Below are 72,089 nucleotides of genomic sequence, written 5' to 3'. Positions count from 1 at the left end.
TTTATCAGCCACCCTCAATCCCATCTGTTAGGTCCACCACTGGCCAAATATTACTTGGGTGAGGACACTAGCAATAGAGGTGCTGGTGCACTATGTTTATGCTTACTGGACACTTTATTAAAGAAAAAAAAGTCTACCTTATTGATCCGCCTTGCTGGTGTTTATAGAGACTGTAGCCCTTCTGCTGACTTGTCTCATCATCATCTTGTCCCTCTTCTCAATGTTTTTGGGTGGCAGGCTGCTCTTAGCCTCATTCATCTGTACCATTGCCACACACACTGCCACAACATTGTTGCTACTGTGCTGAGAATGTGGTGGTCATATGGTGGTCCCTTTTCATTGATGAATGGGGTAGAAGGAGGCTGGGTCAGATCTAAAGGTAACACTTCATTTTATGGAACACACATTGGTGGCTTATTAAGGTCTTATTATTTGCTCAATAAAGCCTGAATTAGGCACTTCTGAACAGTTTATTCACCATGTATTAATCTTTATTCATTATGGCCTGTGTTAGATGATTAGTGCTGCCTTATTAGTCATTATAACTCACAATGAGCACTTTCTTCATACCTTGTTATGCTGAATTACTGAGCATGAATTATCACCTATATTATCATCTTATTAGTGTACAATTGGCAGAATGTGATTTTTACAGATCTGGATAACATCAATGCACCATTGGAGTTTATTGCTTCTTTAGAGCTAATAAGAGTTTAATAAGTCACTAATGCTTCAGGATTTGTTCCATATTCTAAAGTGGAGTTATGGTCAGCACTAATTAAAGGCTAAAAGTGCTAAATAGAGTTTCAATAAGCCAATTTGTGTTCCATATTCTAAAGTGGAGTTATGGTCAGCACTAATTAAAGGCTAAAAGTGCTAAATATAGTTTCAATAAGTCAATGTGTGTTCCATATTTTAAAGTGGAGTTATGGTCAGCACTAATTAAAGGCTAAAGGTGCTAAATAGAGTTTCAATAAGTCAATGTGTGTTCAATATTCTAAAGTGGAGTTATGGTCAGCACTAATTAAAGGCTAAAAGTGCTAAATAGAGTTTCAATAAGCCAATTTGTGTTCCATATTTTAAAGTGGAGTTATGGTCAGCACTAATTAAAGGCTAAAAGTGCTAAATAGAGTTTCAATAAGTCAATGTGTGTTCCATATTTTAAAGTGGAGTTATGGTCAGCACTAATTAAAGGCTAAAAGTGCTAAATAGAGTTTCAATAAGCCAATTTGTGTTCCATATTCTAAAGTGGAGTTATGGTCAGCACTAATTAAAGGCTAAAAGTGATAAATAGAGTTTCAATAAGTCAATGTGTGTTCCATATTTTAAAGTGGAGTTATGGTCAGCACTAATTAAAGGCTAAAAGTGCTAAATAGAGTTTCAATAAGCCAATTTGTGTTCCATATTCTAAAGTGGAGTTATGGTCAGCACTAATTAAAGGCTAAAAACTGACAATGTTTGAATCTGAGACTATTAAAGCTAGAACAATTCTTACTGGTCATACCGGCTATATTTATAAATGAGCAATGATGAAATTAACTCAATTTGCTGCATTTTCAATTAACTACATTTTCAAAACAGGCTCAGTAACAGGCAAATTGGCATCACCAAAAAAAAGAAGTTCTGCCGGAGTTATTCACAGTGTGAACAGTGCAGCCTCTTTAGCTGGATATATACAGCTGATTTCCAGTCCCAGTCGCAGTAGCAGTCCCTTTGCCTTCATGTCTTCTGTTTTATTCTTTGTTTCTTCTGTGATGTTGGCTGCACATTTTTTGCAAATGCAGCCAAGGTCTCCTTCGTTGAGGTAGATGCAAGACTTTCATAGGCGTTGGGATCAACAATTCCAAATTCTGCGATTGCTGCAGTGAAAGCAATTGTTCCACGGTCAACATTATGGAGGCTGAAAGCTTCGGTCATAGTGCACACCTTGCTAAAAGTCTTCAGCACCTTGCGCTATCATTTGATGATGTCCTCAGGTCCTTGGGCTGGAAAAAACACAGTTTTTCTTAAATTCCATCGCCCTAGTTTACTTTTACTGTGTCTGACAAGCTTTCAAGCCAATTGTGAGAAGCATGCCACTGTGATGCCGGCAGCAGACTTTTCAGGTTATGCATTGTCAAGTGTAAAGATATGTAAGATTTTTGTTGTTGAAACTGATAGAAATGCCATTGTGGGCAGTCGTGGGCTGGAGGTTAGGGAACTGGCCCTGTGACCGGAAGGTTGCTGATTCAAAACCCACTGCCGACAGTCCATGATTGAGGTGTGCTTGAGCAAGAAACCTAACCCCCAATTGCTCCCCGGGCGCCGTGCATAGGGCTGCCCACTGCTCCGGGTTAGTGTGCTCACTGCCCCCTAGTGTCTGTGTATGTGGTGTTTCACTTCACGGGTGGGTTAAATGCGGAGGTGGAATTTCCCCGTTTGTGGTGTTGGGTCTGTCACGCAGCCTCCGGAATCCCTTGTGGAAATTGACTCGATCTCCTAGAATTCTCTGGGAGATCACGTGACATCACAGGTAACACAACGCCCCTATCAGCACTAAATGCCACTCTGGAATATTGATGAGCATCACCTGGGTGATGCACGTGGGATGGTATATAGCCCGGGCTATAGCTTAGAGACGTTGTGAAGTATGGATTCACCTTGCGTTGATTTACTGAGCAGATTTTCTGTAGTCATATCTTCCGTGTATGACCTGTTGCTATTCACTTTCTGTTTATGCTCCTTCTGCCCCACTCTTTGGATGTGTTTACTGCTTTCTCTGATTTTTGGATTTGAACTCGGCCTGATTTTGTGACCACGACTTGGAACTCTGTGTATATCAGTAAGAGCCCTTTCGCTTACAATCCTCTGCAAGCATCTGTCTGTGCTGGAATCCTTACAGGGTCAAGTTTTTAGAGTTTTTTGGACCTCTTTATGCATTAGCATCACACTTATGGTCTTAAATAATCTCAAAATCAATGCTAAACTGATGAAGATATGATGACGGCAGTATATAATTCACTCACATCCTCAGAATAAAGTTGGTGTTGCTCACCAAGTTTTCTTTGAATACTCTGTCAACCTGCCCGCAATCCACATGTTCACTTAAATCACAAATAGTTTTATTACATGTGTCTACAACCTAAGAATAGCTCAGCCAGTTTGCACTGTAGGCCCTGTATTTACTGAATATTAATTTGTAATAAACCTTGGATTTTAAGGGATTAATGGAGCCTTCAGAGCCATGTTGTACAGTAGCCTAATTGACCTTGTGGGTTTTATGTATGTCCTGTGTGCATTGATTAACTTACTGCTTTTGCATAGTTCAGGAAATTTGGTGCATTAAAACATAATGTAATTGATTTATGTGGTCATATGTGCATATGTAGTATTTAACAATGGACCTGAACGTGCAAATCAAGATCTGTTTTATAATTTAGAGCACATGAAAAGATGATAAAGTCAAAACAGCATCATAAATAAGTTTATTACAGTTACCAAAGGTCTGCAGAGAGAGAATGATGTTTCAGCTTGTGTTTCACCTGTGTAGACATCTAAGATACATACTGCATTCTTATTTCAAATAGACTGATTCCGAGTTCATTTGGCAGCTGACTGAGACCTCCTGAGAGGTCTTAATTAGTTTGAGTTTGATTAGCAGTGTTCTCAGCAAACTACAATAACAGAGCAGTCACTCCGTGGTCTGTTAAACCAAACCTGCCAAGTGTAAGCATTTCAATTTCTGCAGTTTTCAATGAGGCAAAGATGCATCATTTTTAAAATAATGTGTATGTTAATGTCGACAAAGGTATAATTATGTACTACACAGGCTGACACGGCTCAGATAAATAAAGGTTTTGCTCAGCAAAATGAGAACACTTGCTGTGCCTGCATAGCTAACCAAAGCAATACAGCTCAGGACAGACTATTTAAACTCACCTCTAGCCTGAGCGGGTTTTGCAACTTTGATGTCCATGTGCTTCTTCTTCTTTTTGCTGATCAGATTCCGAGGAGATAAGGAATCAGCTTTGGTGTCCTCACTCATAACTTCAGGAAGCATGCCTGTGTACAAACACACCACATTTTATGATTAATTTCAATTTTTGTGGCCATATTGTCAAACTTAACATCTAGACCTGTCACAATCCTGACATTATAACTGATAACAAATTGCAATTGCATATGGATATGGTGGTTGGTTAGTGTAGAGGTTAACACCTCTGCTTATTTCGTAATACTGATTGTTCTGTAAAGCTGATTTGTGACAACACCTGTTGTAAAAAGCGCTATATAAATAAATTTTGCTTGCTTGCTTGCTTGCTTTCTATGCTGTAGACTGGGGTTAAATCCCCCACCAGGGCAAGCACCATACACTATACCAATAAGAGTCCTTGGGCAAGAATCCTAACACCACCTTGGCCTCCCTGTGTAAAATGATCAAATTGTAAGTCGCTCTGGATAAGAGCGTCAGCCAAATGACATGGATAATTGTGAATTACAAATTAATTGTCATTTTCACATTTTTTATGCAATTAAGTTGTACTAGGTGGCTTTCAGGTGCTCACAGACACAAGCGAAGCTCAAATGATCAACATTACTCATTGCTATTGCTAAAGCAGTGGTTCCCAATGCCGGTCCTGATGACCCTATGCTCTGCATTGTTTTCTCTACTCTACACACCTGACCCAGAAACATGTGGTAAGCTTGATAAGACAGAGCACAAAATTGTCTATAGTGTTGCATCACCAAAATTAGGAAAGGGAACTCCTGCTCTAAAGGTGCTATTAATAACCATCAAATAAACAAATATTACTCACTGCTTTCATTTGCATGCATTTGTATAAAACCAACTGGAGAGAATGCACCTAATTCATGTTCTATTTATTATCATGTAAGTATATGATTCTGACCACTAATAACTGTGGACAATAACGGTGGCCTGCTGAAATAAGTTTGTTACATAATAACGTTAGAATCACAATCAGGCAATTATAAGCGTGACAGGTATACTAGTATTTTTTGTAGATTTACATTCTTTCTCAAACCAAGGTTCCACTGTTGGTTGCTGCTACCAGAATATACAGTGAGTTTATTAGAATTAATAATAATAGTATTATTACACTCACAAAAATGGTGCTTCGACAACGTGCATGAATCAAAGGTGTCAAGTGGTTACGCAGGAATAAAATGTGTTTTATTCACAAGAAGTGCTGACACATCCCTGACTGACACATTTAAGTCCTATAAATTCAAAGCACAGCATAGATACACTAGTCCTACTAGCCTTTAGGTGTACATCATAGACTAGGGATACCTAAAAGGGTCAAGAAATATTGGGTAAGTAAGATTGGGTTTGAATTTGCTTTTTTCCTTAAAGAATTCTAGATCATTATCCAAAAAAAAAAAAAAAAAATCAATTGCTTAGAGAAATGCTTAAATGGAATTTTGATGCAAATAATAGTTATTAATAACATATTATTGAAATGCATTGATAAATGTTTCGCTTATCAAAGGTGTAATAACATTTTTTAAAAATCCATTTTCTTTGGTACTGGCTGCCATTAAAATACCTTGGCTGAAAGATCTGTTTTTATTGAATTTAAGGTTATTAGGCTTGGTATTTTTTAGATATAGGTAAAATTAGGTAAGTTTACAACAAAATTCTGTTTTAAGTGAAATTACTGGGCTTAGCCTAGTTGCAGTTGAACAAGTCGAGTGGAGCAAACACACTAATGAAGGTAGCTAATGATTCCCTGGTCCCTGAGAAAGTTTCCCTCATCCTCCAAATCCTTGAGTTTTTGTTCTTGTCATCGTAGCTTCTCTTCAAGAAACTCACACTTAGACTTGGAAGATGGACCTGCATTAAAACACAAACATCAAATAAATACATGAATAAATAAATAAATAAATAAATAAATAAATAAATAAATAAAAGGAATAAATCAATGTTTAAAAACGGACATTTATAGCACTTCAAATGGACAGAAGTAAATGTTCAGGCTGTGTTATTTATCAGAGGACAGTGATATAAAATGAAATGTTTATTTTCTGGAAATGAACCATTATAGACTGTTATGCTAGTTGACTACAGAGCATTAACTCCCTACTTAAGTCTGATGCGACACTTCTTTCTGCTTGTTCCAGTGGAGCTGCCCTTGTCCTTTACTTGGTCTAGTACTGTAATGACAGGAAAATATTAATATCATGTTCCACTTTTTAAAATTATTCTTATGGTGCTCCTTTTCACCAGGGACATTAAATTTACTCACTCAGTTTCAAGAGCTTTGATTCGTTGGTTGGCCCACTTTTTGGCCTGTGGGTGACAATAACAACAGTAATGTAACTTAGGAAGTAAAACTAGTCTTAGGTTTTATATTCAAATTTTATTTTTATATTATCAAATGATTACAAGTTAGATTCGTTATTGGCATTATATTGGACTCGGGGTCAAGTTAGCTGGCTAGCTAGGCAACATGCTAACGTTGGCTGATTTAGCTGAATACCATTAACCATTAAACAATCGCTCGCAATGCTCAGTGTTAAAAGGTATTTATATGTGGAATATATTTCATTCTTTGTTAGCTTCAAATATCAAACATAACAAAAAATTTGAACAATTCAGTTTATAGCACTCACCATCTCAACCCACTGGCTTCCTCTCCGCACACCCTCTGCTGCTTGAAGTGCCCATAGACTGACCATAGATATTTCTCTGGTTCTGACCAGCGTTCTCTTATTATTATTATTATTATTATTATTATTATTATTATTATTATTCTCATCATCATCATCAAAAAGTGAAAACAAAAAGAAAAAGTTTGAATACTTCTAAGGGGCAGACATGCGCATTACAGACGGGAGTAGGTGAATATGATTGGTTTGGCAGGCTTTACCAATGTAAAGTGGGAAATCCTTGGTGGTATCTTCTTTGCTCAGATGGCATGAGGACTTTCTCTAGCCATGGTATCACATTTTGATTATTGGCGAAGAGTATGTTCTATACCACATGGTCAAAACAAACAATTTTTTTTGTTGAAAAAAAATTTTGGTGAAAGAAATACACGAAATGTCCCTTCTGCCGTCGTGACATGGCGCTGCCGAGAGCAAGAACCAGACTGGTAAGTAAGAGGCTGAATTTGGCTCTGTAACGTTACTCAACAGCTTCTTTGCTTGATTTTCCGTTCCACCTTAAATGGTGCTGGAGTTAGATTCTGGCGCCCGCACCATTTAAGGTGGAATGGAAACTTTGAATAAACAGATGGGCAGATTAGTATTTTAGCTGAGTAGATGTGTCTGGACAGATAGTACAGCTGTATTCGCGTACAGATTATGCCTCCCCACACGGATTCACCTAATTAACGCTACTTTAACGCCAACGATTCAGTAAACTTTATTTATTCTGTGGTTCAAGTAATGCTCACATAGTAGCTACTCAGGGCGGCTGTCACAGTAGCCTCAAATCTGAACGTCGCATATGACTGATTAACCTGTACCGTAGTGAGAAATGGGAGATGTGGCCTCTGCACTTTCATTTTTAGGGTGTGTCGTGACAAGTGCCACAACAAACACACAATCTGGAGGTCTCATGTTAAGCTCCACACTTGGGTCCACTACATTTACAGGTAAGCACATTTATGAGCAAAAATGATATGGGAAATAACATCAGTGGTTTTAGCAGGCCATACGAAATCCAAGTAAGGCGTGGTTAGGGCTGTGATTAGGCTGTGATTTGCATACTCCAAAGGCTCATCGATTCCCTTGTGATAAATAAAACGGAGCATCACTCAAGATGTTAGACACATGTCCTGAAAGGCAAATGGTATGGGGAGATTGGTGTGAGCATATTAAAAAGGGTAATGATAAATGAGTAATGAGAGCAGGTTTTAAGGTTTGGATATTATTGCTATGTAATTTGGTTTAAAGGGTGAAAATCTTGCGTTTTTCTTGTGCTATAATTTTTTTTCTCTATGGTCGCAGGTCATCTTTACATGACCCGTTTCAAACCTCTCAGTATCCTGTACAATTAAATAGGCTGTGTTTGTTGTCGTTGTTTTTGTTTCTTTAAAACTGATGTATGCAAATGATTTCTTTTCTGATTGGCTGTCTGTATTATGGCTCAATCAAAAAGTTGTTTGGACTGAAACATGCCTTAAAATTTGGTTGTGAATGGGTTTCCTTCACTTATAAGATTATTAAAGAGCCATGACTCTAATATTACTACATGCAAGCAAAGCTAATGTACATTGATTTCATACCACTAAGCTGCACAAAAGCATAGGGAGTAGTTCTCTGCGTAAAACCTCTGCGTAGAATATTTTGAAAGCTGGAATTCTTTTCCCAAAATACATCGTATTCCATCAAAACTACAAAGCTGAAATCAGCTTCTTATTTTCCAGCTTCTTGTTTGAATTGTCTCATTTCACCTTAAGTGATGGAGCAGTTATTATAATGCCTCAGGCACCAGAATACAACTGCTGCAGTATTTAAAGTGAAATGGGAAAGTTCAATGACTTAATCAGAAAACGTTACCAGCCTTAAAATAATATTTGGGATTTTTAACGAATGATTAGGATGTTAATCACATTATCAGGGGGTGAGTAGTAACATTACTACATTACTCCATGGTACTGATATGAGAATTCTTCTTAGGACTGCTGTGGTCGCATCTCTTTGTGACTTACCAGCTGTCTTCAAGGATGACCAGACAAGTACTAAAAGAGCTGGAAAGCACCTTCAATCAAGTCATGTTGCCTGAGTGCAGGTCAGCTTGTAGGGCTAAGTTACCACTCAGAAAGTGTGCTGGTTTGCATGTTGCCACTTTATTGATGTTGATTCTGTGCACAGAAATGTTCGTTTACATGTAGCAATAGTCAGTTTTTGGCTCTTTAACAACCTCAGCATTCAGAGGATCCAGTGATATTCAAGAGAAGAATGTTGATAAGACAAAAATTATGAGCTTTGCAACATTTCTCATTACCACATAATGCAACAGGGGCAATTTTGAAAAACAAAAACACCACACATATTTCCTATATGGACATTTCTGTAACACTTTCTATGAATGTCATGTTTGTAAGCATCTATGAACACATTCATAAGATGTTATAATGCATTCATAAGGCATCATAAACATGGTTATAAATATTTATAAAAATGCATTACACATTATAGCCATGCTTATTATGCATTATGAACTGTTGAGATAGTGCATTATGAGTTCTGTTCAAAAGAAATTATAAGAGCCCTTAATTTAATAATTTTCTGCTCTAAGTAAAGTGAAGTGTACTGGACTAAAGCCTCCTCCAGTGTTAAGACTGAGGCTTCAAGTTGAAGTATTTACTGAAGGATTTACTGAAACACTAAAACACAGTAAAGCTCATTACAGGCTTCAGATGTCAGAGTTTAAACTAGAGCTGCCATCAGTGTTTCACCCAATGTGGGAAAGTCAATGTACATCACTGTTAATGTGCACCACCGTTAGCCTGGCACTGACTTAACACTGCATATCCAATAGAACGCCAGCAGAAATTAGTAGTAGTGCTGGGTTACAGAGTGAAGGTTTCTAGCGCTTGGTGTTAGAACCAGTGAAGAAACAAATTACAATGACAGCACTATTATCTCTCTAGGCCTTCACCTCACTCACTGTGTCAGAGTGGGTTCAGGTGAGGGGCCACTGGCTTCTTGGTTTGCTGTGATGTAATGTAGTGTTGAAAGTGAGGCGCTGGTTTAGAAAAGCACTTTGTAGCAATGATTCTAGGCTAGACGGCCAGTTTAGAGCATCTGGATATTCAGGACTGAAGCCCTGAAGATGCAGCTCTAACAGCACCAGTAGTGGGAAAAAAATCCTGGAAATCTCAGGGTGTAAATAAACTTTGTATTTGTCTTTACTTCACACTCTCCAAACTGGGACTCACTTATTTGGCACAGACAGTATAACATGTTAATAACACTACTTATAAAGCATTATGTTGACAATTATAACATCCAATAAACATTATAAATGTAATTCAGTGTAATTAATATTTTATAAATATTTATAACAATGTTTATAATGTCTTCTGAATGCATTTTAACATGTTATAAATGTGTTTATAGATGCTTACATACATGACATTCATGGAAAAGGTACCATCATTTCTTGAAGACCCAGCGTTCTATAAAAGGGTAGAAGAGCATTGCACCTACAGAATGACAACATGACTTCAGTGGTCTGTTGCACCTGATTTACTGGTTTGAGGCCTGTTTTGTGTTGATTTACTTCTACCTTTTAAACCACACCTAAACACGCTTTAATGTCTTAAAAGGCGTGTTGATAAAAGACTCCATTTAACGGCAGCAGACACAGCAACGCTAAAAGACTGACTTCCATCAGAATAATATTGTTTAAACACCTGGGACCAGATGTAAGTATCAGGCACATATAGAGCGCAGGAGGGACTTGAGCCGCAGGTTGTACAAGTGCTGTTCTGGTTGAGGAATATAATAGCTGTCCTTTAAGGATCATTTCATAATGCATTTCAAAGCACAGCAGCGAACTTTCCGCTGAGTGTGAAAGCGCCTTTATAGTCACAGCAGCAAATACAGTATGCGTAATGTTAAAGGATGAGGAGAGGCAGGTAAACGGTCATCTAGAAAAGAATGATGGCCATTTTTCATAAATGAAACTACATAAATATTATAAGCGGAAAGAAAAGAATTAAAAACCGATCAGGCGTAACATCCTGACCACCTCATTGTTTCTACACTCATTGTCCATCTTATCAGCTCCACTTACTGTATAGCTGCAGTTTGTAGTTCTACAGTTACAGACTGTAGTCCATCTGTTTCTCTGATACTCTGTTACCCTGTTCTTCAGTGGTCAGGACCCCCATGGACCCTCACAGAGCAGGTACTGTTTGGGTCGTGGATCATTCTCAGCACTGCAGTAACACTCACATGACGGTGGTGTATTAGTGTGTGTTGCGCTGGTCTGAGTGGATCAGACACACCAGTGCTGCTGGAGTTTTTAAACACTATGTCCACTCACTGTCCACTCTATTAGACACTTCTAGTCTAGGTCAGTCCACCTTGTAGATGTAAAGTCAGAGACGACAGCTCATCTGCTGCAGCACAGTTTGTGTTGGTCATCCTCTAGTGCTTCATCAGTGGTCACAGGACGCTGCCCACAGGACGCTGTTGGCTGGATATTTTTGGTTGGTGGACTGTTCTCAGTCCAGCAGCGACACTGAGGTGTTTAAAAACTCCAGCAGCACTGCTGTGCCTGATCCACTCACACTATTGCTGAGAATGATCCACCACCCAAATATTCCCTGCTCTGTGAGGGTCCATGGGGGTCCTGACCACTGAAGAACAGGGTAACAGAGTATCAGAGAAACAGATGGACTACAGTCTGTAACTGTAGAACTACAGAGTGCAGCTATACAGTAAGTGGAGCTGATCAAATGGACAATGAGTGTAGAAACAAGGAGGTGGTCAGAATGTTACGCCTGATTGGTGTACATCTAGAGCTCAGCGTAAAGCAAACAAATCAACACATAACACAAGTACATGGCACGAGTGAAAGCGGATAAAAACAAAAATTACATTAAAAATTGAGGAGGAGGGGTTCTTTGTGAGCCACACTGTCTCCATGACGATGGGTGCATCAGTGTGTCACACATCCAGGCATGGAACCCCCCAAAATACCTCCTGCTAGGCTCCCTGCTGGTCATCTTACTAACGCCCCATCAGCTCGGCAGGACAGGAGCTGCAGCTCACACCCACTTAACACACACACACACACCTCTGGATCTGTCGGTGCCTCCACACACACAGCGCACAACACTACACACAGCAGGGGAATAAAGAAACGCTGCTGTGGCCTTTTGCCTTCTGCCATATTATTTATTTCATTCTATGACAATCAAGTAATAACGTCATGATTTAGATAGATGGGTGTACTTTACACGTCAGACATCATTTTGCCATCTGCAACACACCCAGATATGGCATATTTTGGTATTTGCAAAAAAAGAAATGCAGCTTCCAAAACTGATTTTGTCCTGTTGGCCTTTTATGAGAAGATTATTTAAATTAGCTTATTTCTTCATTTCGTATTGTTTGAAAGTGAGGCTAAGCTGTAAATACACTACGGCTCCACTAATGAAAGATCAAGAAGGTTTTACCAAGGGTGCCCGGGGTAAAGTGTTCATGCAGTGCAGGTTGCAGGGTATGTGTGCCCATCCTATTGAAGAAACATAATGTATAGTTTAGCGGTTCTGATCAGTTTTGCTTGGGAAATGACATTTTATAGCTTAGTAGATTCTTGCCAGTGTGTTAACTGAACCCTCAGAAGTAATATGCTACATTATTTGGGTTATACGAATAATCAGGCCATAGTGCATTTTGCACAGGCTATTAGAATCGCAGGAATCATGGAATTTGACCAGGAACACCCAAACCTTTGCACTTTACATTGTGTCCCTAATAACTGTGTAGATACATGTGAACAACAAGTGCAACAACAATGTGACTCCCAATGATCCGTCACTCTTACAGATTCATTACAGAAGTCCAGCATGTAATGACACAAGTGTATCTTAGTAGTCACCATCATGTAATTACACAGGGGTAATAACACAAATGTAATTACACAAGTGTATCTTAGTAGTCACCATCATGTAATTACACAGGGGTAATAACACAAATGTAATTACACAAGTGTATCTTAGTAGTCACTGCCATGTAATTACACAGAGGTAATAACACAAATGTAATTACACAAGTGTATCTTAGTAGTCACCATCATGTAATTACACAGGGGTAATAACACAAATGTAATTACACAAGTGTATTTTAGTAGTCGCCATCATGTAATTATACAAGAGTAATAACACAAATGTAATTACACAAGTGTATTTTAGTAGTCACTGCCATGTAATTACACAGAGGTAATAACAAAAATGTAATTACACAAGTGTATCTTAGTAGTCACTGCCATGTAATTACACAGAGGTAATAACACAAATGTAATTACACAAGTGTATCTTAGTAGTCACTGCCATGTAATTACATAGAGGTAATAACACAAATGTAATTACACAAGTGTATCTTACTAGTCGCCGTCATGTAATTACACAAGAGTAATAAAACAAATGTAATTACACAAGTGTATTTTAGTAGTCATCATCATGTAATTACACAGAGGTAATAACACAAATGTAATTACACAAGTGTATCTTAGTAGTCGCCATCATGTAATTACACAAGAGTAATAACACAATTGCACAGTACCTATATAACAACTACACAGGGACTGTCCACTTATTTTAATGTGTGACTACACTGCAGGACAGGTCATGTGTAGTTGTTATAAACTTATAGTGTAATAACATCATGGTATAAATCAAAGTGATGTCATTAGGTCACCTTGTTACAACAGTTATTCCGCAGTAATCATGCAAAACATAAATGCAATATTATGTAAAACAGTTTTCATTTTACTGCTGGAAAAGACTTGATATATAATGTATCAAAAGGCAAAATTAATGTTGATATACATGTATAAATGTAGTTCTGTAATCCATCTATAACACAGTAGTTACATTGTTGTCAAATATGTTATTCATGTAAAAAAATATATACATTTATTAGATTCATCAAATATAAAGTGGGACCAAATTACTTTTGGCTGCTTATTAACATTGTCAGCAATTTAACACAGTGATATTTAGATGAAAACGTCTGTCGTACAAGATGTCTCGACTTTGAAACTTTTAATTACGGAGCATGTTTTTAGGAGAGTCCATTGATTTTGGTCATATACAGAAAGATTTACACTATTAGAAATGAAAGTTCTGTACTGGGACATTTTTCGTTCATCAAGGTACGAGCAATACAAATGTTCCCTCAAAGGCACGATGGTGGTTTGAAAGTCTGATTGTGAACCTTAAACAAGTTCTCCCAATTTAAAAAGGACATATTTGTACCTTTTCACAACCGAATATGTTAAAACAGATCAATAAAATAAAACGCCTGAAAATGAGATGGGGTGTGTCAAATCAAATCACATCACATTTACACAAGTGGAAAATGAGTGAAAATCTTAGGTGCGTAGCCCCCTTATAGAATTTTCTTCTTTATATATATATATGTATATATATATATATATATATATATATATGTATGTGTGTGTGTGTGTGTGTGTGTGTGTGTATGTGTGTGTTTTTTTTGCTACAAACAATTATCACAATGTAGATACTTAACATAATATCAAGCTCATTGGTTGTTCTGGCAAAATACTTACCACTTATTTTTTATATTTTCAGTGCAAGTCAATATACAACGTTTCACTTTTCAGATATATGGAACACATCCATTATGTACAAATGGTTGAAAGAGGCTTTCAAGAAGATCCTGAGACCATCTAAAAGTGAAGCAGCCACTGTACCTCAAACTGAGAAAACCGAAAAAAAAAAAAGCAAATAAAACTAAAATAAATAAAATATAGCAGTGTTTAGTGCTGGTCTTCACATGCACGAGAACTCAAAATATAACTAAATCAAATTGAATGGCCCATTTGTACGAAACTCCATTTGTAACTTTAGGCTCTTCAGTGTGTTATCTAGCACTCGGTACACTGTTAGAAATAAAGGTACACTGGAGCTACATGTTTCATTCTTCAAGGCCCTGATAGGTACAGCAGTGGTTTTAACGTCCAGCTGTGAACCTTAAATAGGTTTTTCTGAGACAAAAGATAAGTACTTGTACCTTTTTAGAACCTATGTTTTAAAACAGAGCAGTAAAATTAAAAGCCTGGAGACGAGACGGGGTGTGTGGAGTCAGTAAAGCTTTGAAAATATCATTTCAATACATTATAAGGAGCAGTCGTGGGCTGGAGGTTAGGGAACTGGCCCTGTGACCGGAAGGTTGCCGGTTCGATCCCGAGTGCTGACAGTCCATGACTGAGGTGTCCTTGAGCAAGACACCTAACCCCCAGTTGCTCCCTGGGTGCCGTGGATAGGGCTGCCCACCGCTCCGGGCAAGTGTGCTCACTGCCCCCTAGTGTGTGTGTGTGTGGACCCAGGGCTTGTGTAAATGCTAGAAGTCTATTGATTTTCACTATATTGCATGTCAACTCTTTACCTTCCGTTCTTTTCAGGACACTTGTTTTCATTTTATCCAAAGAAATCTGCAGGGATATTTTTCCAAAGTTAAGTCTGAGAAGTTGGTTGCATCTTCAGCTTTTTATAACCCAAGTACTCCCAAAAACATTCAATGATGTTTGTGTCTCAAATCTCAGATGGCCAGTGACAGCTACACATCCTTTCAGACCCATGGTGCTGAGTCATCTTCTCACAGTGGAAGGATGGACAGAAACACATGTGGATGTTTTCAGATCTGAAGCAGCTTGATCTTCTCTCTCTCTCGCAGAGGAAAGCTTTAAGTGCTCTTTATCTAGTGGGGACAGGTTTGGTGGTTGTTGTCAGTCTCATTTTCTCCGTATCTCTCCGTATTTTTTTGACTCCAGTTTGCAGCTCAGCTTCACTTTTCTTTCCCTTTTCTCAATGACCATTAAAGCCGATAATTACCTCACACCTTCAGCACATTCAGTGGCCATCTGTTACACCTGCGCTGTGTTAAAGAGCTTCTTACCTACTGGCTCTATAGCAGTTCTCCTTACTGCAGAGACGGTACTGATCTCTGCTGTCTGAACTGTGCTGAACCTCAACACTCTCCTCTCCGATTAATACACACTGTGTAACATCATAGCTACTTCTGTAATGACACTTTTCACTGTGCACCTTACTTTACACTACAATATTGATGCAAATCAAAGTTAGTCATGTCTATAATATGTGCTGTTATGCTGCCTCACACCACTCAGTGCCTGCTGTTCTGTAAATACAGGGAATCTGACTCATATGCCATGTAAATATGTGAATACATATACTTGTATACTTTATTTTATTTCTCTTGTACTTTAACTTGGGTCTAGATTTATTTCTATTTTTTATTTTCCTGCATAGTTTATGTAAGTTCATGTGTAATTGTATGTCTTGCTGAACACTGCAATTTCCCTCCAGGATCAATAAAGTTCTTTCTTTCTTTCTTTTTTTACTTTCTATCTATCTATCTATCTATCTATCTATCTATCTATCTATCTATCTATCTATCTAAATAAATAAATAAATAAATAAATAAACAAATTAAGAGTGGTCACTGACTTTTTACAGTTAAAAAAATAAATGAATTAATTAATAATAATAATAATAAGCCAAAACATGTACATTCACTGCTATTTGTGGGTATTGTTTTGTCATTAATGGTAATAAACCAGCCTCACAATAAGGCACAACATCATTAAATTCATCTAGACGTAATAATAAATGTGTACATTATCAATTCTGTCTTTTCAAAAGGTTTGATTATAATGAAACGTGTCTAATGTAGTAAATATGACTGTCCATTAGAGAAGATAAATAACAGTTTAGATTCGCAAACGCCACAGAAATCAACAGCAGAGAATGTCAGTGTGTCACTCAGTGGGGAGCTGAGATAAACATATTGCTGCACTTTACGAAAATGATAAATGACAAGCTGGAATAATATGGCGAATGGCAAACGTTGAAAATGATGTCTGCTTTATTCAAACCAGAATATTAGAGATATAGCCTCTGCAGCAGTTATTAAACAGTTAATTGGTTTTTGTTTGTCACTTTACAGCTGCATCCATCAAATCAGCATCACAGTTTGAAACATTATCTTGCCCCAAATGTTTCACTCGACCTACTTCCATGTTTTTTCTACTGTAATAAGTCAGGGTAACGTGCTATATTACACTGGTTAGATTATGAAGCAGGCTGTATTAGATGTTGCACCGGCTATATTAGAACCACAGTAATCTTATAGGCGAGCCCATTAGCTTAAAAGCAGTGGAAATTTGCTGTTTAAATTTAGAAAAAGTGACCTGATGTACAGATTTTTGCTATCCAAGACACATCACCATATGTTTTTATTATTATTTTCACTTAAATGAAAACGTTAGGTGCTGTTTATCTGATGGGGACAGCTGTGGTCATTGTTAGGAGTCTCATTTTCTCTGTATCTTCTAATCATTTTTAACTCCCATTTGCAGTTTCACTTATTTTCCTTTAGGCTGTCCCTTTCCTTAATGACTGTTTTGACTAAACATAAAAGACATGAAAAAAAAAAGATATATAGTAATAATACATCGCCCTTTAATAAACTCTATATTGTCTTTCCTCAGAGTGAGATTTCTGTTTTAAAACAGAAAACTCAAAACATTGACCCCACCTCGACAGTTAACCCCAAGTTTCATAACACACTTCTATGACTTACCCTTCTATTGTACAATGTTGCCTCAGGGCAACAAACTCATTTTCCTCACTTTAGGATAACATTATACATATTTAACGATGACAACAGAGTAAACAATACAGGCAAGAGTTTGACTAAGTCCATAAAACCCATGTACTTGGTCTTGATCTCTTAGTGAGCACATTTAGGGCGTAGTCATGGGCTGGAGGTTAGGGAACCAGCACATGACTGAGGTGTCCTTGAGCAAGACACCTAACCCCCAACTGCTCCCCGGGCGCTGCAGATTGGGCTGCCCACCGCTCCGGGCAAGTGTGCTCACTGCCCCCTAGTGTGTGCGTGCTCATTAGTGTGTATGTGGTGTTTCACTTCACGGATGGGTTAAATGCAGAGGTGAAATTTCCCCGTTTGTGGGACTAATAAGGGTGTCTTAATCTTAAACCTCTTTTATGACAATCAGTAGCTTTTTTGCTTTTGCTATACAAATTTGCAGAAATATGTTTGTTGCCTAGAAGCAACATTGTGTGACACAGGAATTTAATTTGTCCAGTCATAACAGCCAAGTCACACCACTGCAGGAATCACAGCTCTTTATCAGTTATTCTCATTGTCGCACAATGTTGCCTCAAAGCAACAAACACCAAAAGGACTCCTGCATGCATCACTATTCATTAAAATACTTTTAAACTTACTAATTGGGTCTAAAAACAAACAAACCAAGGATTATTTTGTGCAAGGTAAGTGTGGATGTTTTTGCTTATAATGTTTGCAGTACAGGATTAAGAAAAGCTGCATTAGTTTGCATTGAAGTCCCTGTGTCTAATGAATAAAAAGCCTTAGTATGTAATAAGCTTGGAGTGTTAAGGGGGTTTAATGTTCAGAGCTCTGGGTGATTTGGATAAATGTTGGTCAAGAGAGAGAGATGTCCGCCTATTGACCTAGAAACATGGTGCCAAATAACCTCAATCTCTTCATACTAAAATATGCTAATTTGAGGATTCCACTATGGTACCCAGAAACTGTTCCACAGTATGCATGAGATAATGTTAGCCGCTGCAATTAGCTAGCAGTGAAGTGGCAGGGACTGTGGTACATTGTGTAGTGTTAAGACAATCCACGGACCCAGATACTACAAACACTCATATCTACCCGTCAGTCTGAGCTACAAACATCAAAGCATTTATATCCCCAGGGTTTTCTTTGCCATTTCATAATACCACAGTGGGCCAAAGATAATAGCATAGCGCCAACGAGATAGTGGGGAAACAGTGAGGCTGGAATACTGAAAGGACAAGAGGGCATTTCTCATTTGCATAACCATGCATATTCATAGATCTGCTCAATCTGTATGAGTGTATATGTGGAGATGCTGCTAGACCATGTTTGGCAGTTTTTTTAAGGAATAAATAAACAGTTGTGTACAAAAATGTGGGTGACCCTGGTTAAATGACATGTTTTGTTGATTTTTAAGGGAAAATAAGCGCACATCCTCTACCTGTGCAAAACATTTGGCCCATTTTCTGTTTTATTTTATTTTATTATTTATATATGTTTAACATGTAAAATCTTTCTTTGGTTAATATCGACATAAGTAGCATTTCTCAATCAGAAGAACATTTCCAAGGCTAAAATAAGGCTGTAAAGACTGAGATAGTCATTTGAAAAGTTTATTTATTTACTTTTTTCTTTATTTTTATTACGCCATTAGAAATAAGGAAAGAAAAAAAGAGAAAGGGAAGAGAGAGAGAGAGAAAAAAAAACATTCAACTTTTAAAACTTCTGGAATTTTTTAACTAATATAAACAAGAGAATAATCAAAAATAATAAATAGAGGATTGGGGTTAGGTGGTCAGTGCAGGTGTGTGTGTGTTCTTTACTTATTTATTTATTTTTGGGGGTCACGTCATGCGTATTTGCACTTCAGCACATAGTTTCAAAAAGAAGATCCAGCTGGATGTTTAAGTCTCAAATGCGAAATTAACGTCATACTCATGGAAATATGGGGACAATAGGAGATAATTCACTCTTATCCTCAGAAGACACTCCCTTTCACCAGGTTTTGACTGAGTTCTCTTTGGATCAAATCAAATCAAATTTATTTGTAGCGCTTTTTACAGCTGATGTTGTCACAAAGCAGCTTCCCAGAATTCCAGAAAAGACAAAGTTTTAACAAGAATGTAAAAACCCCCAGGTGAGCAAGCCAGGGGTGACAGTGGCAAGGAGAACCTCCCTCAGAGCTGAGGTAGAAACCTTGGGAGGAACCAAGACTCACAAGAGAGGGGCCCATCCTCCTCAGGTCATTATACTACTAATATTAATAGCAGCAGTATTAGTAGTAGAAATAGCTAGGAGTCTATGAAAACTTCAATGTAGTTTTCCGGGCAGCTAGTCCAAGGCAGGTGGCAGTAGCTGGGGCATGGGTAGCATCCTTCAGTGTCCGGCCGGACATGTGGGCGGTCGTATACTCGGAAAAAAGGCAGGGAGATGGAAAATGAGTTCTCTTTAAATAGTCTTTAGTTCACTTGTTGAAGGGTCTGAAGCACAGCTAGTGTTACAGTATTCTTGCTTGCAGTTACACATTTCGACCAGAGAGGTCTCCAAATCCTCAACATTTTGCATAGTGCAGCTTTAACTGATATTAGTAAACAGTGCAGTTGGCAACCTAGCACTTTGTGGCATGTTATGTCGGACTCTCAACATCAAGGCTCAAACATTAAAATCACTCATGTCCACCTGACAGTATGAGGTACAGGTGTATAAGCTATTATTTACCAAACATTTCCTCTTGTCATTTCAAAATAACACAGTAAGCCAAAAATAATAACATAGTGTAAACAAGGTCACAAGAGAAAAAGGTGGATTTGGGATGGAAGGAGGACATGAGGGCATTTCTAACGTGCATAATCGTGCATATTCATAGACAGATGCGTTGTTTATTTAAGGTACAGGTCGAGGATCTCCTAGACCACTGTTAGATATGTGATGGGCATAAACACATATACTACATCAAATATTAATGGTTTAAAATGCACTTTAAACCTTGCATTTTCTCAACTGATTGCTGTGACTGTATATACCCTACATATTAATTTCATACTCAGAGAACAAACACCAGTCCAACGATACATGACACCCCTTTTCCATTGATGGTCAGCTTACACAGCCATATCCCTTAAACACTCACTTCTTTGTTCAGGGTTTGTCTGTCTAGCCTGCTCTACAAGTGTTATGCATCATTCAGCTCAGACCCATCCATCTCTGCCTGAAATTTGCACTTATGTATGACTGCTCTCATACAGTCCATGCGATATGACTCCTGCTGTCCATTCGTTCTTCGAGCCAACGCTGTCATTACTATTGTCAGAAATGGCTGCGGGACACAGGGCTCCTCGAGGCAAGCAGAGGCATCCTGCACAACATTGCCCCCACGTGGTGGAGCAGGCCATTACAGGCTGGTCCGAGGGGAAATCAGATGCTATTGACCCAGCTGTTTTTGTGGAACATTGACAACAGGTTAGGCCTCAGTGGGGGCTTCAGTGATTACTCAGAAAACGGTCTGATTCTGCCTGTGCGAAAGTAAACACACTTAGCAGTGAGATGGGCTCATTTAAGAGCCATTCTTTTTGCATCCTATCAGGCTCGTCTAGCTTTTTTACTCCTTTGTGGACATGCAGTGCCAGTTGCAGGGAAGCTTTATTACAGCATGAGCCTCTAATCTGGATCCAAAGCAGGTAGCGATAGGTTAAAATCTATCACTTTGGCTCAAGGCAGCAGGGGAAAGGACCTAGCTGGACCACCCAAAAATCTGCAGGCCTGGAAAATGAAGCACCCGCAACTAAATAGGATTTCCGAGATCCAACAACAGCAGTGAATCACAGGGGCAATATTGACTTCATTACGCATCGCCAGTTTTGGCGGAAGAGAGTCGGCGGCGCTATCAAAGGCTGTTTAATTTAATTGAACCTTCGAGCTGCCTTGCAAATGTATGTGACTCTACTCAACCTACCTGCCCACCCAGGAGACACTGGGAAAATCTAATAACTCATTCAGACACAATATGTTAATTGACTTCTTTTGCAGCTGGCAGAGTTAATTAAGCTTCTGTTACACCGGAGAGGAGTGAGACAGAGCTACTTGCCGCTACAATCTGCCTCTGTGCGGAGTGAAGCTCTAGCAAGAGACTTGAGAAAAGCAACACGCGTATTTCACCTTTACCTCCATAAAACGGCAGCCAGAATTCATTATCGCTAAAGCATTCATATCCTTATTATTCCAAATATGCCAGTGTACAGTCCATATACACGTACATGCAGTGGCAACTTTATTTGAAACACCCTGTTGGTGTAAGTTAGAGACTGTAGCTTATCTATTGATGCAAAATGTGTTCTGTTAGCCATCCCTATCCTTCTACAGTGGTCGCTTTTTGCCCGCAAAGCTGCTGGGACTGGATATTTTTAGGTGCTGATGTGTGTTAAAACCCCAGCGCTGCACACACTATCATGTCAGTGACAGTGCTATGTTGAGTATGGTCCATCACCCAAATAAAGTCTGGACAACAGAGGTCATGTGGTCAGAAAATGACCAGTAATTAATGGAATAGAGAATGTCTGACCAGTAGATGACACATGACAATAGAATAGCTACAGTCTGTAATTAAACACTTTTATAGTGGACCTATAGGTTAGATGTTTGTAATAAGGTTTGCAGTGAGTGGCTGTACAAGGTGGCTGTTTCTACTAAAGAGGCCAATTAGTGGAAGTTCAAGGTAGGTGTTTCTAATAAAGTGGCCAGTGAGTGTCTGTACTAGGCGGTTGTTTCGAATAAAGTGGCCAGCAAGTGGCAGTACAAGGTGGATGTTTTGAGTAAAGAGGCCAGTGAGTGGAAGTACAAGATGGGTGTTTCTAAAAAAGTGGCCAGCGGGTGAGAGTACAAAGTTGTTGTTCCTAATAAAGAGGTCAGTAAGTCAACAGTCAAAGTGGGTGTTTCTAATAAAGTGGCCAGTGAGTGGCAGTAAAAGGTTGGTGTTTCTAATAAAGTGGCCAGTGAGTAGATATTCAAGGTGGCTGTTTCTACTAAACAGTGGCCAGTGAGTGGAAGTTCAAGGTAGGTGTTTCTAATAAAGTGGCCAGTGAATGGCTGTACTAGGTGGCTGTTTTGAATGAAGTGTCCAGTGAGTGGAGGTTCAAGGAAGGTGTTCCTAATAAAGTGGCCAGTAAGTCGACATTCAGAGTTGGTGTTCCTAATAAGTGGCCAGTGAGTGGAAGTTCAAGGCAGGTGTGGCCAGTGAGTGGCAGTATTAGGTGGCTGTTCCTAATAAAGAGGCCAGTAAGTCAACGTTCAAAGATGTTCCTAATAAAGTGGCCAGTTGGTGGAGGTTCATAGTAGGTGTTTGTAATAAAGTGGCCGGTGAGTGGACATTCAAGGGGAGTGTTTCTAATAAAGTGGCCGGTGAGTGGACATTCAAGGGGAGTGTTTCTAATAAAGTGGCCGGTGAGTGGACATTCAAGGGGAGTGCTTCTAATAAAGTGGCCAGTGAGTGGCTGTACAAGGTTGGTATTTCTACTAAAGTGTCCAGTAACTGCAAGCAGAAAGTATATGTGAATGATACAGTGGCCAGTGAGTAGAAGTACAAGTGTGTTTCTAATAAAAAGCATATTTTTAAAATAATCCATTGCTTTCCTGAGATAAACAGCCAAACGCATGGTTCAGCTTGAGCCCCTGGACACTGGTCTCTCTCACAACAAAGTCTTCCTTGCTCAGCTCATGACAGTGGATCACGCACATGCTGTTGCAACTTCTGGCAATAAAGTCATCAGTGCTAATGCGCTTGATGCAATGACTCATGTTAATGGGTTCTTTTCTAATTAAGTACAAGTCTATACTCATTAAACTCTAAATGGATATGATGCCCTAACAAAGAAACAAGTTAATGCCACTGTATTCTCATATGAGCAATACTTCCACTCAGGAAAGCACCGTTCCTTTAGAGGAGCATCTCGACGCTCGGGTGTCATTGAAGCAGACCAAGGTCATTTTGAGCATCGTCTCATAAAATAGTTTTGGCAATGGACTGAATCATAGCAGCGCCGGGCTTTGATAAGACTCCTCTGGGCATGCGAAGGTTGATTTACTCGAGTGCATGGTGAAAGTCCATGGCGGTGGACAGGGGAAAACATCTCACCGTTAAGGGTACTCTGATTTTTATGCTGATGGGATTTGTTTTCCTTGGGCTGTTTGTGTACAGTACAGCGCTGAGTGACACTTATTTGGTGTGGCATGATGTTGGCTGCCTGGACCATCTCTGTTCCACTGCTGTAGCAGAATACTGCCTGACCGATATGCAGCAGAGTCACTGCACAAACTATGTGCTGGACAATGTTAAACTGTCATCACTCGTAAGCATATCCTTCAAGGCAAGGAAGCAGAAGGTTTTGAGAACCACACACAATCATACAAAAACATAAACACACAAAGACGTGTTCATTTGTGCTTGTACCTCCTACGATTATACCAGTGCGACACACATAACACGTTGATGTTGAGAGACGTCCACCTCTCGAATATCTGGTTAGCAGTGGCCAAATGGTGGGTTGTTTCCATTGATAAACAGAATCGAGTGTAGCTGATAAATTGACCGTTGGGACAGACAAACTACGGTCAGTAACTGCAAATCTACAAAGTGCACCTACGTGGTCGACGTTTCAGACGAAATGAGAAACACCAGGTAGGTGTTTCCAGGGATGGAAATTATAAGGTTTTATTGGGGAACCCTGTGTTGTTTCAAATTACATAACTGAGATGTACTTTATGATTTATGATCAGCCAATAAATGCATTAACCTGAGATTCTTGACCTGAAACCTTGACCATTTTTCATAGAAGCTTAACTTTACAATAGAGTCTCTGACTTTAATTTAAAATTTTTATTTTTATAAACTGAAAGAACCTAAAATGCAAATTCTGCATGTTGCCAGAAATTATGCTTTTAAATGCTGGTTGCGAACGAATCTGTTTAATCACAGTTGAAACTTCATTAAACATTCTGATTTGTTTTACAGCAAAGATTAAGAATGTGCATTAAGAATAGTCTAGAAAAGGGAACATACAGTCCTATGATAAAGTTTGGGCCCCCTCTTCAAATGACCTTTTCTTGCTGATTTTTGTAGTAGTAGTAGTTTTACTAAGAAAATGATTTTACTTATAAACTAAGAGGTATAGTCATTTTCTAAAAGGTTAAAAAAGAGCACCATATACAAACGTCTACTACAGTTTAACCCCTGAACCCAAGTTTAATTCCACACTTTTACAACCTAAGAAGAGCTCCATTCGTTTGCATTGAAGTCCCTGTAGTTAATGAATAATAAGCCTTAGTGTGTAATAAACCTGGAATGTTAAGGGGTTAAATGGCCAGGGCCCACCGGTAGAATAGCTCAGCCAGTTCACTATGAGGTCACTATGGTTGCTGAATAATAATGTAACATAATAAGAAAGGAATTTTAAGGGGTTAATGAAACTTTCATTGCAACTACCAAACAAGCCACTATTTCAACAAAAATAGCAATCTGTCTTGCTTATATTGTGGTTTTAATTCAGCTAGATGGTCAAAAATGCCCAGAACTTTGCCAAACATTTAGAAATTTAACACAGGTGGAACATCTAACCTTGGCTTGGTATCAGTCATTACTACCCCTGTATTAACTAATGTGCTAATTTACCGTGTACTTTTGGAAATGAGGTACTTTCTGAAATTTGAACAAACTCATGTATTGTCAAATATAATCACATAAACTGGACATTCAAATTAAACTTTCCATTGGCTTAGTGGGCTGTAAGCTGGACTGTTCAATACAACGTTGGTTCTTGCACATGCTGTATCCTCTTAAACTCCTTGGAACCACCGGTGGTTCCAAAACGCACTTGGTCATGTTCTTCATAATGTTCATATTCCATAAGCTCCATTCAGAAGCTGGGCGTCATGTGAGGCTGTAGCTCTTCTCTCCAGTCTAATAGACGGTGATGTCATTTTAAACCCTTATAATAAAAGAAGCTGAACTCAGTTTGTTTTTCTACTGAAAGTCGACTCGTTTTTCCCCAAACCTGGGCTCTAAACTATAAACAGACGGCGTCTCTTCAGTCATCTGCTCTGGAAACATCACTTTAATAAAATAACACAAAGACCGTCTGAGGTTTTTGGCTTTCAGCAGTAAATAGTAAGCACACATCAATATGTGTGATCATAAAACACACGTTCTGTTCATTTGAGGGGAGCTTTTAGACAAATTATATATAAAAAAACTAAATTAAATTAAAAAATGCATTTATTTTATGCAGTTACTGAACAATTTACCTTACAATTTATGAATTCAGTTGGAGAAACCAAAATATACCCTGGAGAATAAGAAGTTAAAAGAGTGCAAAACAACTATGTGTGGTCTTCCCTGTAATAACACATTCTTAGATTTCAAAGCCTGAGCCAATTCTGTCCTGACCTCTAGTCTGGAATGGCATTTTGGCCCATTTGCACCTCCAGCCGTCTCTATCAAACTGGAAACTCTGTGTAGATTGAATGACTTTGTCATATTTTTGGCATAAAAGTGTATGAATATGACTTTATCTACGTTTTATTCATATCAGAGGTCAGTTTACAGTGTCTGAGTGTATTTGTGACACTTGTAGGCTGTCATACTAGATAGATTTTACCTCAAGCGAATGTTTCCAGCTTTTGAGTGAATATTAGGTTTGTAAGATTCATGCTGTCAAACGTTATTGGAACTGGTGATATAAACAATCTGTAACTAGATTGTCTCAATATGCTGCTCCGTCTGTTCTGGTTGAAACGCTGCCTATGTAACTTGGTATGGATTGACTTTACTGCAATATGCCAGAGTAAGCGAGAACAGAGAAGGCTCTCACTTGTCTCTTCTTAGCAATTACACGCCTACTAAAGCAACCGAACCAGCAGTGGTTCAGCAGTAGATGCTAAAGCTGCATTCATTATCCACTTCCCACTGTCGTGCGTGAACAAAAGAGAAGCTCCTCTCCTCTGGCAGTGGGACTGGGCAGTTGCTGGGTCAGGCGCTCTCCTCATAAGGAGGAGGCTAAAGGCTGATCGAGCTTAATGAGCTGTTGCCCTCACCCAGCTAAGAAGCTCCAGGCCTCCATGCAAATTAAGGAGCCACTCTGCTTCATTTGCTTGGGGGGGGCGGAAATCTCTGAGTATGTGATTCAAGTCTATGATGATTCTTTAAAATCTTGAAATCTTGAAATCATTGGTACAATTTAGAATTGTTTTTTTTTTTTTTTTAAACATGACAGAATTTACTAGACCTTTATACAGTAGCGAAACATACACAACACAGAGAGCAATACAGTCACTAGTCACTTTATTAGGTATTGTTGAGGTCCTTGTTAACATAAATAGCCAATCAGCCAATCACACGGCCGCAACTCAGTGCATTGAGGCATGTAGAGGTGGTCAAGACAACTTGCTGAAGTGCAGAACGGGGAAGAAAGGTGATTTAAGGGACTTTGAACATGGCGTGGTTGTTGGTGCTAGACGGGCTGGTCTGAGTATTTCAGAAACTGCTGATCTACTGGGATTTTCACGAACAACCATCTCTAGGGTTTACAGAGAACGGTCCGAAAAAGAGGCAATATCCAGTGAGTGGTCAGTTGTGTGGATGAAAATGCCTTGTTGATGTGAGAGGTCAGAGGAGAATGGGCAGACTGGTTCCAGATGATAGAAAGGCAGCAGGAACTCAAATAACCAACCAGAATCTCTGAGGAACGTTTCCAACACCTTGTTGAAAGTCTGCCACGAAGAATTAAGGCAGTTCTGAAGGCAAAAGGGGGTCCAGCCTTTTACTAGCAAGGTGTACCTAATAAAGTGGCAGGTGAGTGTATGTTCCATTGTTACATATTACTTTGAGTAGAAATTCATTCATAGTCACTTCTTTTATCTCTGAAGAATTCTGTCGTGACTGAATACTTTGCCGTTTAAACTGGGTCAAAATGCTTCAATTGCCCTTTTCATGATGACCATAAATTATACTTTCCACTTATTTTGGAGGTCACTCAGTTGAGCTCTGCATTTTATTCCTTCAATAGCATTGATAGAATATGCTTTGATGGAAATTTCTTTGATTCGCCAAAAACAGAAGTAGGATTTTTGTCTTTGTGGGTGTCTGTGTAAGTTCACATTCATGAAAGTGTTTGTACTGAATTCATTTACATTTTACTGAATTATATATGCTGTTTTTTTATTCTAGCAGGTGTATTAATTATTCAAGGTCTATATTTTAAAGAACACATTTTGGGGTTTATTGAGGTCAACATCAATTCCGAATTTAAAATTACGAAAAGGTTTCCTGACTTTGCGTTAGGCTCGATTTATGGCCTGTATTAGTGCATAATTGGAGATTTATTGTGTAAATGACACATAATAAACACTTTCTTATTTCTTGTTGTACCAATTATTTAGCATGAAATAATCATCGAATTTCACATCACATAGTGTATGACTGGCAACTTTTATAATTAAAATTTCTCAGTTTACCAAAAGTTCCACCAGAAAGACTCTAGAGGCAAATATGAAGGCTTTACCCTCAACAATTTAAAAGACAACAATTATTGGAAATTAAAATTCTTTGTTGTAGGCCTGGTTGTTAGCCCAGTTCTAGGAACTTCTGGACCTTCACAGATCTTGCCATATATGGAAGGCAGGGATGGAGCCTATTCCCTGGGCAACCAGGCAGGGACTAAACTGATGATGGTGAGAAGGAAGGTGGGGAATGTTGAAATGACGGCATCAGAAAGCAGCAAAACAGGCACAGAAGCCGAGTCATTAAGACAGGTAGAGTTGGTCAGATTACTGAGTGACGTGGCATTGGAGTTTACCTGGTAGATCTTGCGCTAAAGCGTTCATTTTTTGAGTCAACTCACATTGCAAATTCAACACCTATTCATGACAGCTTGAATAATTAGAGAATGGCATATAAGAGTTCATTCTATCCTCTTTTGGTTGTTAAAATTGGTTCAAAATAACTTGAAGTACCATTTAAATCTAAAGCAATAAACAGTGCAGAAGTCACTTATATGTTCTTGCAGGTTCTTGTACTCAGAAGTGACTTTAAAGAAGGACCTGGGTTTGGTAACCTGGCTGGGTGGCCAGAGGTGCTTTCTGTGTGGATTTCCTCCCCCAGTCAAAAGACATGAAGTAGGATCAACTGGACATGCAAAATTGCCTGTGTGTGTGTACACTCACCGGCCACTTTATTAGGTACACCTAGTACTAGTAAAAGGTTGGACCCCCTTTTGCCTTCAGAACTGCCTCAATTCTTCATGCCATACTTTCAACAAGGTGTTGGAAACGTTCCTCCGAGATTCTGGTTGGTTATTTGAGTTCCTGTTGCCTTTCTATCATCTGGAACCAGTCTGCCCATTCTCCTCTGACCTCTCACATCAACAAGGCATTTTCATCCACACAACTGACCGCTCACTGGATATTTCCTCTTTTTCGGACCGTTCTCTGTAAACCCTAGAGATGGTTGTGCGTGAAAATCCCAGTAGATCAGCAGTTTCTGAAATACTCAGACCAGCCCGTCTGGCACCAACAACCACGCTGCGTTCAAAGTCCCTTAAATCCCCTTTCTTCCCCGTTCTGATGCTCAGTCTGCACTTCAGCAAGTCGTCTTGACCACATCTACATGCCTCAATGCACTGAGTTGCGGCCACGTGATTGACTGATTAGCTGTTTGTGTTAACAAGCAACTCAACCTAATAAAGTGGCAGGTGAGTGTATCTGTCTGCATGTCTGGCCTGTGATGGACTGGCAACCTGTCCCGGGTGTGTCCTGTCTTCCACCCAGTGACCACCGGGATATGTTTCAGCACCCACTGCAACCCAGAAGTATAAGTGGTTTAGAAAGTGTGTGAATATGAAGTTAATAAAGCATTTAGAAGAGGCCAATTTGACCTTTATTTACCAATTAACAAGATGTTAATTATGCCCTAATGAAAGTTTTTGATATGAAGAAAGTGAGTAAAGAGTGTTTTTTTAGGAAGAGTGAATTTACAACATGGGGTTCTCACCATTCCCATTTCACCTCTCATTGCTCCCTAGTAGCTCAAAAGAGGCACCATTCCACCAATAGAAAGACGTTTTAGCTAATCTGGTGGTTTTGAGGAAAAATATTTAATTCCCTTAATCAAACATTTTCAAGTAAAGTGCATCTAAATACTGCTAGCCTACCCTCAAGAACGTTCAGTTTAGGCCTGTTTTTGATTATTATGGCTTGACAAATTCTATAAAAAGTTGCATATTTCTATAAACACCCAGAAGAAGGAGCTTTTGCTAGTTTCTCTTAATCAATATAGAGAAAACACTACGCTTGAGTTTCACAGCTTTTACCAGAGCACTGAACTTACACTAAGTATAGTATACTCTACACAATATAGTACTTCATTGCATATTATAATATATTATAATTCTGACCTTCCATAATCAATTCAGCTGAATTGGCATCTCAGATTGATCCGCTAGCAAAGAAATTCTAAATATGTACAATGCACGATGCATTTTTACACCCCTACACTTCATCTGCACTCTATCTTCTGGTCCTTCCTCTGACATCTTCCAGTCCCCATCCCCATCATTGCAGTCAATTCATTCCACAGTGGGTTGAGATTTGCAAGTGGGAGGAGACTAAATTCAGCCTGGATTGGTGTCATGACCTTTGCTGTCCAGAAGAAAGCAGTATTCACTCTGCTTTCAAGTGTAATGGAGAAATGCTCTATAGATGGGTGATAAATGAATGCATTGTGCATTTTCTATCAGCAGACTGTCCATGTTGTGGCAGTTGGTACATCAGGTCTATTGAGACTTGTAACCATTTTCTTTATTTTATGCTCTGTACAAGGAGGACATTTTCAGATTTGTGGCTGAGTTTGTGTAGCCAACACTTCTGAAATGACCTCAAACACATTCTCTACTGCTTGCAAAAGAAACAAAGACTGAATGCCTGATGCACAGGGTCGAGCACAAAGGCTGATGTTAGAAAAGCTTTTCAAGATGAGACTTTGTGTCAGGACATTTCCTGTCACTGCTTCCCAGATCTTTGTTCTTCCATCAAGGTAACATGGCAATAGGCTGATATATTTATTGTCAAAGTCAGCGAGCACAACATATTATAAACTTGTGTATGAGGGTGCCTAGTCTATGCTGTCACTGTACAAGTGAGTTGTCTCAAGGCAACCTCGAATCATAGGTACCTTAACCCTGCCTTGAGGTAACAAACTCATTTTCCTCTCTTTACAGTGATACATATTTGTTGGCAATCAAAATGTCAATATTAAAGAGGAGAGTTTGAATAAACCAGTAGAGACTTTTGCAAATTGGGCATTAAAACCTCATTCTTTTATCTTGTAGCTTGTGGGTGACACATTTCTGCTCTGAATATTTTCCACCAGAAAAACAAATCACTTATAAAATCATCAGTCATGCCGACCCTGGGCCTGACCACAGCCGTGAGTGCCAGCAGAACGCCAGAGCCTGAATCCTGAGTGAGGATAGCACCCTGTGTGGACAGTGGGCAGAGAGGGAGAACTACAAATGAGGGGTGGACATTTTTTGTTTTTGTTAGGATTATGGTGCTGCATTTTCTACAATTTGTAGAGAATACATTGTTTTCTTAGGAGGTTCAGTCCAGTAAGAAGACCATTACAGTGATCAACTCTGCTTGTAACAAACGCATGAACAAGTTTCTCTGCGTTGTCCTGAGAAAGAAAATCCAAAAGCAATATTTCTCAAATGATTAAAAGCTACTTTAGTGATTGCGCTTACATGTGGGCTAAAAGAGAGCTCAGACTCTCAGATCACACCCGTGTTTCCTACTTAATTGTAAAGCTTGCAGCACCTGGTCTTCCAAGGCAGACTCTCATCCAAGTACTTGCTCAGCTTCTGAGATTAGATGAGATCACGTGTTATCAAAGTGGTGTAGCCAGACTCATTACAGTCAAATCTGCCTTTTTTCTAATTAAAGTTCCATTTTCATTATGACTTTAGATATAATTTCTCTCCATTGTTGCGCAACGTGTGACAATGTTATCCCAAAAGGAAAACCAAGTACATTCATTTGTGTATTTTGTTTAATGATTAGGTCAATTTTACTGCATTGAATTGTTTTTTTTTTTCCTTTTTTAATATTGTTTTTCTTATTTTTCTCTCACGTTATTTTCAATGGAAGGTTAAACCACCCCTCAACCCCCACCCCCACCCCCATCAAAACAACATAGGCAGCGGTCCAACAGATTATGTTATTTTTTCTTCTCAAAACGTGATGGCTAGTCCATAAGCCCATATCATGACCTTCTGTTCAGCAATTTGAACTTTCATAGTGTTTTACCACAATGATCCACAGCAAATGAGGAGTTGGTCTCAGCTGGCTTCTCTGCATGAATAGAACTCAAGAATCAAACTCGTCTTCCTCTCCTTCTCTTTAGCTGAGCAACTTGTGCGCCGGGGGTCATGGACTAGCAACAGTACAATGAGACTTTGTGCTGTTACATAAAGAAAGGGTGGGAAATAAAACAAAAGCTTGCAGCAATGTTTATGTCTCAGTAGCAACTGAGCTCTCCACACTCACTGCACTTACATACACATCAGTGGTTTGATGTTCGGTCTGCAGTACTATTCCAACAGCGGTCACTTTATTAGGGAGGTGGAGAAAAGTAATTTTATCACAGGAGGTGTGTATTTCACACTGGGTAAGGAATCAACACTGTTTTGTTTTGTTTGTTATACATTAAATGTATTAGTACATCATTGGAGATCAGTCACATGAAAATCACAAATGATGCATTATTAGATGTAAGTACTCAGGGTTCCTATGAATGTCACATTCATCATCACATCATCTATAAGCATATTTATAACATGTTATAATAGGTTCATAAGGCATTATAAACATGGTTATATTTATGGAAATGAATTATACTGATTTACACAATATAGCCATGTTTATTATACATTATGAGTTGTTGATACACTGCATTATAAGTAGTGGTAATCACATGTTATACTGTCAGAGCCAGTCCCAGCTTGGAGAGTCTATAACTTTCTTTACAGGAGATGGAAAAAGCATATTTTACTTTTAATGTAAGTCAATGGAACCAGACGTTTTTACCATGTCATTTTTGACTGTTTATTTTGGTCCATTTATCATGAAATTCATACACAATATAAATGGCAACGGGTATTTTCAAATTATGTCAAAAACTGAAAACTGACGAAAATGGAAATACAAGATTTTGTCCCGACAGTAGCAAAAAATATATACCAACCATGTACCAACCAAGCATCTGATAGCTAGTTTACCATTCAAAACAACAACCTGATGCAACACAGCTAGTTACCATATACACAGTAGAAAAGTTGGTACAATCTTTGCTGTGTATTATCACTCTGAAACTACATTTAAACAGTGGTTAAACTGCTATGTTTTACAGAGTAAAGCAGCTCAGTACAAACTGTACATTGTCTGTGATGTAGACCTTGACATCCAGACAGAGAGAAAATGGATTGATCCTTTTTTTTGCCTTTTAATGGCTTCGATGAAAAACATCACATCACTATTTACAAAGTTATTTACCAGCTAAAAGCCCATATTGTGATATCAGCAGCAGAAAAATATTGTGTCATTGAGGATATTAAGGGCATGGAGGAGGTTAGGCAGCTGCGAGATCAATTTTTATTTTTTTTTTTCTTCAAGATCATTAAATGAATTACGCCGCAACACTGACATTTTCGGAAACTGTTATGTTGAGTTATTGGGGCTAAATTAACCCCAGGGGTGCAGCCAGTGTCCCTGCAGGTACAGATTTGACTTGAATCAAGCAAAGATTGCAATATACAGAATTAGCCACTCTGTCAAAGTTCAGCAGCGAGCCCTTTTCTTCCCGACAGCAGACTTTTCATCGAAGTGTCATGGAATAAGCGATTCTGTGGCACTTTTAAACGTGTGGGGATGTCATAGTCCTTAATGAGGTGCACAGGCTCCGAGATCTGGGGGTTCACGGCGTCCCTGGGGGGGGGCGAAGCTGTTCGTTTGCTTTAGAAAACTTTTAATGAAGCTTCAGAACTCTTTCTATGAACTTATATTCTCCATGTGGGTAGAGCGAGAGCTTGTGGGGGAAAAAAAAAAAATCAAAGCAGCGGGTTAAAATAATTTGGAATATTTGATCACTGCAACATTTAAGTCTTTGGTTTATTAGTTCTGTTTGATGCTAAAGCCCATTGGCTACCATTCTTGGCGAGACTTATATTCCAGGTATAAATCAAAAAGTAAAAATATGATTCTATTTAACCGCTCAGTCCACTATAGGTCCACTATATGAGTTTACAGCCCATTTGTGGCTACACACTGCAAGCACCACATTCATCAGTCAGCAGTTTCTGACCACAACACTGCTCTTGACCAGTTTAAATCCCTTTTATAATAATACTAATGCACTGTGTTCAGATACATCTGCTGCATACATTCACTTCACATTTAATAACATTCAAATAATGCTGGTAAAAAAACGTTCTAATGCCTCTTGTGTTCATTATGCTTTTATAAGTACATCCCAGGTTTTTTACTGCATATATATATATATATATATATATATATATATATATATATATATATAACCTTATAGCAATAGGAATAAGCTTGTATAATTGCTTGCTATTATCTCATGCAAAACAATTCAACATTATGCAACATTATAATATCAGGTTTCATAAAACAATACAATATCTGTTCATATAAACATTGGAAGCATGAATGTGGAAATACATTAGCTACGGCTTTAAACAAGCTTTTCTAATTCAAGCCTTAAAAAAATCCTGAATTAGAAGAGCTACATATTCAGTCCTGTATTGACAGATAGATGTGATGATTTCCCTCGACGTACAGCTTTTAAGGTCCAATTATAATAAAGCAATATGCCACAAGAGGCTGTGCATTGCTGCAAGATAATCACAGGGACGGGTGTTCTGAAATCTCCTTAAACCTGCTTAAACCTCGCTTCCCCATGATAAAATCACAAGTGGCTTACTTCTTTTATTTAAAAATAAAAATAAATAAATAACGTGAAATATGATGAAATACACTTTTTTTTGTATTCTTAAAAATAATTGCCATAAACAAGTATATCACCAAGAAATGTCATTCCTTTAGAGTATGGTATCACTGCCAAGTAACCATGGACTCCTGAATAAGGAGGACATTCAGGTGCCCATCGCTATATTTTGTGGTCATTTCATGAGCTTTTTAACTTTCTGTCTTATTACAGTGAACATAGGATAACACTGCACTGTTTTATGTAAAAACGTTTGCTTTGTAAGTACTTTTATGGTCACCAAATTATTTAGCTCCAATCCAGTGGTGCCCTCTTCTCATACTGGGGCTGAATCTCAGCTGTCTCCCTGCTCCCTGCATAGTGCACTATGTATGGATTAAATACTGGATCCTGCATCTCAACAGTGCATTGTGTAGCTAATAAAAAGTCATTTAGGGATCCGTTTGGGATTCAGCCTGAATTTGATTCAACTTCTGACTGAAACACAAACGTTTAGAGCATGTAATCCATTCACGTGACCTTTTTAGATGTTTATACTGCTGTTTTACAGTTAACTATATCATATGTCATTTATTTCAAGTCTGTGATATTAATGATGGAGTTTATTAGGCTGTTAGCTGTCTTTTAGAGTGATGTTAGAGCTGCATCTTCGGGGGTTAAGTCCCGAATATTCAGACGCTCCATCCTAGGATTGCTGCAACAATAGGCTTTTCTTAACCAGTGCTCTTACTTTAAATGTTATATTACATCACAGCAAACCAAGTATCTGTCAGCCCCTCACCTATACCCCCTCTGACATCACACTGAACATGAAGTCACAGTGGAGTGAAGACCTGGAGAAGAAGATTTCTGCTGGCATCCTATTGGATATGCAGTGTTAAATCAGTGCCAGGCTAACGGTGGTGCACATTAACAGTGGTGTACATTGACTTTCCCACATTGGGTGAAACACTAATGGCAGCTCTGGTTTAAACTCTGACATTTGAAGCCTGTAATGAGCTTTACTGTCTTTTAGTGTTTCAGTAAATCCTTCAGTAAATACTTCAACTTGAAGCCTCACTCTTAACACTGGAGGAGGCTTTAGTCCAGTACGCTTCACTTTACTTATAGTGGACTAATAAAGCTTATGAGCTCTTATAATTTGTTATGAACAGCACTTATGTTAACAATTCATAATGCATAATAAGCATGGCTATAATGTGTAATGCATTTTTAAAAATATTCATAGCCATGTTTATGTAGCATGTTATGAATGTGTTTATAGATAGTATATTGTATACGTATATAGTATTAGAAATGTAACATTCATAGAATGTGCTACCCTATAACTTACTAGAAACAACTGCAGTCATTTTCTAATAAATAAGATTCTAATGAAATGGCCAGACTTTTGAATGTATAATAAATGAGATCATTTCTCCAGTCTTTTAAGTACCAATAGAAGCAGTATAAACTCTGCACATCGGACACATCATTCACTGAAAAGTGCTGCCCTGCCTTACCTAGTAATCATTTTGATGGTGAGCCCATAATTATTAACCTTCTTCATATTCCATTAAGGGAAAAATTAAAATGACCCAATGTTCTGCCGCTTTCATACCTACACCACGTTATCTGGATAGCGCTCCCCTGGCAGCCGCTGGAAGAGAATGAACGTTAGAATATTTTTTTCCCCTCTCTCTGGTCTCGTTAGTGGTGTGCGCCTGCAATGAGCTGGAAAATGGGCCCGATTCTCAGTCTCGGTGTGGAGACGACCCACCTCTCACTCACTCGCCCGCCACTGCTGCTCTTCACAGGTCAGTGACCACATGCCAGTCCAGCCGCACTCACTCTCTCGCTCTCTCACTCTCACCGAGGAAAAAAAAAAAGAACTCAAAAAAGACCTTGGTATGATATCAACTGAACAAAAGCCTGAATTACTGAACTTAAAATGGGCCTGAGGCATTATTCCATGTCATAATAGGTGTTTAGCACAAAGGGACAGATGAAGATAACGTGGGATCGTATGCAGGATATTACATTTGACGGCAGTAACAAAAAAAAAAAAAGACCTTCAAATGATGTCGACAAAAACATGCATTGCTTAAAATAGCCTTAATTCATAAAGAAATGTTTACAGATAAACAATAAATAGGCACATTTAGAGATGGCAGTGATTCATCCAGGTATTGGTATTGAAACTGATTCCATCCTATGTAGCAGAAGCAGTTTGAATGTGTATGAATTTCATCCATATATTACATATAATGTTCATTTAAAGTAATTGGTATTGTACATTATCTCTTATGAATGGAATTCTTGGGGCCAAATTATCTATGATGTCACCTCTGTAACGGTCACTGTGTTATGTGTGTGGCGAGATAGTAAGTAGAAAGGTCGAGCGCTAAAGTTAAAAATAATTGTTATGCGAAATGTCGTAAGTTTGTGAAACAACTTGTCAGACTATGTGGATTACATGTTGTAAACAACTCTTGTGATTTGTGTAGATGTAGAGCTCATTCTTGATTCCGTGGGTGGTGGTGCATGGCTGCTCTTAGTGGGTGGAGCGATTTGTCTGGTTAATTCCGATAACGAACGAGGCTCCTTCGTGCTAAATAGTTACGTGGCCACCTGCGGTCAGCGTCCTGAACTTTTTAGGGGGATAAGCGGCGAGAGAATGGAAAGAATGGCCGTATGAGATGGAGCAGTAAAAGGTCTGTGATGCCCTTAGATGTCCGGAGCTGCATGCGCACCACAATGGACAGATCAGTGGGTCGCATCGCCCTTCTGCCAACAGGAGCAGGGTAATCCCATGAACCCTGTTTGTGATTGGGATTGGGGATTGCAAATCTTCCCCAGGAATGAGGAATTCCAAGTAAGCACGAGTCATTGGCTTGCATTGATTAGGTTGGGGCAGTCGTGGGCTGGAGGTTAGGGAACCAGCCCTGTGACTGGAAGGTTGCTGGTTCAATCCCCAGCACCGACAGACCATGACTGAGGTGTCCTTGAGCAAGACACCTAACCCCCAATTGCTCCCCGGGTGCTGTGGATAGGGCTGCCCACCACTCTGGGCAAGTGTGCTCACTGCCCCCTAGTGTGTGTTCACTAGTGTGTATGTGGTGTTTCACTTTATGGATGGATTAAATGCGGAGGTGGAATTTCCCCGTTGTGTTGTTTTATTAAGTGTTGTTTCTGAATGTAATGGTCAAGTAACAACAGAAAATGGGTTCTTGTCATTCAGCTGCATAGTAGATTGTATTAAATCAAAACAAACTGATATAATTTCACATTTTTATGGTATCTAATCTATACCATCACTGTTTATATGGTCACTGTGTTATATGTATAGTGAGACGGAGCTGAAAGCTGTAGTCTTTGCCTTTTAATGACCCCGATGTTTTATCCTTGTATGTGTCAGCTAATAAACTCAGCATGCCGCATAAACCCAAAGTGGAGAATTTGGTGGAGAATCATTCTTTGCACAAAGTGTTCACAGACAGACACAGAGGGGTTACACTACGTTCTTAAAAAATCTGCTTCATGGGTTCTTCAGTAAAAATATGGTTCTATATAAAACCATGAACACTCAAAGTTCCTCCGAAAGGGTTCCTCTGATGGAGGATGGAGGATGTGCTGTAAGATGGTTTGATATCCGTCCTTCTATTCTATATAGAACCATTAACATTCCCAGAATCGTTTGCATGGTTAATTGGCTCTCTCAGTCATTAAAGCGTTTGAAAGATTGACGGAGAAAGTGCTGTAGAGGGTTCTGTATTGAACCTTTCTGAGAATGCTCGAAGGGTTACTGCATTGTTGTAATGGTGTCAAGTGATGAGGAGGCGGAGGAGAAAAGTGAGATTTAGTCAGGGCAAATCCATAATCAGGGTCGAGACAGTCCAGGTTCAGGGAGCCAACACGGATATAAGGAGGGACCGACATAACAAAAATGAAAACAGCTCAAACAAACAATGGGGGCCGGAAGATGAAGCACCATACAAGACAAAGAATACATCAAACAGTACATCCAACACACAATACAAAGAGCAACAACCAACTACGAAAAACACAGGGCTTGAATACAAGAGGGCTAACAAGGGTTCACAAGACAGTGGTGGAAAACAGGTAGGCACAATCAAGGGTGGAGACAAGAAACAAGGGGGCAGAACCAGGAGGAAAACCAAGCAAAGAAGCACATGGACATGTAAACAGAAGCACATGGAGGAGTGAGAGGGGCCAATCGTGACAATTGTGAAAAGGTTCTTCAGATTGATTGATAATGTATTGTTGATGGTTCCATACCTTTTTCAAAAGGGTTTTCTGTAGCACCAAAAAAGGTTTATCTGTTACAATTTCACACTTGTTATAACAAGAATCCTTTTTAGTGCTGTAGAACCATGTATGCTTTTGAAAAAGATGGTTCTAATTGTTCAATATGAAGTTCTGTATAAAGCCATAAACACTCAGAGAACCATTTGCAAATTGTTATTCGGATTCATGAAGAATGTGTTAGATATGCTTCTATATAGAACCTTTCTGAAAATAGTTCTATATGGCAACCAAAAGGGTTCTTTGGTTGTTGTGATATCAAGTGTGTAACTATAATAGAAGAACCCACTTGTGTGCTATATAGAACCCTTGTCATCCATCTTAATAACCATTTCATGATGCAAAGAACCCTTGAAACATGCAAAGGGTTTGATGAGTGTTCTTTGTTCAGTATAGAACCATTTTTTTATATAGAACCCTATCTTTTTAAAGAGTGTATAATTAATCTAGCCTGAAATAACACTGTAGCGTCCACCCTGAGCCGAGCTGTAGCTGCAGCCCTTGAGATGGTGCCACATTCCCTGGTTGCAAAATACTGTTGGTGCTGTTGTTGATGTTATTAGTGTAGTTGTGTTGTTTGGGGTAATTGTGACCTGGCAGGGCGGGTTTACGGTGTGTTCAAGTGTCCACTCTCCGTGGATGTGGCGTCCTCACGTGTTACCTCTCCATGGTTTTCGTGTTGGGTCAGCGCTGGGCTGGGCATTTCTTACCGTCTGTTGATGTGCCTATCAAAATAAAAGAGCACTCGCCCATTTGTTCTATGCGTTCCATGTTTTCTTCTATTTTAAGGCTTCAGCGTCTTGCCAGTGATCCATTCCATCCATTTGGTGATGGCTCATTAAACTCATTTAAATCTGCTGCCAGAAGAGTTAGAACACATGTATGCCCACACTGCACCTAATACAATTCCACTTCCAAAAAAGCTGGGATGCTGTGAAAAATGTAAATAAAAAAATACAATGATGCACAAATCATTTAAACCCTATATTTCATTGAAGACGCTTTACAGACAACAGATCAAATGTTAAAACTGAGAATTGTTAGTTTTTTTTTTTGTTTGTTTTTTTTTTTATATGTGGCCATTTCGATTTTAATGCCATCAAAAAGTTGGGAGGGGTGCAGCAAAAGGCTAGTAAAGTTGTATAATGCTTAAAAAACACAACAGGTCAGTAACATGATTGGGTATGAAAAGCAGCCCAGAGAAGCTGAGCCTTTCAGAAGTAAGGATGAGGAGGGGTTCACCACTCTGTGAAAGACTGCACCATCAAATAGTGCAACAATTCAACAATAATGTTTCTCAATGTAAAATTCCATCGTCTACGGTACAAAATATCATTAAAATACTCAGAGAATCTGGAGAAATCTCTGTATGCAAGGGATAAGGCCAAAACCCAGTATTTGCTAGCTGTGATCTTCAGAACCTCAGGTGGCATTGCATTAAAAACAGACATGATTCTGTCTGTCACGGCATCCGCGAATGCTAACTGAAACTAAAACACAAAGAAAAAACCAAATATAAACAAATATAAACAACACTTTTTTGAAAATGGGGTTGTACAATATTTTGTACAAAACAACCCCAAAAAAATTACACTGCACTTAAGTATGCATGCACACATATAGATAGATAGATAGATAGATAGATAGATAGATAGATAGATAGACAGACAGACAGACAGACAGACAGATAGACAGATAGATAGATAGATAGATAGATAGATAGATAGATAGATAGATAGATAGAAAAAAACAGATAATCAAATGTTAGTAGATAGATAGATAGATAGATAGACAGACAGACAGACAGACAGACAGACAGACAGACAGATAGACAGATAGATAGATAGATAGATAGATATACAGACAGTGAGATAGATAGATAGATAGATAGATAGATAGATAGATAGACAGACAGACAGACAGACAGACAGACAGACAGATAGATAGATAGATAGATAGATAGATAGATAGATAGATAGATAGATAGATAGATAGATGGTATATGATATATTTGTGTGAGAATCATCGACTCATACAAACATACAGTAGTTATAAATAGGGAATAAGTACATTTGTTGACAGTAACAAACCTACAGTATTTAGTACGATGAGATATGTAATATTTTAGCTGTGCTTACGTATAAGTGAGGCCGAAGGATTTCATCTGTTCTCGATTATTTACACGTCTCTCGATGCCAAATCAAAGCACTGAAAACTCGGATTAATGAGTTGAATTCCAGAGGCAAGTCTTACACGGATTACTTGACATTTTCACTATCACTGTACGCTCATGTTTGTTTTGTTTCTCATATTGCATCCTCTGAAGACCATTTCTACTATGAACAATTTGTCTTCCTGACCTCTGAAATCGATATGTAATTCAAATTAGTAGCTCTGAAAAAAGGGCACGGCAAGCGAGAGCTGGTTGGTGTGCATGTTTTCTGAGCAGAAAAATGCCAGAGAAATTTCAGATGGGAATTGCAAGCTCTGTTTTAGATGTATAAGTCATACGTTTGAGCGTTCAGAGAGATGCTGAAGTGTTCTTTCTTCTTTCCAAGCTGGTGAAATGATTGGTCTAGTGTCATAACAGTCTGTGAATGACAATGCGAAAGACATCTTTATTGTATAAAGTGTTGTTGAAGCATCGCGCAATGGCACTTCAACCCTTGGAGGTCAACAAAAAAGTTGCATGGCTTAGTTTGATATCAATTAAATCAAACCACCCTTTCCTTCTCTGTTTTTGTGATTATTTGAGATTGAAACTAATGGGGAAAAGTTACTAATGTGTTAACTTTGACAGCCGTGGTAATTACGTAATTAGATCTGTGCAGCAAAACGAAAGTAATAGCTCTCGACTGGGGTCGAAGGGTTAAGAAACTGTGATAATGGCATAGTTTGAAAAAACTGTAAGGCTCAGAAACAAAAAAGTTCTTGCTCAATGCAGAACCAGCTCTAACAAAAATGCTTCATTCATCGACTCACTGCAAGCAAGTTCTGTCATTTCTACAAGTTCTCTGAACACTGAAATATATGACTAATATGTTTAAAACAAGTGGGCACAATACTTTGAATATGTTGTTCAGTTGAAATAGCATGCTAGCTTATCTAACACAGCCTGTACCAACCTAAAAGAAAGCATGGGATCTACTTGGAATTGTTTACGTCATATATGACATACACCTACACTCATACACCCACCCTTTAACAACAGTGCAAGGATTTACAAAATGAAGCTTTAATTAAGCCCCAGGCATTTTTTAAACTAACTGTGTATCAGTTGAGTGATGTATTGGAATTAACAGTGAAAATGTGCGTGTAAAAGTATAATTTGATATTGCAGTAACACTTTCTATGAATGTCACATTTGTAAGCATCTATAAACACATTCGTAACATGTTATAAAGAATGAATAATACATCATAACCATGCCTATAAATATTTCTAAAAAAGCATTACATGTTATAGCCAAAGTTATTATGCATTATGAATTGTTAACATAAGTACTGTTCATAACAAATGATAAGAGCTCATAAGTTGTATTTGTCTGCTCCATATAAGGTGAAGTGTACTGGACTAAAGCCTCCTCCAGTGTTAAGACTGAGGCTTCAAGTTGAAGTATTTACTGAAGGATTTACTGAAACACTAAAACACAATAAAGCTCATTACAGGCTTCAAATGTCAGAGTTTAAACCAGAGCAACATCAGAGTTTCACCCAATGTGGGAAAATCAATGTACACCACTGTTAATGTGCACCACCGTTAGCCTGGCACTCACTTAACACTGCATATCCAATAGAATGCCAGCAGAAATGATCATTACTGGAGTGTAGTGTGGTGTTATGGTAGAGAGTGAAGGGTTCTAGTGTTTGACCTTAGGATTAGTGAGGGAACAAATTACAATATCACTCTACTATCTCACTTCTCCTGGGAAAGGGGAAAGTCAATGTGCACCACTGTTAATGTGCACCACCGTTAGCCTGGCACTCACTTAACACTGCATATCCAGCAGAAATTAGCATTACTGTAGTTAAGTGTAGCATAGTGTTGTGTTACAGAGTGAAGACTTCTAGTGCTTGACGTTAGAACCTGTGAGGGAACAAATTACAATGACATCACTCTACTATCTCCCCTCTCCCTCTCCAGGCCTTCAGTCCACTGTGACTTCACACTCCACAGTGTGATGTCAGAGGGGGTTCAGGGGAGGAACTGATGGGTACTTGATTTGCTGTAATGTTACATTTAAATTGAGATGCTGGTTAAGAAAAGCGCATTATAGCAATAATCCTAGGCTGGACGGCTTGTTTAGAGCATCTGAAGCACTGAAGAGCCCTAACAGCACCAACAGCATGAAATATAATATCGCAAATCTCAGGTTGTAAATAAACTTTGCATTTGTCTTTACTTCACACTCTCTAAGGTGGGACTGACTTCATTGGCTATGAGAGTTTAACCTGATATTAACACTACTTCTAATGCACTACGCATAATTCAGTGAAATTCATTCTTATAAAGAGTTATAACCATGTTTATAATCCCTTAGGAATGCATTCCAACATGTTTGTAAATGTGTTTATAGATGCTTACAATCATGACATTCATAGAAAATGTTATCAATATTGGTGTTATTTAAATCACAAAAGGCAACAGAATTGGGCTACAACACAATGAAGCCTTTGAGAACTTAATAATGTTGATTCATTTCCTTCAGCTGTGATATTTTAAATCCAGTATATTTTAATCTCAGTAGCAAACATGAGGGGAAAAAAGCACTCTCACAAAAGCAAAGACATTAAATTATTTAATTGTACCAAAAAGGCAACGGCTATGGGAAAATATCCTTGGCACTAAAGTTCCCAGTGACACATTTGGAGATCTTATATGCAATTTTAAAACTAATGGATGTGAAAGAAAGAGTAAAATTTCATCAAGAGGAATCAGATATTTGAACAGAACAGCTGAAAAAAAAATCTGCCAAATACTAGCAGTGTGACCTGATGAAGACAGGAAGAAAAGTGTCAGTGAAGAGGATTAGAAGAACATCACATGAGCAAGGACTTCATGTCTGGACACCTCACTGCACAACACTCTTCACCAAAAAGCACATAAAGGTTGACTTGAAAACGCAGGAAGGAATTTGGAAAGACCTGTGGAGTTCTGGGAGACAGGATTATGGAGTGATGAAACTAAATTAGAACTGTATGGACCAATGGATCAGGCATATGAGGTATAAGAAAAGCAAAGAATGTGACAGAAAGAACACCTTTGCCATGGTCAAACGTACATTTGGAGCAGTCATGTTGCAGGGGGGTTTTGCTGCTACACGATCTGGCAGTCTTGACCCTTTGATTGACATGATGGAATGGTTGGAATACCAGACCAATTTGGAGAAGAATGTGTTGATGTTACTGCTTAAATTGAAGCTTGGTGATCACTACACGTACCAGCAAAACCATGATTCCAAGCCTACATCCAAGTGGACAGAAGCCTGGTTCAAGGATAAGTCCTGGAATGTCCTTGAGTGGCCGTCTCAATCCCTGGATTTAATTCCCATTGTAAATCTTTGGTGGGATTTAAAGGAAGATGTGGCTGCACAGAAACCAAGGAATATGAATAAACTAGATGGTTTTGCACATGAGGAATGGGCAACGATTCCAATAGACAGATGCCAGAAGCTTGTGAGCACCTACTGAAAGTGTTTATTGGAGATTCTAAAGTGTGAAGAATCTGCCACAAATGACGGCCTTTGACTGTTGAATAACTTTGGAAATGGACATTTGTGGAGAGAATGATTTTTATCTGGATTGTTCACAGTAAACTCAAATGTATGTTTTCAAAATCACTTCAGCATGTAGTAAGAACAATTTGATTGCTAACAAAAGACTTCCATCAAATTTTAGAAATAGATTTCCATCAAATTTAATTTATATTACCAAACTGCCTTGCCTTGTACAGCAAACTTTAATGTAGAAATTTCACTTTGTAAGTGTCTGATTAGCACTCTAATGATACTGCTAAATATAGCTAGCTAGGGTTCAGTCTCTATGGGATTGGCTGTGTCATGTTAGTACCAGGCTAACGGTGGTGTACATTCACTTTCCCACAAAGAGTTTAATGCTATATTGCTCTAGCTTAAACTCTGACTTTTGGAGCTTGTAAGAACTTTGGAAGTGAATACTTTATTCAATACTTAAGTACTTAAGTACTAAAGTAAATACTTAAGTACTAAAGGTTATCCATGAGTATTATTCGAGTAGCCTGATGTATTTAGTTTGCTTGTTGTACTTGGCTTTTATATAAATGAATATCTTTTTGTACATTCGAAAAGCCATTAAACAGTTTTTTTTTCTTTTACTTCTCTTCTGCAAGAATGATTATGTTTCTGGTTGTGTCCAGTTATGCCCTGAATACAAGTAGAAACACTTGATAACACTTTATAACATGAATATTGGTAGTTTATCAAGGTTGTGTTCTTTGATCAGCAAAATCTGCTTTCTAAATAATTTATATTAATTATATATTAAGCTTTATTATCATATATATTATCATTACTGCACAATTTAAGTTCTGTTAAATGAAAGACGCTGATAATTGTATATTAGTTATAATAGTGAACAACAATCATTTTATTATTGAGCAGGTGTCATCATCAAAGTTTGCATTGTATTAGTGTAAAACTGTAGTAGGTCCGAGATTGCGTCTTCTATATGTTAAGAAATGTTTATGAATGCAAGAACATGTTTTATATTTTTATGTGCTTTGATGTCACTAACTAATTAAAATGCGTGGAAGTTAATTTGCTATTCTGGTAGTTTTGTTGTCAGAAATGTTGAATACTTTAGCCATGTGTCAATATTTATTCCATACAAGAATGCAATGGCCTAAATATGGATTTTTACAAACAATTACACCTTTTGACATATTAATGATTTAAACAACATACTTCTTATCAGTTGTAAAGTGATATGTTACTAGAACCTATATGAATCAAATTATACACTAAACTTAGATGTTAATACATGCCCAGTAATTAGCATTACGAAGTCTTAATAACATACTTATTGTGAATTATTACAATGAATAATGTAATTAGAAATTAGCAATTAAAAACTCCAGTTAATACTAATAATCTAATCATAGTGACTGAAGCTTGCAAATAAATGATTTAGCTGTATCTAAAACTGGCTCCTACAAGTTTGAAGACTAAGCTGTGAAGGTGGATTGAAAGTTTTGGAAACAGCCCCAACTATATATTTTATTTCACTGAATCAAAGTGTAGATATAGCATAAACAAGAAGCTCGCTAAACTTTTGAACTTGTTATCAAATTGTTGGCTTCGTCAAGCAAACATGATTAAACTGTAATGTGACGATGATTGATTAAAAGTCAGCGCACCCGTCTCCATACAAAGGGGCTCGATATTTCAGACAAAAGAACAACAAGAAGTAATGAAGTGAAATCTCATTTCCTCAAGACAGCTGCGAATTCTTAGAGCGCTCTGGAGTGGCATCTGACAAGCTTGTCAAAGGGAGCCATAATTCTAATCATTCGATCGTGGTTGGCAGAGTGTGTCAGGTGAAAATTGTGAGGCTCAATTTCTACATGAAGATGAGAAGCTGTCCACCAGCTGTGGCCACTGGTTCCATGTTCATTGAGATTGACAGCACTTACATTGTTTACAGGCCAGTGGAGCCAAAGGTGACCCATCTGTTCTCAGTGTACCAGAGCAGGACACGGATGCTCCACTCAACAGTGTCTTGTGTTACTGTACAGGACACATTATGCTGCCAATTATGTTACTCAGCTTTGTGTTTGGCTCAGATCTCTTGTTATAAATTAGGAATATTCATTCCTGCAGTAAAGCAGCACTATGCAAGATTCTATTTGGGAAAAAAGCCCATAGAGGGAAAAGTAAATAAATAAATGAATAAATAATAGCAATTGCGATATATGCAAAAGTTTGGACACGCTTTCAGTTGGAAAATCTCAGCGATTCATTGACTCAACAGCCTTAATTGCCTAAAACTCAATTGCCTTAATTGCCTTAATTGACTTAAAAGTTTCGAAAGCCATGATAACTGAAGCTTGCGCTTCCAGCTCACAGTTTCCACTGTCCTGTGTGTCGATAAAAACAAAAGTTAAGGGAAACTGCAGAAGTCAAGTTACGAGTCTCAAAGACAAGGAAAATTCTCAGATAGAACTACTGACATGCCAACAAGGAAGGAAAAACAAAGCCCCTGTAGGGGACTTGCAGGAAGGTTTAGCTAACACAGGAGTGGTTGTGCATCATACTAGGCAGCACTGCTTATTTTAAGCTCATTATAAAAGTCAGCATGTGAAGTATAGAAAACAGCATCTATATGAGCCAGAGGCATTTTGGAAACAAAAACAATGACAGGCGAAATAAAAATGGAGTTCTTCAGAGAAAAAACAAGCAGTATTTGATGAAAGGAACACTGTGCCAACTGTTGAGCAGGGAGGTGGTTTTGTTTGTCAGCCAGTGTGGCAGCCAGTGGCACAGGACACATTTAATAGGTAACTGAAACTGAAACTGAAAAGAGACTGGCTATTAAAACAGGATGGTGATCCTACGCATATCTGAAAATCTACCATAAACTACTTCAGCATATGGTAGCCGAGGGATTTAAAATGGTCCTCACAGTGTCCTCTGACTTAAACATCATTGAACATCCATAACTAGACAGCTAGTGGTATGGTGTATTGTTTTTAACAAAAATAATGTTATATATTCTCTGATACATATTCAGTATATCGATTTTATTTATTTATTTATTTTTTATTTTTATTTTTTGCTGAAATAAACAAAAAAATAGTTTGTCTGATTTGCTGTGCTGCCATGCATCAGGGGATTACAATCTCAGCCCTGCTGACTCCACAATCTTGCACTTTTACAAAAACTCAGATTTTCTAGGGAATTACAAATTGATTTTCAAATAGATTTTAAATAATAAAAATATATATATATATACGTTTATTTCATTTTCAAATAGATTTGAAGTCAGAAGCATTCCATGTAAGGCAGTGGAAGTTACTGGATTTAGTGGAGCGTACTTCATACTTTTTTAGTAAGTTGCTTGAAATTCCATATTTCCACCAGAGAGGTCTCCAAATCTCAAAGTTGCATAATACTGTTTTAACAAAGCATTTAGTGCGCCCCTTTGCACTGACGTCTACATTTAAAGAACACTCAGAAATGTGATTTGTAAGCAAAAAAACCTTTCAGTTTGCAGGATTTTAACTTGCCCAAACAATGTGTCCAGGCTGCACACCTGCCCCCCAGGCCCCAGTGACAGCCATGAGAGCCTGCAGGAAGGTGGGACTGAAACCAAGAGTGAAGACAAAACCACGCAAGGATGGTGAGGAGAGAAGGAGAACTCCAAAGCAGTTATGGATGGCATGCGAGAACTGCTGCTCTACCTCCTCATCACTGCCACCATTCCCCACCTCGGCCACCTGGGTCAAATGTGAGGTGTAGTCTAGTGGCCTCGCTGTGAAACAGGAGGGGACACCCAGGAGGTGGGGCTTGGGCCTCACACTCACCACTCCCCTGCAATTCTCCTCCTCTCCCCGTCATCCTCGCTCGGGGTTCATGCCCCATTTTCCTGCCAGCTGTTGAGGCCATCATTTGGGCCTGGGGGGATGAATGTATGACACAGTAACCTGAATGGTTGTTTAGATCCATCCTGACCAACTGATAAACATTGCCATTTAAATTTTACCGCATTTGTAATGGTGTAGTTTCATTTGTGATATCGATTCATGGTCCCACTTTATATTGTGTCTCTAATAACTGTGTAGTTACATGTAAACAACATATGCAACAACAATGTAACTACTAATGATGTAGTCAATATGACAGATGGATTAGAGAAGTACGCCTATAGTTATAACCTCAGTTTTGCCTCATGTAATTTCATGTGTGTCTTCATTGTGATTATGTGAGAAAGACGTTTCATTTGTGATCAGACTGGATCAGCAGTTGTTCTTTTATCAGAAGTCTTTTCCAGCAGTGAAAGGAAGTGTGTAATAACTTACATTAAGACATGACTTACACTATATCTGCCAGCGTTCCTAACATTTAGCTAGACTTTAAATTAAGTGATACTTTTTTTTGAATCCCACAAATGGGGAAATTCCACCTCCGCATTTAACCCATCCTTGACGTGAAACACCACATACACACTAGTGAATAGACACACACACTAGGGGGCAGTGAGCACACTTGCCCGGAGCGGTGGGCAGCCCTATCCATGGCACCCGGGGAACATTTTGGGGTTAGATGTCTTGCTCAAGGACACCTCAAAATAGTGTAGAAGGTGGATTTGCATAATTGCATGAGACAAAACTGAAGTTGTTACAGATGATGTGTAATTACATAGGCTGCACTTCTGTAATCCATTTGTAACACTGACTAAATCATCAGTAGTTACAATGTTGTCACATATGTTATTCATGTGTAACTACATAGTTATTAGAGACACTTAATATAAAGTGGGACCCTGTTCTTCATCACGCTACAATGAATGTTTAATGCATGTTTGTTGGAGAATCATGAGCGACGCCAAACTTCACTGAGCAAAGAATGTGTTACCTAAATCCAGAGCAACTCAATGACGTCTTGGAGTCTTGGAGAAGCACCCGTTCACACTTTAGATATGAAAAGCCTGGAATAATTACGAAGCAGATAATCCGCCACAATTGTCTCCTGCTTGTTCTGTTGAAAAGCCCACAAAGGTCTTCTCTACTCGTCATAAAGTCAAGATAAAGTCAATCACTCGGGTTTGCTGCTTTCTTCTTGGCAGCATATTGACAGTGGCTCAGTGATTTACTTTGCTTTGTTACATATTTTGAGTCTTCACCTTCTGGATTTTCAGAACATCAAGATGAGCCGGCTCCATTTACTCGTTACTTGAATCTAATTTTTTCTCAAACGCAATCCTTTTTACAATGCGTCCGTGTCCGGAAGCCAAAACGCTCCCTGAAAAATCGAACTGTTCACCTTATCTGGTGTAGCTAACAATGCGGTCAAAGACACCATTTACATAGAACGTAGGAGCATTACAGTGACTCAGCTCGCTGTCAAAAGAAGGACACAGAGCTAACGGGGCCCACTCTGTCACACAGAGCCATTCATAAGAGACAGATCATAATGGCCAACCGAACTCTAAATCTTAAGGGGAGATAAAACTCTGAGGGCCAAGTGCACTGGAGAGAATGATTGTGTGATCAAGGCCATATGCCAAGAACAGATCTGTCAAAGAAGCTAATGTTAGTCATATTGACTCAGTTAGTACTAGTTAGCAAATAGCAACATTTCTCACCAGCCTTCATTAATTACCTCAATTAGCATTTATGGTCAAAACACATTTGGACAAACACTGCTAAAGGGCAGGATTTACTTTATGAGTCAAAGGTTAAAGATAAATTATGTTGTTAATTAACGAGTAGCTACTCATTAGTGTGAAGTCACTATGGAGTGAAGGCCTGGAGAGGGAGAAGTGAGATAGTCGAATGCTGTCATTGTAATTTGTTCCCTCACTAGTACTAAGGCCAAACACTAGAACCTTTCACTCTCTACCATAACACCACACTACACTACAGTAATGTTCATTTCTGCTGGCATCCTATTGGATATGCAGTGTAAGTCAGTGCCAGGCTAACGGTGGTGCACATTAACAGTGGTGTACATTGACTTTCCCACATTGGGTGAAACACTGATAGCAGCTCTAGTTTAAACTCTGACATTTGAAGCCTGTAATGAGCTTTATTGTGTTTTAGTGTTTCAGTAAATCCTTCAGTAAATACTTCAACTTGAAGCCTCAGTCTTAACACTGGAGGAGGCTTTAGTCCAGCACGCTTCACTTTACTTAGAGAGGACAAATACAACTTATGAGCTCTTATCATTTGTATGAACAGTGCCTATAGTGTCTTATACTAAGAAGTCATAATGCATAATAAGCATGACTATAATGTATAATGCATTTTTATAAATGTTTATAGCCATGTTTATTTATGCCTTATGAATGCATTATAACATGTTATGAATGTGTTTATAGATGCTTACGAAGGTTCATTCATGGAAAGGAACAGTAAGGAACAGTAAGGCACTCAAAAAAAAAACCCAGAAGTAACAAGCAAATAATTAACTTTGTTAAGCACTTAACAAGTTTATTTTTTCACAGTGTGTTACTTGTTATTATTTACTATGTAATAAATATAAAGTAAAGATATTCACACTGTAAGGACATTTTCCCAAAATTCCCATGGAATATTGCACACACGGTACTGGTTTATATTATACATGGGATGGTGAGGAGTTAACAACATAATCAATAATAAATTATGGCTATTACTTATTCACTGATTAAGTACTTAATAATTACCAATAGAGTATATCACTGTTGTCAGAAGAAAAACTTGTATCTCCTTTTTTGTCGTTTTTCAGTTTTTGACATTATTTGAAAATGCCCGTTGCTTGTATTTAAATTTCTTGATTACTAGATTAAAATGAAAAGAAATGGCCCAACATTTCTTGGAAAGATGCCTGGTTCCACTTTAAAAAGTGAAGCATGTTTTTTTCTTCTTCTCTAAAGATTTTGGAGATCCAAGGTTTTCTTCTGACAACAGCGATGTGATAGTTTAGTGTGTCATTATTTCACGACTGGGTCATTCTACAGAGAAGTCCATTTTTGTGTCCCTAACCTTTACAGATAAATTACACTTGAAAAAAACCATTAGGGTTACAAATGTTTTATATTTTAAATTAAAAACAGTAGGTTAGTTTAATAATGACACCTTCTTGAGTCATTAACCTAGCGATATTGGTTTTTAAATCATTCATATAGAATGCCAAACGCCACAGAAGTGCTTGTCCCTGCAGTCATGTGTAAAGGATGAGGCCATATTTTGAGGTAAATGTTTTTTTTGTTTTGTTTTGTTTTTTCTGCAATTTTAACTGCAGTAATCTACACATGACTGCAAAATGTGTTATTTACAAAAAAATCCAATGCAAATGGATTCAATTACTTATTTTGTATCGATATGATGTGGGTATTCCATGAATGACAACATGTGGTTTGGTACGCTATAATAACCATTTTGTTCAATGAATTTTTCATGAAAAATGTCACCGGTGTTACTGTCACTGGTGTTACCTTTCTTATTCGTACCACCGGTGACGATCAGCAACACCAGTGACTCCTGTGCATAGATAAAGGTTATTCAAAGCTGTTTATTGACCTCTGTTTCATAAACAGATTTCATTCTAACTTTTCTTCATCGCTGTTAATCCTCTTTTGGTCAGTAATGGATGAATGAAGCTGACAAGCAGCAGCTTTACAAGCAGCAAAGGGGATGCTGATCTTGAATGCAGAGTAGAATACTTGTGGAAAGAAACAGGGCTATGCCAGAAAGGGTTATAAAAGAAAAGGTGGAAGGGAATAAGTGATTTGAGTGAAATGCAATTCTGTTGTAAAACAGAACTTTTGCTATTACACCATTAAGAATCAATAAATGTGGTCTTTAATTTACAGATCTAATGGAAGAACCTGCTCGTGCTTATGTGTTAGTCACGTTAATTATCTAATTGATCTATTGATTTATTTTCACATTTTCCCTCCACTATGCAAGACACAGTCCTTGGGCTTATTTGCTGCTTTCCTTCACCTCCACCCATTCAGCTTCCTCGCTGTGTTCAGAGCAGCCTTTTCAATATGAACTCATCCGCCTATTACTTCACCGTTATTTAAGACTTCGTGTGTCCCTCCAAATAAAGTGACAACCTTCACTGCCAATTGAGTGAATGCTTACACATTTCACTATAGAAATTGTGTTGACCCTCTCAGTGGACAGCATAGCCAGCACAGAATGTGCAAAAGAGAGAGATAACAGCCATTTGCGAAATAACTCTTTAGAAATGGTAACTAATTTTCATGAAGTGGACACACTTGTTCGGCTTAAAACAAAGCCCCACTTTATATTAGATGCCTTTAATAACTGTGTAGTGACATGTGAACAACATATCATTGCTGTCGGAAGAAAACCTTGTATCTCCATTTTTGGCATTTTTCAGTTTTTGACATAATTTGAAAGTGTCTGTTAGTCTTTACATTGTTTGTGAATTTCATGATGAGTGCCCTAAAAGAAATGACCCAAAATGACATGGGAAAAATTCTGGTTCCATTGACTTACACTGAAAGTGAAGTAGGTTTTTTCCTTCTCCTGTAAAGTTACCATTTTGGAGATATGAGGTCTTCTTCCAACAGCAGTGATATGCAACAACAATGCAACTACTAATGATTTAGTCACTGTTACAGATGGAACACAGATGTACACATTATGTAATTACACATCCATCCATCCATCCGCTTCTCCGTCAGGGTCGAGGGGGGGGTGCTGGAGCCTATCCCAGCAGTCTTCGGGCGGAAGGCAGGATACACCCTGGACAGGTCGCCAGCCCATCGCAGGGCAGACAGACAGACAGACACACCCAGGGGTAATTTAGCATGTCCAATTGGCCTGACTGCATGTCTTTGGACTGTGGGAGGAAACCGGAGAACCCGGAGGAAACCCACGCAGACATGGGGAGAACATGCAAACTCCACACAGAGAGGGCCCCGGTCACCCGGCCGGGGAATCGAACCCAGGCCCTCCTCGCTGTGAGGCGACAGAGCTACCCACCAACAGCCTATTCGCTCTCATGTAATTACACAAGGGGAATAACACAAATGTAATTACACTGGAACAGCAGTTGTTTTCTGAGGTCTAGTATTTAATAACTGACATTAAGACATTAGTTAGACTGTATCTGCCAGCTTTCCTAACATTTAGGTAGCATTTATGTTGCTCGTGCTGAGACACTGTAACCAGTTTCAGCTTGAAACCAGTCTGTAATGTGACAGAACAGCAGACGCCCCCTTATCTTAACACGTGACTGTTATGAGAGGATGTAAATGTGTTGCATTTCCCTCAAGCAACATTTATATTACACCTCCATTATTACACAGTAACTACATATCAACTACACAGAAACCATCCTCTTACTTTAAAGTGTAACTTTAACACTTGCATAATTAAATGAAGCAATTGAAGTTGATACACATGTGTAATTACATAGGCTGTACTTCTGTAATCCATCTGTAACATCGACTAAGTCATCAGTAGATAGTGTTGTTACTTATGTTATACATGTGTAACTACACAGTTATTAGTGGCACTTAATATGAATATGAAGTGGGACCTAAAACATAGATATGAGTGTTGTTATTATTATAAGCAGCAGAATTATTTACAGTATCTGTCAAAGGTTACTTTATATTGTAAATATGTCCAATTCATTCTTTTTGAGAGATGAAATTGAAGACCCACTCTTGAATCTCTTAAAAACATATAATTGGGTGATGTCTGCAAGTGAGAAGGACTCTTTTTGATTTACAACACAACTGAAATAGTGGATTTTGTGTGTGTGTGTGTGTGTGTGTTTGTGTGAACGTGTTTGTACAGATTTTTGTTCATTTATTCAGAGCATTTGTGAAGTCAGACACTGACGCTGGATAAAAGTGCCTGCCTCACCATCCCAAAAGGGTGTTTGATGGAGTTGAGGTCAGGGCTCTATGCAGGCCAGTCTTCCACATCTAACTCACCCAGTCATGACTTTATGGAGATAGTTTTGTGCACTGGGGCTCTTCCCCAAAGGATCTTCCCCAAACTTTTCCCACAAAGTTGAAACCATTCAATACTCCAGAATGTCTTGGTCTACTGAAGCATTTTAAGACTTCCCTTCACTGGACCTAAGACGTTTAGGCCAACCCTCTGAAAGACAACCCAATAGCATTATCCCTCCTCCACCAAACTTTACAGCTGGCACAGTGCAGTCAGGCAGTTAATGTTCTCCTGGCATTCGCCAAACCCAGACTTGTCCATCAGACTGACAGATAGAAAAGTGTGAGTCATCACTTCACAGAACACGTTTTCACTGCAAGAGTCCAGTGGCAGTGCTTTAGACCACTTCATTGAATGCATGGCATTGTGCTTGGTGATATAAGACTTACATGCAGCTGTTCAGCCATGGAAATCCTGCCATTAAGCTCCTGGCACAGTTTTTGTGCTGATGCTGATGCCAGAGTTGGTTTGGAACTCTATAGTTATTGAGTCAGTAAAGTGTAGGTGACTTTTATACAGTATGGTCCTCAACACTCAGCGACCTGCTCTGTAACTATATGTGGTCTGACACTTCATGGCTGAGTTCCTGTGGTTCCTAAACACTTCCACTTTTCAATAATATCACTCACAGTTGATCATGGAATATCTAGGAGTGAGGAAATTTTGCAAACTGACTTCACTGACTGTTGCAATGATGATATCCAATTACACTTGTCACAAATGTTTCTAAAGGCAGTCTGCAAGGCTAGGTGCTTGATTTTATACACCTGAGGCAATGAAACACCTGAATTCTATAATTAGGAGGTGTATCCCAAAACTTTTGTACATTGTATGTCTCTCCTTAAGCCACTGTACTTGAGAATATATAAAAACAATTAGAGTAATTATGTCAGTAAGAAGTCATGCCTTCATTTTGAATATAAACTGCTGGCTAGTTTCATCCACGCAAAGCTGAGTAAAGCCAGTTGGATTATTATGTTGTGCTGTGGTCATTTTCCCAGTGCAGGGAAGATTTTTGGTAGTTTTTATGAGCCCAGCTGCTGGGTTATTGCCGGTGTCGCAGCCAAGGGGTTCATTTTCAAATCATGGGTCGTTGGCATAAATCTGACCACACACTGTGAAGTAATTTGAAGTAAGGGATGTGGCCCAAATCTGGCCCAACTACTTGGTTGGTCCACAACAATGGACTACTGCCAGAATTGGCCCACAACTGTGAATGTGAGACAAAGCCATATGAAGCTGTCTGGGCTTTGGATCCATCTGCCCAGTAGTCAGTCAACAATCAGATAGAAAGGCAGAATTGGCCCAAAACTGTATCTGATGATGTAACTGCTTTTAGGGCTTCTCATTAGGTAGCAGGATGGAGTCTGGCAGGAAGTGAACTGACAGGTTCCAGTATATAAACATCTATAAAATATAGACATTTACTACTTAGTCTTCAGTAAAAGCAACAAAAAAACAGGTATTATTTTCATATACAGTAATGATGTGACACTGATAAGATGAGCTCACTAGTGCTAGCTGTGATGTTTGTTTGCATAGTCTAAATGAAAGGTCTCTCGTAGCTGTAGCCGTTTAAGATAAGATAAGATAAGATAAGATAAGATAAGATAAGATAAGATCTTCTTCTTCTTTCGGCTGCTCCCTTTAGGGGTCGCCACAGCGGATCATCTGCCTCCATCTTGCCCTATCCACTGCCTCCTCTACTTTCACACCAACCATCTCCATGTCCACCTTCACTACATCCATAAACCTTCTCTGAGGTCTACCTCTTCTCCTTCTGCCCGGCAGCTCCATCTCCAACATTCTTTGACCAATATATCCACTATTCCTCCTCAACACATGTCCAAACCATCTCAACCTGGCCTCTCTGGCTTTATCTCCAAACTGCTCCACCTTCACTGTCCCTCTGATCTGCTCATTTCTAGTCTTGTCCAGCCTGGTCACTCCCAACAAAAATCTCAGCATCTTCATCTCCGCCACCTCCAGCTCAGCCTCCTGTCTTTTAGACAGAGCCACAGCCTCCAAACCGTACATCATAGCAGGACCACTACTGTCTTGTAATCCTTCCCTTTCACTCTTGCTGCTATGCTTCTGTCACATGTCAGCTCTGACACCCATCTCCACCCACTCCATCCTGCCTGCACCCTCTTCTTCAGATATGATGAGATAAGATGATCCTTTATTAGTCCCACAGCAGGGAAATTCACAGTATTACAGCAGCAGAGTAATAGAAGTAAGGCACTCAGTAACAGAACAGGAAACAGTATAAACATTATAAACATTTTAAATAATACAAATTAAAGTTAAATAATGACTATTTACTACAAAATAAGAATAAGAATAAAAAAAAAAAAAATATATATATATATATATATATATATATATATATATATATATATATATATGTGTGTGTGTTTATCAACATTCATGGCTGAATACTAGGTCATTTTTAAATGACTGTTAAAATTATCTGTAATAATTGTAATCATACTTTGCTAACATAATGTAAAAAAATTATAAATCTGACTGTCACGTCTCAGGCGGACACGGACTCCATTTCCCAGACTGCTTCGGGAAACCACATGACTCTGGACAATAGCCCGCGTCACTACCAGCGCTCACAGTCCCCTGATTATTGAGTAAACACACCTGTGTAGGTTGACCTGCATATTTACTATTTACGCCGGGCAGTAGGCGGAATCGATGCGAGGTGTTGTTTCTCTCTCTCAGGACGTTCTAAGCGTTGTTTACGATTCTCTATGCCTACATGTTATGACCCTGTCTTCGTTTACACCGACTGTGTCTTTTTGCTGTAACCTTTTGTACTTTTGCCGGCTGGCTTTGCTATTCCGTGTTTGGACTTTGAGCTCGTTTTTCGGCCACGGTTTTGTCTACTCCTGGGTTTTTGGACGCTTCATGTTTGCTATTGTTTTGGATGTCGACCTTTGCATGTTTTTGACCATTCTCTTCGCTGCCTACAATGTTAAACTTTGTTTGCCTGGTCATCCACATCCGTCTGAACCCTGTGGCCTCATTATGCAGATAGTAGCCCAATAACTGGGATCAAATAATCCACTGCTGGGTGACGCTAATGACCCAGTCTATCAGGTTAGTTGTATAACCAAACGATGCGTTAGATTAACTCAGTGTGTATTCTGTTACATAGTGACCCAGTGCTGGTTTACAGATATGACCTAAAGTGCATTGTTTTTACGTATTATAATTACTAGTAAAGATCTCTTTTCTAGGGACAAGAAATTTAAGCTAAATATGGATTTACAGACATACAGTGCCTGCAGTATCCAAATGGAAAAAATGTAGGATGAAAAAAGAAAAGAAAGAAGAAAAATGAAGCCAAGTGGGGAGACAACAAAGAAAAATCAAACAAAATAAGCAAGAAAGGAAGGAGGATGGAAAGAAAAGAAAAAAAAGACCAAAAAGAAAGAAAGAAAGAAAGATGACAGGAAGAAAAAAAAGAAGGAATAAAAGAAAGAACATCTAGGCGAGAAACTGAGAAGTAGAAATCAGTCCATATAATGTGCCACGATTGGTCACTCCCAGTCCTGTCCATGTGTCATGGTTCTCAGGTGGAAAAGGGCGGAGAGCCCTCTCTGGGTTGGGGATAGGCTCATGCCTCAAGTGGAGGAGTTCAAGTATCTCGGGGTCTTGATGGTACAAGGGAGCGGGAGATTGACAGGCGGACTGGTGCTGGGTCAGCAGTGATGCGGGCTCTTTACCGGTCTGTTGTTGTAAAGAAAGAGCTGAGCCATAAGGCAAGGCTCTCAATTTACTGGTCAATCTACGTTCCCACCCTCACCTATGGTCATGAGCTTTGGGTAATGACCGAAAGAACGAGATCGCGAATACAAACGGCCGAAATGAGTTTCCTCCGCAGGGTGTCTGGACTCTCCCTTAGAGATAGGATGAGAAGTTCGGTCATCCGGGAGGGATTCAAAGTAGAGCTGCTGCTTCTCCACGTCGAGAGGAGCCAGCTGAGGTGGTTCGGGCATCTGGTTAGGATGCCTCCTGGACGTCTCCCTCGGGAGGTGTCACAGGCAAGTCGACCTGGGAGGAGACCCCGGGGAAGACCCAGGACACGCTGGCGTGACTATATCGCCCAGCTGGCCTGGGAACGCCTTGGAATCCCCCCCGGAGAGCTAGTGGAAGTGGCTGGGGAAAGGGAGGTCTGGGCCTCATTGCTTAGGATGCTGCCCCCGCGACCCGAACCCCGGAGAAGCGGAAGATAATGGATGGATGGATGGATGGATGGATGTTTTCATTAGTCTAGTGCTGGTATTTGTTTGTCTGAAGTGTTATCTGCTGTATTTGATGTTCTGTTTGTTCTGTTCTGCTCTGCTTGTTCTGGTTTGTCTGTTATGTCTGCCCCCTGATCTATCCTTGTTGGCCATCTGACTTTGGACTGTTATGATCCTGATTTTGGACTTTCCCTTAATAAATCTCGCTTATCTCAGCACGTGCGTCCGCCTCCTCGCTCCACGTTACAAATGAGGTTTAGCATGTTTTGGGTGATTTAAAGTTAATAAATAATAATTAAAAAAAACAAATTTGAACAGCCATAAAACAAGAACCAAGCACAGCTGACCGGCTCCAAGGCCTTTATAACATCAGCAGCAGCTGGAATTGAAACTGCCTCACGATTCCATCACGATTCCATCAAACAAGTCTACAAGAAAATGAACACAGTTAACAAAAATCTTTCTACAGGTAAAAAAGTTTGGAAAATATAAAATATACAGCAAACCTCTCGCTGACATGATCTATGAAAAGCACTTTGAGTCTGTACTTCAGGAAAAAGAAAGGATGACAGTATGGCGTTCTTATACTTAATTGGGAATGCATTAAGGAGTAATTGGTGATCAAAATGTAGAGATAATTAATTATTAAAATATAACTAATAAATGAAAGAGAAAGTTGAAAGAACTTTAAGTTGGCTTTACAAAGCCCTTCAAAAATTAAAGCTGTTGTAGAAAGCTGGTGAATAGTTTTGATAACTTTATTGAGTTCACATATTAATTCTGGGCAGTTGCTATGGTGTTGCAGTGAGGTGCCTGAGTTATTCCAGTTTGTTGTGAGGGTGTTTCTTGGTGATCATTAGGTGATGGTTAAGTGGATGCTAGACTTTTGCCATGTTCACTTAGATGGGTGCGAAACTGTTGCCAGGCAATTAAATAAGTATCTAAGGTGGTTGCTAAGGTGTTGCTAGGCTATTGCTATGTAATATCAGGGGGTTGCTAATGTGTTGCTAGGCCATTGCTAAGGTATCCTAAGTTAATAAGGTGTTGCTAGGCAATTGCTAAGGTGTCCTAAGTTACTAAGGTGTTGCTAGGCAATTGCTAAGGTGTCCTAAGTTACTAAGGTGTTGCTAGGCAATTGTTAAGGTATCCTAAGTTACTAAGGTGTTGCTAGGCAATTGCTAAGGTGTCCTAAGTTACTAAGGTGTTGCTAGGCCATCGCTAAGGTATCCTAAGTTACTAAGGTGTTGCTAGGCAATTGCTAAGGTATCCTAAGTTACTAAGGTGTTGCTAGGCAATTGCTAAGGTGTCCTAAGTTACTAAGGTGTTGCTGGGCCATCACTAAGGTATCCTAAGTTACTAAGGTGTTGCTAGGCAATTGCCAATGTATCTTAAGTATTTGCTGGGTTGTGCATTATTCCTGTAAAAATCTATGAGCCAAAGTTTCTAGCTTGAAAACTGTGACTCATAAAACAGTACAAATATAGTTTAGAGTAAAAAAGAGAAAAGAAAACAAAATAATAAAAACAATTCATTCATTTGCAAACCTTATTGTAAAGTGTTACACAGGAATGCCAAATGCAAGATGCGATGCTAGTTCTGCAGGTGGAGATGAAACGAGCAGGTGCATCTTTGGGGAAGGGGGGTTACATTTGTATATTTCCCTAAATATAGTCATAGTGCTCAGCACAGCAGCACTGCCCAGGTGTGGAAAATGATATAATAATTGGGCCAAACTGAATCCGAATTAGGCTAAATTGAAGTAAACAGGGTGTGTAAACTGGCTTTTTCAGCCTTATCTGCTGGATTTCATCTTCAATTTTGTTCGCTGCAGGGACACAATTATTTTCTCAAGAGGATGCATATTATAATGTACTTACCTCACATCCAGCTCCAAGCCTTGGATTCCGTGCCCGTAGTCTTTACTCCAAAACTGCTTGAATCAAAGTGTGATCATTATAGATTTAGATAAGAATGTTGCTATGTGGGATTTTTCCCTAGAGGCATAGCCAAATGACTGACTGGCTGACAGTGTTTAATATTTCGGTACATTTTGTTTTTCTATATTTTACTTATAGACTTGATCTGCTGCTTTGGTTGCTCTGCTCTTCTTTCAAGGTTCCCACTCTGAGGATGGTGAGATGTCGGGTGTAGACGATAGCTTGTTTTAGCAGCAGAAACGTTCTGGGATCTGAGCTTCTCGGCCAATTATACCTTGCTCACTAACTACTCGCACATAGCTCCACTGACAGCTTATTGACTTGTTTACACCCAGTTGCTCCTTTTCCCTTTTCTTATAGTGACTCTCAAATTGCTCGGAGACACAAACTCAGTCAATTACCTACATCACACGTCTGTGTGCGCACACTCGGAAAACACGGCCACCGAGCTGAGGACATTTCACATGTAATGAGATATCTTCGCTCGCATGCATGCTCGAGTTTCCACAGCTGTTCTGCTTCACTGTAAACTTGTCATGATACAAGAAAAAGAGAGGCATTTTTACAGCGTAGAGGATTCCTAGCATGAGCCATACCACCGTTCAATTATGTTGCAGATACAGTACTGTGCAAAGTCACAAACATAACTTTGCTTATTTAATTTGCAATTGAGACTATATATTTAACCGAGAACTGTACACAAGCATCAACGTCTACAACATTACAATGTTTTTTTTTTTTTTTTTCAGGATGTTTGGTCTCAGCTTTTCAGAGATACCGTATCTGCAGGGACATTTTAAGCTCAGTCTTAGAAGTTGGTTGCATTTTCTTCTGTCATTACATCACATTCAATGATGTTGAGATGTTGAGGGCTCTGGGATGACCAGTTTATTGGAACTGGACATTAAATAAATGTTGATCTCTAACTTTTGCAAAGAATCGTATATCACTCCACTTTTGTCATTTTTCAGCTTATGAGATGATATGAAAGCACTTGTTGTGTGTAATGTTCATGATGAATGAGAGATGAGGTTTTACTCTGACAGCAGTGATATGTGTAAAGTTATGCTAATATCACCATTTAATAATTGAGAAGTTTGTTTAGCACTAATAATGAACTCATAATAAAATTAATATCCAGAAAAAAACAATGAATGGGGCTCGTGAGTGGCTCAACCGTCTAAGAGATCACGAGTTCGAACCCTGGTGAGGCTACAGTCATCTGTAGCCGGGAGTCCAAGAGAGCACAATAGTCCTCGCTATATCTGGGTGGGTAGGATGACCCCCCCCACCCCCCACCCCTTCTCTCCTCGTCACTCAATGTGAGGTTAGTCAGTGTAGGTGTCTGTTAGCTGACGTAACACATCTGGTGGTTGGCGGTTAGAACTTTTCTCTGAGCGCAGTCAGCTGTCCAATGACATTGCGTAAGTGTCAGGTCGAAAAGATGATATCCAGCATTGATAGTATCGTGTGACTGGTGGGTGAAATTGGAGACAACTAAATTAGGGAGAAAATGGTAAAAATAATAGAAACAGGGTGAATTAATTGCACGGATTAAACAGCTATTCATAAATTTATGTCAGGAATTACTATAAAAAGATAAATGCAATTTATCATAATAATGCAATAAAATTTATTGCAGAGCTTGTTCCTAAAATTGTTAAATTATGAATAAATCTTTTTTTTTTTCTAACCTTTGCTTAGCAACACCTTAGTAATTACTTAGGATACCATTGTGACTCCATGGCAACAGCTTGGATCCAACTAGAAAAACATGGCAAGGGCCTCGTATCACTTTAGCAAGTAATCCCAAACTTTTGAATAGTATTAGGACCATAAGCATGATGTTCCTTTGGATATACAGTTGTTGACCACTTCTTTAGAAATATCTATTTTGAATGTCATTCTCAGGTCACATTATGAGAAACACCAACATTATAAGTCCACACATCTATATTGGGTGAACAATTATTTACTGTAGCCCATTCACTGGTCAGCGACTACAGGACTGCTGTTGATTTGGCATTGTTCTCCATGGTCTCTCCTCAGCATAGCACTGGTATAAACTGACCATTTGTGAAAGGCTAGAGGATACCTGACACAAACTGCGCATCAATAGATGGGCGAAAGACTCTATCTGTACACCAGCAAGGTGGAGCTACAAGGGGTTTCTAAGGAAGTGGCCACTGCTCCAGTTGTCCTGCATCCAAACATACCCAACCAAATGCAGCTCTATGTCCAGAAACTGGCCACTAGGAGGGTTAACTTACATATTGCATCAACAAATGGACTACTATCTCTAACAGGACACCAGCAAGGTGGATCTACAGGGGTGATACATATCACCAATAGATATGTGCAAAAGATATCATGAACATAGAAAACGACAGGGTGCAAAGCTCAGAAATCAATACAGAACTCCAAGTTTGGATCTGCTGCCATATACTTCATTGCCTTAACTTACCTTAGAGCTTCACAGAATTTATTAATAAAATATTATGAAACATTAGGATAGTATAATACCAAGAACAAGCCACAAGGCTTAAATGCCTACCTGGGTCCCACTACACCACATTCAGAAATGAAACTTCCTTTTTTCAAGGGAAGACTTAATTACCAAAGCAGATTGAATGTCATAACACAGGAAAAACCTACAGGCAAATCAATACATAATATTCCAAAATAATATAAGAATATAAAATGCTAAAAGGTGTGCCTTGATCACTTGAAGTTTCTTTGTTCCAAAGGAGGGGTGGGTGATGCGGCAGAGATATTTCTTTTCTGATTCCTGGTGACATTTTCATAATACACAACATCACTGTATTCATTTATTTATTTACTGTTATTGGGATTTGCTGGAACGGACATCGCACAGCAGAAAAGCAACATTTTTGAGGCTATTAAGAAAGAGAGGTACCATTACTATTATTTCTTGGTCCAACTTCTAGCAACCACCTCCTACACGATGGCAAGAGCCAAGCAAATCCTTGGTACCACTGAGAATTTCATCTCAGTGACCTAGCAACATCTTAGCAACCACCTGGGACAGTTCAAGGTTTTATGAACAGCTTTGTCAAGCCAACTTGAAGTACATTCACAAACTTTCCTTTTAAGGCTAAAGTATAATTTCTACATAATTGCTATGGAGTATTTGCCTTGGAACATGGTAACTTGATTAAATAAAGGAAATGGATGGATGTTTAATTTCATAGCAACTACATAAAAATGCATCTGTGCACATCTGTGCAGATGCAGTAATTGCTCTTACAATGTAGGTAACACACTGCCTGTTACAACTGGAATTGTTTTGCTGGGAAAACAGCAGTTCATTCAAATGTAGCATCCCTCACCCTGTTATAGATGTGTAGATACATAGTAGAAAATATGTAATCACAGCTATGTGCCTTCCTACTGCAATTAATCTGTCACAATAAATATATCATTGATAAATGCATTGATGTTGCATTGTCGTATTGTTAATGTGTAACTACATAATTATCCGAGAAGGTGAAGTGAGACAATTTTGTAATTGGTTTGCGAAAAATAAGATGTTATATTGAGCTGAAAGTAATCAGCTCTTTGTTACTATGCAGCAGATCTTTGATCTACCTTGGTGAGTAGTTCGCTTTTATCACCAAACAGTTGAAAAAGCTGATCACAAACATGTTTTCCCAATGATTTTCATGTGTGCCTTGGTGCACACACGAAAGCAAGTAAGTGAATGCGAATGCATTGGTATGCCTCCATGCTAGTATTTAACTCAATTATTGTGGCTTCAAGGGCCAAACCGATGCCAGCATACCAAGGCTGCTGGCACAGAGTTGAAGCTTGCGCAGCCCTGAGTGGTAGAGATAAAGTGTACTGGCCTCTGGGAGAGATGCTAGCTGTTCCTGGTTGCTTGGCACAGCTTTGAGAGCACACTCATTCGCCTGTTGCCTCTTTGCCCAATTGGGTTCAACAGGACAAAAAAGTGAGGTTTTATTAAGCTTCCCGTTCAATAGAACAGGCTTGAATGAAAGCCTGCTTTGGTGTAAAAGTTTGGGAGTGCTTTGGGACTGTAGTGTTTTTGAGTTCACTTTCACTCTTAATGTGCTTTCACACCTACATTACTTACTGAAAAAAGTGGGCTGACCTAACAAAGTTGGCTTGAGAGAGCCAACTGGCTGTTCTTAATTTCTTGTACATTAGCAATCACCTGGGATACCATAGCAGCTGCTTAGCAGTCACCTGGGATAACACTGCAACCATTTAGCAACATCTAAGCAACCACTTGGAATATCACAGCGATTACCGTAAAAATGGTCAAAGCGAAAGTTTGAGTTATTTGTTGATTACGGATCGTCTATTGGGGTAAATTAGTGTATTTACTGAGGTACACTGCTTCATATCCCCCCTATTTTATAATTCGTTCTACTTTTAAGGCACCTCAGTGTAAATGCAGCACCATGTACACTCACCAGCCACTTTAGTAGGTACACCTGTTTGCTTGTTAACATAAATAGCTAATCAGCCAATCACACGGCCGCAACTCAGTGCTTTTAGGCATGTAGAGGTGGTCAAGACAACTTGCTGAAGTGCAGACCGAGCATCAGAATGGGGAAGAAAGGGGATTTAAGGGACTTTGAACGCGGCGTGGTTGTTGGTGCCAGATGGGCTGGTCTGAGTATTTCAGAATTAGCTGATCTACTGGGATTTTCACACACAACCATCTCTAGGGTTTACAGAGAACGGTCCGAAAAGGAGGAAATATCCAGTGAGCGGTCAGTTGTGTGGACGAAAATGCCTTGTTGATGTGAGAGGTCAGAGGAGAATGGGCAGACTGGTTCCAGATGATAGAAAGGCAACAGGAACTCAAATAACCAACCAAAATCTCTGAGGAACGTTTCCAACACCTTGTTGAAAGTCTGACACGAAGAATTAAGGCGGTTCTGAAGGCAAAAGGGGGTCCAACCTTTTACTAGCACCCAATAAAGTGGCCAGTGAGTGTAAAGTGGAAAGGACAATTCAAATGAGTAGCTGGTGAAAAAAAAGCTTGAGTTTGATATATATGCTCAAGTTTATTATTAAAGAGCTTTGGCAGTTTTGGTGGCCACTTTTATTAGTTTTTATAAAATATCACACACTGTAATGTTCTGAACTCAGACACACAGAAATGCAGACTATACTTATTCAGTCCACCAATCTGGCAAATTTTCTAAAGATGCATCTAAAGAGTCTACATGTCTTGTGATGTGATGAGATGATCAGAGCACAGTCACAACATATCTACCAAAATGGCATCATGGTCTTAAATGCCATAATTTTTATTACATATGTTTTTATTTTCATGCAGCACATTTATATACTGACATATCAATAAAAACCTGGGATACTATAGCAACTGCATACAAGTACCTGCTACAGCTACCTACTACCTCAACTAACTTGCTGTTCTTCTTAATCTTCTTATACCTTAGCAACCACCTAGGACACCATGCTTATCACCTGGGATAACACTGCAACCCCTTGTCAACATCTAAGCAACCACTTGGCATATCACAGCAACTACCGTAAAAATGATTCGTCAGCTCAACCAAATAAAAAATTACTTCATGTGGTCACAAGTAAATTAATTCATTTTATTTAAAACTAAAGAAACACTTGCATGAACAAAGCAACTTCTTTGAGCTGAACGGAACTACTTCAATTGTTTGTTACCACATGACGTAACTTTTCAAAGCCCCATATAATAAAAAGTGAGTTTAAAAGAAAAGGTGGTTGTAGTGCTGGTAAACATCCTGTCACAACTTTTTGGTTTGGGCTGAAACAAATAGATAAATAAATACATTAAAAACTAAAAGAATTATTTAAAAAAAGAAGTAACATTCTTACAGTAAAATGTCACATTTTTGTTTTTGTATTGTTTTCAATTTTAATGCAGGTCAAACATAATTTACAACCACTAATGATTTATTAATTATCATTTCACATACTTTTAAAAAAGTGTTTTGGTGCTAATCATTGCAAATATGAATATAACAGCAGACTTATGTCACCATCAAATTCCTGACCAACCAAAGAATACACGTCTATAATTTAGAAAAAAGATATAATGTGACAAAAACCCAAACTCTACCAAACCAACAACTTGTAAAAACAGCCTTAAAAACAAACTTGTTAAAAAATAAGGTTTATTTACTTTGCAATTGCAATGCATTTTGGTTCCCTGAACTACTGATTCTCAAAATGTCCATAGACCCAAACCTGGCACCCCAACCACCCCCCCCCCCCCCCCCCCCCCCCCCCCCATTTTACTATACTGCCATAGCAACCATGGATAAATGATTGAATCAGCCAAATGGTCATGCCACATCATTCCAAGTGGAGGATAATGATGCTAAAGCCAAACCAACTATATCTGAAATTTCAATGACTACTGTATCAAATTGGTTTAAGGGGAAGAATGACAACAGACCAAAAAATGTCATTTATCTCAAGGTCCTAGCAAATGAGGCCAGGAAGCCATCAAAGCTATGGCAGCACCTGGTTACTGAGCATCTTTCATATATCAGCAAACCAAGAGAATTTCTCAAATATAACAATGAGAAATACAATCTTCAGGCAGCTGACCACTAAGTCAGAGAAAGTGCTGTGGGGCTGTTCAAAGCAACAAGGCAGCCACGACCATCAGAAGACCATCTTTACGGAGAGGTCTGAATTATTTTTTTAGAGCAGGGGGGGTTCGTATGCCTCACCTTTCACTCCTAAAAGCTCAACAGAAAGTTACAACATTTTACACATACAGAACCAACAGCGTATTAACTAGAAAGAGAAAATCCCTGAACAAAATTGTAGTTAGCCTGGCAAAGTGACTGTCATGAAATCCCAGGTGGTTGTTAAGATGTTGCTAGGCCTTTGCTATGGTATTCCAGGTGGTTGCTAAGGTGTTGCTAGGCCTTTGCTATGGTATTCCAGTTGGTTAGTAAGGTGTTGCTAGACCTTTGCTACGGTATTCCAAGTGGTTACTAAATGTTGCAAGGCCTTTGTTATGGCATTCCACGTGGTTACTAAAATGTTACTAGGCTTTTTCTATGTCATTCTAGGTGATTACTAAGGTGATGCTGTGGTATTCCAGGTTGCTGAGGTATTGCAAGCCCATTGCTACGGTATCCCAGGTGGTTGGTAAGGTCTTGGTTGGTTGGTTAGTGCAGTGGATAACACCTCTGCCTTCTACGCTGTAGCCTGGGATTCAATCCCCCACCAGGGCAAGCGCCCTACACTATACCAATAAGGGTCCTTGGGCAAGACTCCTAACACCACCTTGGCCTACCTGTGTAAAATGATCAAATTGTCAGTCGCTCTGGATAAGAGCTCCAGCCAAATGCTATAAATGTAAATTGGTGGTTTCTAATGGTAACCAGTTCCCATTAGGAAGCAAAAGCAGCAGGTTCAGATCTTAGCGGTTCTAATGTCTTACTAGAACATTGGTATAGTATCCCAAATGGTTGCCAGGTTGTTGCTATAGTTTTCCATTTCAGTGGAAAATATTTATAGGATTACAGGTAAAAACACTACTATTCTGAATGGTGAAAGTCATTTTGAAGCAGGTCTAAATAATTTAGAGCATTGCCTATAATTTGAAGATGTTATAAAAAGCTGGGGTCAGTGTTTGCTGGCACACTCAAAAAAAAAAAAAAATCAAATTAATTGTATTACATTCACATAATTATTGCCCAAAAAGCTAAATGTATTTTTTTTACATATCTTTGTGATGTAAACATTATGTAGACAATTGAACCAAATAAATCCGATGCACCACTTTCCGCAGTAAAGGAGGAGCATGGGGATTGTTCTGCAAAATGAGCAAGAGAATTAATTACAATCAGGTGTCATGCATAATGAGAGGGGTGGATTCTAAAGGTCCATCAACTGGCACTGTTTGGCTTCATTAGTAAAAAGGGTTAGCAACCAATTAGATGCTCAGTTTGCAGTCCAAGGGAGACTGAGCCGACTGTACGAGTGTCTGTGTGTACTGTATGTATCCCTTAATTAAAGGTTTCTGTTTGGGATGAGTAACTTCAGTCTGGGTAGGCCACAGTGCAGCCTAGTCTTTTTCTGCCCTAACATATTAAGTTAACTATTAGAAGCAGCAGTTTTGGTTCATAACTAAACTATTGTGAAATTTTAGATTTATTTACAAGCAGAAAAAAATTGCATTTGTACTTATGGTCCCACTTTATATTAAGTGTCTCTAATAACTGTGCAGTTACATGTGAACAGCATATGCAACAGCGATGTAACTACTGATGATTTATTCAGTGTTACAGATGGATTAAAGAAGAAATTCCACATGTGTATCAACTTCAGTTTTGCCTCATGTAATTACACGAGTGTAACTTCTACAGACAAACTTTCCTGTAGTGCAGTTTTAAAGTCACACTTTAAAGTAAGTGGACAGTTTCTGGGGCAGCACGGTGGCGTGGCGGGTAGCGCTGTCACCTCACAGCAAGGAGGGCCTGGGTTCGATTCCCCAGCCGGGTGACCAGGGTCCTCTCTGTGTGGAGTTTGCATGTTCTCCCCGTGTCTGCGTGGGTTTTCTCCGGTTTCCTCCCACAGTCCAAAGACATGCAGTCCGGACAATTGGACATGCTAAATTGCCCCTGGGTGTGAGTGACTGTCTGTGTGTCTGTCTGTCTGCCCTGCAATGGACTGGCAACCTGTCCAGGGTGTATCCTGCCTTCCGCCTGATGACCGCTGGGATAGACTCCAGCACCCCCCCCCCCACCCCCCCCCGCGACCCTGATGGAGAAGCGGCTTAGAAAATGGATGGATGGATGGACAGTTTCTGTGTAGTTATTATGTAGGTACTATATAATAATGCAATGGTAATATAGATGCTGCTTTGGGTTTAATGCAACACATTTAATTAATGTTATAAAAGTTACATTTCAATATAAGGGGGCGTCTGCTGTTCTGTCATATTACGAAATGGGTTAAAGCTGAAACTGGGTACAGTGTCAGAGCACTGGCTACATAAAGTCTAGCTAAATGTTAGGAAAGCTGGCAGATACAGTGTAAGTAATGTCTTAATGTCAGTTATTACACACTTTCACTGCTGGATTAAAAAAAAAATAATAATAAAACTTCTGAAAACAACTGCTGTTCCAGTCTGATTACAAATTAAAGAGAATTGGCTGTTACAACTATTAAAATACAGTTGTGTAATTACATGAGGTGGACTTCTGTATTTCCTCTGTAACAGTGACTAAACTGGTAGTTACATTGTTGTTGCATATGTGGTTATTAGAGACGCTTATTAAAATGTATTATTGAAAAGTTATTGTTCTGTGCGTAGTTTTGAAAACCAGATGGCTCTAAGAGGGTTCTCAGAATGTTGCCGTGGAAGAGCCACAAAAATGTGGAGAACATTTTAAAGATTAAAAGAATCGTCAAAGAATATAAAAAGTTCTAAGTCAATTTAACAACTGCTCTTGGACTTTCTTTGAACTTTTAAAGAGCTCACACTACTTTACAAAATGAGTCTTTGAAGAACCATCCATCTGAAGGCTGTTTAGGGAACCATGTGTTGTTCTTCTATGGAATTGCTCAAAGAACCCTTTGCACATGTATTTTTAAGATTGTACTTATTGTGCAAAATATTTTTGGCATATTTTATCATTGCTTGAAGTAAAACCAGATCAAGCGGATGCCCAAATCTGTCAATAAACAATGTAAATGGCCACCTGCTTAACATGCTTTTGCTCCTCTATGTGCTGCCCAAAAAACTCAGATCCACCTCCATGGACTCTACAAGGCCTCCAAAGCTGCCCTGTGGTATCTGAAATGAAGACATTCCCAACAAGTCCTGAAGTTCTGAGGTGGAACCGCCATGGATTGGACTTGTTTCAACGCTTCTCACAGATGCTCAGTGGGAGTGAGATCTGGGAATTTGGAGCACCAGGGCAACACATTGACCTCTCTGTCATGTTTCTCAAAGCATACCTGAACAATAAGTGCATGGTTCTGCTGAAAAAGGCAGTTGCGGGCAGGGAATACTATTGCTTTGAAGGGATGTACATGGTCTAAATCAATGTCTAGTTAGGTGACACATGTTAAATGTATGTTCACATGATTGTCTGGAGCCAGGATTTCCCAGTAGAACATTGCCAAGAACATCTCTCTTCTTCCAGCAGCTTCTTTTAACAGTTCACCCTTGTGCCATTATTTCCACATGTAAATGAAGCACAGGCACCTTTCTGTTCACTTGATGTAAAAGAATAACAGCTCACTGGAACATGCAACCTTCTTCCATTGCTCTGAGGTCCATTTCTCACACTCGAGTGCCCAGTGTAGGAGCTTTAGATGATGCAAAGGCACTCTCACAAGTCTGCGGCTATGCAACCCCATAGGCAAGAGGGTGCAATGAACTGTGTAGTGGCCCATTCCCAGCATAACCATCATTTATTTAACTTGCACCACAGTAGCTTTTATCAGTTAAGACTGGAGGATAGCCTTTGTTGACCTTACACATTGATGAGCCTTGGGCCTTCATCAGTTTGTGAATTCTCCCTCCACTTACCACTGCGGAGGAGGAGCACCACACAAACCTTGCCCTTTCAGAGATGCTCAGACTTGGCCGCAAATAACTGACCATTGCCAGAGTGGCTAAGTTCTTCACGCCTGCCTACAACACACTTTCAGAAAAAAGGGCATAAAACTGTCACTGGGGCAGTTCCCCTCTTGTCCTGGGATGGTACCATCAAGATACATCTCAGTACCTTTAGTCAGGGAACAAAACTGTACCATAATCCATTGAAATGAAATTTTCTAAGCTGTATGGACTCCACGCACCCCGTCTCACCTCCAGGCTTTTTACTTTATTGCTCTGTTTTCAAACAATAGGTCATGAAAAGCTAAAAATATGTGCTTTTCCACTAAAACCTTTGTGCCTTAAAACCATTTACATTGCTTATACCTTACCGAATGAAACATGTACCTGTACAGAGCCATTATTTCTACCAGTGCACATAGGGATGAAGAAAAAATGTGGAATGTCTCACGTTGTAAAACTGATATAGTATACTTTCTCATCTGCCACTGTTGAGATAATCTACATTATTTGCCTCATTAGCATAAACTCATTGGTTTATGTAGTTACATTTAACATTACATTGAAATTATAGCAATATGAAGATAATAACCAACAACCTCCAGGGATTAAACTTCTTAGCTAAAAAAAAGGAGCATGTTAGAGAAGAAAACCCTAAATTTGAAAGTTCTGTGCCCATTTCTGAGCTTAGCTAAAGCTGCTAGTCCTCTCCTTTTTAACCAGCCCTATAAGATACAGTACTTCAATTCAAAACTCATTCGGCTATTATGAATTGCATTGTAAAGAAGCTGAAGTAATGAATAAAGCAGTCTCGCTCCACCAGCGCCCCACTCTTTGAAGTAACTCCACCAGTGCTCTGGCTTTTGAAGTTACGTCAGTTTCGTATAATTTTATCGCCGGATATGGAT

Source organism: Pygocentrus nattereri, chromosome 19 (assembly GCF_015220715.1).
Source record: "Pygocentrus nattereri isolate fPygNat1 chromosome 19, fPygNat1.pri, whole genome shotgun sequence".
Taxonomy (NCBI): domain Eukaryota; kingdom Metazoa; phylum Chordata; class Actinopteri; order Characiformes; family Serrasalmidae; genus Pygocentrus; species Pygocentrus nattereri.
The sequence above is the reverse complement of the archived record's forward strand: the minus strand, read 5'-3'. Positions refer to the sequence as shown.